The 72089-nt window shown below is 38.9% G+C and overlaps 1 protein-coding gene across 4 annotated transcripts; it reads right to left on the reverse strand.

Annotated features, from left to right (window-relative positions):
• Positions 1–5941: 5941 nt before the first annotated feature.
• MGST1 (microsomal glutathione S-transferase 1) lies at positions 5942–29092 on the reverse strand. 4 transcript variants are annotated; one of them, XM_007194807.3, is made up of 4 exons: positions 28940–29092; positions 22366–22513; positions 20077–20171; positions 5942–7034 (listed from the first exon to the last, which is right to left on the reverse strand). In XM_007194807.3, the coding sequence occupies exons 2-4, from the start codon at positions 22489–22491 to the stop codon at positions 6788–6790; spliced, it is 468 nt and encodes a 155-aa protein (XP_007194869.1). In that variant the 5' UTR covers positions 22492–22513; positions 28940–29092; the 3' UTR covers positions 5942–6787. The 4 variants fall into 4 exon arrangements, with proteins under 4 accessions (XP_007194869.1, XP_007194867.1, XP_007194868.1 ...); XM_007194805.3 differs by lacking the exon at positions 28940–29092 and adding an exon at positions 28420–28539; XM_007194806.2 differs by lacking the exon at positions 28940–29092 and adding an exon at positions 28452–28531.
• Positions 29093–72089: the final 42997 nt, after the last annotated feature.

The raw sequence follows: 72089 nt of genomic DNA on the forward strand, positions 1-72089 counted from the left end.
TTTCATATTTTATCACTGGAAAAAGAGGAGACCAACACCTGCCTCCAGAACAAATAGAATTTTTGGAGTCAGAGAATATTTCAAATATTTTTCTAATTTAATCTCTAGATTTTAAATGTGAAGACATGGAGAGAGCAAGAGTATGTGATTTGCCTGTGTCTCATGCAAGTTAGTGGAAAGCTATCCTTAGAACCAATTCTTGGTTCTCAACTCTGTCTTGTCATGAAAGATGAGTTATAAAGAAAGAGTAAATTACATTCCTTTAGCTATCGAGTTATAGATGTAGTAGCTCAGACAAGGATTTAGCACAGCCCTTATTTTCACGATTAATTCAACCCATGGGAAGATAAAATACAATTACTTCAGCAAATACTAACACAAAAATTTTACATTTGGGCCACTAATATTGTCTGTGCTACACTCAATACACCAGTAATCAGAACTTGATTAATTTTGATGAAACACTTGGTTGGGAGCAGGGTGCAGATGACAATTTCAAGAGAACAGACTGGGCACAGTTTGGGAACCAACTTGATTAAAGAAGCGATAAGGTTATCCAAATATTTGTTCCTTGTCCCATCTGTCTCTCTAAGGCAGCGCATTGCAAATGAGAACGAGAAGGTCAAGTTCACATACCACATATTTAGTTATAACTATTCTTATCATACTGAGGATATAACAGATTACCACTAATCTGATAAAATTATGACACATTAGAATGAATGCTGTTTTAATTGCATACTGTGGTAGAGTTTATAAGATGTTTTACATGTGTCTGACTTGAACCTCATAACAATATCATGAAGTGGGCAGGTGCAGTAAATTGGTTGCAAAAATAGCCTAAATTCTTCATCTCTTCAGGTATCCAGACCCCTGGGTCACATGACTTTGCAGTTCTTCTCACTAATAAGGTTGTCTGTGTCCTAGAGCTTTAATTCTGCAGTCATACATATGACTTTCTTTGGCCAGTAGCATGTTAGCAGATGTGATACGTGCAGAATCTTGAAAAGGTACTAACTAACGCATTTCCGTTTCCTCTCTTGCTCTTTGCCGTGGCCATGTTAACATATCCAGGCTAGCCTACGAAAGCAAGAGTCAGCACGCTGTTTCTGTAAAAGATCAGATAGTAAATCTTTTTGGTTTTGTGGGCCATGTGGTCTCTACTGCTACTATTCAACTACTCGACACTGTCATTGTGACATGAAAGTAGCTGTAGCAAATATGAAAATGAATGAGCAAAATTGTGTTCTGATAAAACGTTATTTATAGAAACAATACATGGGCTGGATTTGGCCAATAAGTCATAGTTTGCTGGCCCCCATACTAGAGGATGAGACACATGGAATAGAGTTGAGTTGCCCCAGTAATCCTAGTTTAGATCATTTGGAATCACCCAAGCTCCAGCCAATTCCTAAATATGTGAGACAGTTAGACACACGTCCACGAGAATCACTTAGCCAACCTGTAGCTCACAGCAGACACATGAGCAAACCCAGCCAACATCAGCCCAACCCTGCAGAATCATTTGCCAAGCCCCTGAGTCATGGATGATTTGTTACATAGAACTATTGTGGCAAAAGAATATTAATACTGTAGGTAAAGTTTTAATTTTGCCATTTTAGTATTAAAGATGGGGCTTAAGGAAGTTAAATATCTTGGTCATTGTCTCGGGCAGCCAGAAAGTGTCAGAGCCAAGATTCAAATTTAAGTGCTTTCAAATCTATTGTTCTATCCACTATGTAAAGCTGCTTCAATCCTTTACTCTTCTCTTTATTTTAGATGGTTTTATTTATATAGCAATATAGATATAGATACGTATAATTTAGGGTAAAAGATGAAGAATTTTAGGCAGCTCTGACTCTCCACTGATTCCCTTCTTAGCTTGTAGCTATGGAAAATCATGTCACCCAGCCTTAAAATCTGGATGATTTTCTTTAAGTTGCTAATGCAGATCTCTTTGTGGTGTAGCACAGTCTATATCACCCTGGTTCTTATTTTCCGAAACTCCAGTAAGAGGAAATAACTTAAATGGCCTACTCTTGCACGCAGCTCCTATCTCTCCATCTTACTGCTCCCATTTCATGCAGGGCTGTCAGGGCTTTCTGAATTAAATGTGACTTAGGGCCAGCGCTTGCTGACTGAAGAGGCTCATAGGTCCTATAGCTCATCCCCAATCTTGTACTTGAGCTGTCAAGTGTGAGATTGGTGCCAAATTCAACCCAACATAGCCCCTTCCCAGTAGTCTGCCTTTGACAACACCTCCTTGTCAAATCCAACAGTTTACGTAGGATATATAGTGAATAAAGTACTCTGAAAGATACGAATGTAGAGGTGCTGCTTCCGCTGATAGCAGGAACACCTATCAGCTTCCCACAGGGCTGACATTTCAGGCTGGCAGCGGGGAGATGACCATAGGATTCTTGTGCTGCTGTTTCTAAATGGATTGTAGAGACTTTCAAGGCAAATTGCCTCACTTCTCACCACCTGTCTCCAAAAAGAGTCAGTGTGAAGCAACTATGCAACTCAACAAAAAATTTTTTTTTGGTATTTATAAAGTAGAACCCTCAGGTGAATGGTTTCTAGAACTTATACAGGATTCCTTAGGCTTGAGTCTCTCTACATTAAAGTTTAATGCTTTGGACACCAGAATCTCTCAGCTTGTCTTCCCACTGCCTGGAGAAATGTCTGGGCTTAGAACCATTGAATGTTAAGAGTGGGAAGGTAGGAAAAATAAAAATAAATAGGAACCGGAAGTTGTACATTTGGCCTTTGATAGTTAATCTCCTAGCTGAACACAGCATAGCTATGGCAAGCTGCTCACTTCCAGGTCAAGAAGACCCAAGAAGTAGACTCTTTGTCCTTTAATATGGTGTAAAGAAGAATGCTTCACTCAGAAGAGGTATTAGATAGCCAAGGAAACAGAGAAAAGGAAGAATACAAAGATAAGAGTTGATTGTGCCTAAGCACCCACAATGGTGAGGAGCTTGTGTCATTAGATTTGGTCTTTCAGTCCCACTTACAAGACTGGTCCAAGTGTGGAGATGAATGTGGGGTACTGTAGCCAATGAACTATGAGTATTTTTAGTCCCATTCATGACATCACCTCTATCTTGAAACAGATATATCAGATTACCTTAGTCTTATGCCATTGAACGTTTGACTCATCCAACTCTCTTTGGTGTGAACCCATGCTCTTCAAGCCACACAAGGCTTTTTTTTTTGCCACACAAGCCTTCCTATAGTGTGCAGAGCACTGAGTCGTGGAGTAACTTTGGTACCTTTGGCAGTGCTCCCCCAGAGAAAATCAAGAGAGGATTTCTGATCACGATTTAACTTCCAAGGCAGCTTGACCACGGGGCCAGAATGGAGCGATCCCTGGGATTCAAGACCACTAGACCATGGGACAGTTACAGGACTGAGTTTCAATGAATTCCTTGCTATTATGGTTTACACTCAAGTCTCATTTATGAGTCTACCTCTCAGGGCCTAGTCACATCAATACCCTGAAAGAGTGTTTTGAGTTTTCAAAGCAGAGGGTCCCACCCATTTGGCACTGATTAGATAAGGTTTTCTCAGTCTTTTAAAACCACAGAGCCCTTTAATATATGTCAAATTCTGATGTCCCACCACCATCTTTCAACATGTCCAAGCCAAATAAGTACATCTCAGAGATAGATGTCCCCACCAGCTAAGAAGATTCTACTCTACGTAGTAGTACGTGAAATAACCATAGGGCTTATGTCCTAAATAATATTGATTCAGTATATTGTGTGTATGTGTAGATGCTAGCTGTAGAGATTTTGATAAAATCTGCCCCACCCTCCAGCCCCATTTGAGAGTCACTGCACCCTCTCACTAAAACTCCCATCACCGCCCTAGATGATGCTTCTATAAGAATTACAGATAAATACCTTCTGATTTCTGCAGAAGAAACTTGACTTACTTATGGTAGAGTTAGTTTAGGGTTGGTGAGGAGAGACCAAGGCTTGAGTGAAGGGAGTGGTGAAATTTGAAGAAGTAACTTGTTACCTAATTATTAAGTGCATACATAATGGTTAGTACTGGTGATGGTGGTGGTACTAACTCCTGTGTGTATGTGTGTGTGTGTGTGTGTGTGTATATATGTGTGTGTGTGTGTGTGTGTGTGTGTGTGTGGTGAGTGTGGAGTCTGAGAATGAGGTGTGTGAATGCAGATGTGTATGTTTGCGTACATGAATGAGAATGTATATACAAAGACAAAGAAAACACAATCCTTGCGTTCAAAGAGTTCTAATTAAGTGGTAGAAACGTGAACATATCCATCACATCCCTCCTAGGTAACAGTGTTAATACAAACTGTGCAATCTCTTCTCCACCTCTGTCCCATCACAAGTCAAAGCCACTTATAGCACAGACGTCCCTCCAGAGTCCAGTGTGTCATGTGGTCAGGTGGGGATTCCTTGGTACAGGAGACACTGGACCAGTAAATATTCTTTCCTTCATCCATCCTTCTCCATTACAACAGTTTCACTAATAAATTCCCCAACATCTACAGCTTCTCTTCTGAGTGAAAATACAGTTAGAAATCATTTTAAATTGTCTTTACAACTATTATTCAAACTTGGAAATTGAAGTAGGTGATCTCTAGACATTTTCATTTTTTCTTAAACATATTCTGCACATACACATAGTTTTTATACCTCTAAGAACATATAATTTAAATGTCCTTTGTTTTTCCTGATAGTTGTTAAGTAATGGATATCAAATATTAGTAGCTGAGTGGGTAACCAATAACCACAGTACATTCTGCTACTACTCTTGAGAAGCATTACCAGGGAAGTAGAAAATTTATGAGAACAATTACAGAAGTGACGATGGCTAAGCAAATATCTTACACAAAACTCAGCTAACTGAATCTTTGTGCTCGATAGATTACTCAAATAATTTCCATATGGAGGACACTTTATTGTTTAGAGTACCTTTTTTTCACATACATAGATCATTTGACCTTCAAAAAATCTCACAAAAGTTTAAAGAAACTACAGATTGGACAGAGTAAATAGGTTACCCAAATCCAGAGGGTAGGGTGTCTGTGTGTGTGTCTGTGTGTGTGTGTTTATGCAGGCAGATCTAATCCTTAAATTTTGAACTTTTCACTTCTGAGCTCATGATCTTTTCCATTAATTATACCACAAAGCTTTCCTGATATGCAAAGCCGCTTTTAACATTAGGAAAAGAAGTGAAAAGAAACTTGTCCAGAATTCTCCATAGTCAATTGTCCAATATGTTTTATGGACTTAAGAGCTGCTCAAATTATGAAACTTAAAATATAAACACAGTGACTTTTCATTTGTGTGGTAAACCTAAATGAACCATTATGAGAGCCACTAAAAGCACTATTTAAGAAATATGTATTAAAATTAAGAGTAATCAAGCGATAGAAAAACTAATAAATGGCGAGTATAAATATCAATATTTTAAAAGTTCATCCTTTATTACAAAGGTTTAAGTACACATAATTCAAGACAAAAAAATCTAAATATGTATGGATGTATATAGTGTTTATACGTTTGTAATCATATGCTTTATGAATTTTTATGTTTATATATTTATATTTTTACATAGAAACAAAGTTGAGCATTATTTGATGCTAAATCCATTGGGTGAAAGTTTGTAGGAGGACAGGATTTTCACAGTCTCAATTTATCACCCTAAATACGATTACAAAAAGATAGCTTTACAGTGAATAAATCTGGTCGATACTACCTTACTGAACTGATCACCACTAATGGGACAAACTGACATCATATGTCTATTAATGTGCTGTAATCTGAAGAACACAACATTAACAAAAATGTTTAATTAGAATCTAAGAATGTGAAAATAATATACAAAACCAAATCAGATTAAGGATCATTCTATTAAACCACCAGCCTAAACTTCTCAAAAAACGCCAGTCATAAAAGATGAAAAAAAATGAAAGAACTCATCCATTTTATTGAAAACTAAATAGAAATGATAACAAAAGGCAGTGTGACATCCTTGTTTGATTCCTGGATCAAAAATAAAGCAGTTATAAAAGACATTATTGGAAAAATTGGGGAATTTAAATATGAACTGTGTATGTTAAATAAATATTGTATTAGAGTTAAATTTCTTTGGTGTGGGAATGGTATGGTTATTTGGAGACTGCTTTGTACACAGGAGATACATGTTGAAGTATTTAGGAGTGAAGTATTTTAAATGCATGATACAGTATCTGCAGCTTACTTTCAAACTGTTCAGAAAAAACATTGAGTGATAGAGCTAAAGCAAATATGGGGAAATGTTTACAACTGGTAAATCTAGGTGAAAGACATATAGAAGTTCATTGTACTACTTTTCTGCTTTTCTGTATGTTTGAAACTTTTGAAAATACGTTGGGAAAAATTAAACCAAATGAAATCATTCCTTAAATTCTTTATTTCATATGCCAATTTCAGCAATACTGAAATACAAGTTTAAAATACATGTACTTACTCTTTCTAAAGATTTAAAATATGAAATGTTGAATAATGTTACAAATTACAATCAAAATTTAAAACAAAGTACTTTAAGAATAAGACAAAAGAGCTAAAAATTATGTTAAATTTCTAGTGCAAATATTAAAAAAGAATAAAGGATATTGGTGACATTAATATTCAGACTAGGTTTTCCCTATCTTAATTTCTCTGCTCCTTTCCCACTTAAAACCTTAAAAAGTATTTGTTATAAATTGGAAGTACAGAATTGTTAGAAAATCACTGGATGATGAGTTGTATGATTCTCTTTACAGGTACAACCTACTTCTCAGCAATCTGTAAGCCATTGACAGTGTAACTCCATATCCAAGGAAAAAAGCCAAAGCGCGATTTGGCTGGGGAAGGGGTATCAAATATGCAATTGTGTGGTAGATTCGTGCTCCAACAAAGAGTCTGAAGTGCAGGATGGCAGTAGAGAGATCTGGACCACTCAAGGAATACAGAAGGCCAATACCAAGAAATGGCACAATATTTTCGAGGTCATTCAAGTGGGCTCTGTGGAAAAAGATGACTTGTAAAACACAAATTTCAAAATCAGCAGAAATATATTCGTTTTCCCCTCTCTTCTGAAACTAAATAGAAGTGTTAATGGATCTTAAACATGCAAAGTAAGATTCATTTTATTTCTCTCAAATTCCCTTGCTTCCTTACACACTTGACTCTTATTTAGAATGCCTCGTTATCTTGTTTCTTTTATTTGTAGTGTATCTCAACATACAACAGAGAAGGCTTGTTGCACTTTCAAGACTATCAAAACTGCATCTATATAATAAAACTCACTCTATTTTTATACATATAAAATACTTTTTCTTCTAAGGTCCACACAACAGCAATTCAAGATTCTTCTTATGAAAACTCTTCTTCCCAAAAGAAAACCCTTTTGGTTATGACCTTTCTTAAGACTCCTCCCTCACTTGTGCTAGTCTGCAAAATGGTTACTGAGACCACCCTTGCCCATTCACCCAATCCACTAGGTTGCCAAGAATCAATTTACCAATTTAATATCAAGAAATTCATGCTCTCCACATCCATATAGCAGAATACATAACTAGTCTTTCAAACATGGGAAAAAATTTAGCCAACCTATCCTAAAATTGCAAAAGGAATTAGTTAGTAGTGATGGAGCAAAGTGCAAAGTATACATAAAATTGATAGACAATAAAGAGAAAGACATATTTCCTTGATTGGGATTTCATACCACAGCTATAAGAAAACAGAAAGCATGGCTTAGACACAAGTCTTCCTCCAATTCCTGGCACCTCTGGCTAGGATTGTGAATACAAAGCACATCTATTATTGACTTGACATTTTTTTAAACTGCTTAATCTTCAAAAATCTGGTACCCCTGTTCAAGTCTCCAGAGTTAAAAACTGCTTAAGAATCTAGACTAGAAATTGAGATTTTGATAGAGCTTATCAGCTATCGATACATATTTCAAAATGAAAAATATTTGTTTTATGTTACTCTCTTTTCTTTTAGCAAAAAATGTAACTATTACATATTGCCTGCTCAATGATCACCATTCTCCTCCCCTCCTTTCCTTTCTCCTGTTTCCTGTAGATTATCCTCTCTCATCACCTTTTTGACAAAGATGACAACATAAAGGTATGAAGAATGTGACAGTAACCTAGGTAAGTAACAGTTTTGAAAGATTTAAATAAACAACTGCCTGTTCCTGAATAAAAGCCAAGACAGAAAGGTATGGGAGTTTTTGTCCCTTCTCTTTCATGGAACAACCCAAGGGTTACTGAGAGTGAGGTGGGCAAGAAAGGACAGGAATACTATTTTCTACTAAAGAAGAGCCCGCTTCACCAATTACACCAAGGGTATTTGTTTGGGTCCTTTGAACTCTCCTGCTGGACCACAGATATATCTTCACCTCCCATCTTGGCCATGTTACTTTTCTCCTTCACAACATTCTAAAAGGACAGACATTTTAAAGTTGGGAAAGAACCTATAATGGTGAGACCCTGTGGAAATGTGTTTACTTCTAAGCCTGTATTAAGCAACTGGCAAATAGAAGAGAAGAAAGTCAAAGACAATAAGGGGTAAACAGCTCCAGTGGAGGGAGAGGGAAGGAAGTTCAAAGGCAGGGCTTCCTTGGACCTTACTGGCCCCTCCATTTTTTTCTGGCTTCCCTCTCTCTCTTTATCTTATTTCTCTTTTCAGTTCTCTTTCCCTGTCCTTGGCCCTCGAAATGGTCTCAGAGAGAGCACTCTTTATTGTCCTAGTAAGGCCTGTTTTCAATGGAGCCTCACACTCTATGTTAATTTACGCTATTTTATATGCTCTTCTTTTTTAGACCCTGAGCCAGGCACATGCTTACCCAACTCTCCCAGTCAGCTCCTGCTGTAGTTCAGTATCACCCTTCCACCATGACCCTTTCTCTGCTCAAACAACAGAACTCATCCTAGAGGGGCAGCTTCCTTCATTTTCATGTCATTCCTAGACAGCTACCAAAATCTAGTAACTGGTGGACATCCATCTTTATGTGTGACCACCTTCTACCGGGGTCTATTTCCCCCTCTCCATCATCCTGTGTTCCTGTTTCCTTTCTCCTTCAGGCAGATGCTCCTTGGGGCAAGCTTGCTCTGGGCTGACCTTCCCATCAGCCCTGCTCTGTGCTTATGATGCACCAGTCACACCTTCCTAGTCAGATCAGAACCACTCGGATCTCAGCATCGCCCTGACCTAGACCAGAGTTGTAGACATCTTTGAGAATTATCAGGGGATGGCCAACTACAAAAGGAGCTTCACACCAGACTTGCTGACTCCCTTCTCTTACCCAAAGTTCTTCATGCTCAGCATACAGCAGCAGTATGTCCAAATTCCCACAAAGAAATTTCCCCAAATGTACGTGATCTCTCCTCTCCTTCTCCTCAAGTCCTAACATTCTTCAGCTTCTTCCTTTATGAAATATTTCTAAATACCCTAGGAACTAATACCCTGTACCTCACGACTTAACATCTAATGGGAGACTGCTTTATGTCATTCTCTAAGTACTACATGAATGTTGGTCTTATTTTTAGGGGAAAAGTTATAAACCCCCTCAAGGGCAGGAACCCAGTCTTAAAGCTATTTTATAGCACTCCAATAAAAGAAGTGACAGTGAGACACACACAGTAATCTCTCAATAAATGCTTCCTTCATGCATTGGGGCCAAAAGGGAAGTCATCTGGCTCAAATCCTAGCCCAGGCTCCAGTTCCTTGAAGAATCCCCAGCGAGTATCACCTGGACTCCACTGAACAGTTTCAGTGAAGGGGTATTCTCTACTTTTGAACATAGCCTATTCTAAACATCTCTCCTCTTCCTAAGTACCACCCCCCTTTTCCTCTTTTGAATGCTATCCTGTATTTCTCCAGCTGCCCTGATTACTGTACAACTTTCTTTTTACCTTTTTGTAGGGAACACATTTGGTCTTGAATTCTTTCTAGAACGAGATGGGATAGGATTAAATAAATGCATAATTGAAAAGGTTTTCTAATCATCACTGATTTCTGTCTGCCCAGAATATAAATAACTAACTTTAGGCTACTTATCTTGACATTTCTACACATATTACTTTATATTTTTAATTAAGTGTTCCATATGTGTAGAATGTATTAATTTTCTCACTATTGCATACCTGAAAGCATAATTTTCACTTCCTTTGTAGCCAAATTCTGTCCCTGTCACTGAAATATGCTAATAGAAATAAAGTGATAATTGCATGTGGAAGTAATGAAAAAGAAAAATTCTAGGTTAAAAATGGAAAGTGGAGATTCTGGAAACTCTTTCTCTGAAAAGTATCTCCAAAAGAGATTTGTTAGTAGGAAATTTTTTGATGGGACTGATCCGATCTCAAAAACATACACCTGGAAACTGGATGCCTTGTCTTTCCTGGACACTCTCTTTCTTGCTGCACTGAAAAGTCAGTGTCTGATCGCCAGGAGGCGCTGGACACACAGTGGCTGCACCTCCTCAAGGACACTGATTCCTTTCACAGCTAAGGTCAATCATTCTCACTAAATTTTATTTGTTGTTCACAACCTAATGAGAAGATCAGCTTAGATAATGGCTTTCTCCTTTAGAAATACAATCCCATGGGCAAGGAGAGACAGAAGTAGGGGCTGGGAAGGGAGAGTGGGGAGGAATCTAAAAATTCCCAAATAAAATATCTGTTGCTAAGTTTTCATAGGTGAGACTTACTTTGATCTTCCTTTCAAACGTACTAATGCTACTAAAGGTCTAATTGTTGTCACTTTCAAGTTCTGGGCAATTTTATGAGCATAGGGTCATGATTAGCATCATGTATTTGATTACCTTCCCTAAAAGGGATGCACGAAAAGGATGAGACAAAGCTTTAAACTGCTTACTTTCTCTTTAGTGGTTTTGATAACTCCACAAAGCTTTATTCACCTTTTCTAATTTTTATTCTTTTTCATCATAACACATATAATTTTCCTCTGATACTGTTTGAAATTTTCACATTGATTCTTTGAGAGATTCCTGAGACTATTTTCGATCCATATTCTTGACACAATCCATTTTAAAACTGGCCCCTTTAATCAGTAGGACTGCTGAATTAACAAATATATAACTAAGCGAAGCAAAAGTTAAAATCTTATTCTAACTATCTAGCATAGACTTCCTCTTAGAAAAAGCCATTCTTGCTTGATAAGTAATTTGAGATTAAACTTTTGCATAAATAAAAAAAAATAAATTTCGGTACTGGAGGAGCAGAGAAGTACATGGGGTAAAAGAATAGCCTGCACAATGGTGTAATGCTGACCATTCTGTGAGGTGAAGAGGGCACAATGCAACTTCCCCAGGCAGAGGATGCTGAAGGACAGAGCACTGTAACATACAACTTGAAATGTTTGTGTTGCCATACTGTAAACTCTGCGCCTTGATTTAGTCAGGTCTATTTTTATCACATTTTTAACTTGATTTGTTGAGAGAGTTGAGGAAAGAACCAAGTTTACATCAGCCTAACAAAATGCAGAGTATGGAAACATGCACAAATGCAGGATTGCAGACTGAGTTAATCTTGAGACTATATACCATAAGGGAATCTGCAGAAATCTTGGGAGGGGCTTCAGACTTTCCAGGAAGTCAAAAGTGATGATGCAAATATGATCTAGATTCCAAAGGGATTTGATGCTGCAGCAGATACGTGAATTACAGAAGTAAAATTTTTTCTTTCAGTCCCCATTTCATTATCTATTTATACTCACCAAATTGAAGAAGTGTAGTCAAATATATTCATGATGTTTCATATCTTAACTATTCATCACAAAACTAAATATCTAAATGTTTAAGTATGGCTATGAAAACTCTTCACTGCTTCTTTAATTTTATATAATTTTGCTTATCCCGTGAAATGTGTCTAGAATTGTACTACAGTTTAGATGAGCATTAGAAAATACTAAATGAAGACGATACATAACTTTAATGTTTCACATGTTAGAAAAAGGTAACTAATGGATTGGGAATGGAATCTCAATATAAAAAATTTTGCGGTGGGGAGAAGGTCGGCCAAGATGGTGACATAGGGGGCTCCTGAACTCCCCCCTTTCCACAGATACACCAAATGGACAGTTACACATGGAGCAATTACCTCTGAAAGAAATCCAGAAACTAGCTGAGCAACTTCTACCCATTGAGAGAATGAGAAAATACCCACATCGAAATGGATAAGGAAAGGCTGAGAAAATCTTGCTATAAACCCCACCCCCAGAACAGCATCATACAGTCAGAAGGGAATTCTCAACTCCCAGCTTCTCCCTGAGGAGAAAAGGGTTTAGACCTCATATTTAGTGCCCCAACCTTTAAGACTTTCACCCAAGAACAGGCCCCCACCAAAACACCTAACTCTGTAAGTCAGTGAGGATTGCATTTTGGAGACCCAAAGGACTATAGCAAACAAAAGCAAAGTTGTTAACAGGTGCATGAGACTTGTTGTAGCTATTCCCCCAGGACTCAGCACAGAGGGAACAGGCAAAAATGCCCACCTCCCGGTCTTTCCCAGATAGAGATCCACCTGCATACTTTAAAAACTGCTACCTAAAGGTCAAGCTTCCAGTTAGCCTGCATCTAGGGTCTGGCTTTGATCCTTCCTAGGAAAGCCAGTAGACATCACCTCCATTTTCTCCTTCTAGCCCAAAACAAATCTCCAGTATCTCCCCAGAAGGAGCTTACACACATCTGCACCTCAGCTTTTATGGCTGCAGCCCGAGTGATGGGTCTCTGGATCACCTGGCTCTGACAGCCAATAGTGCTACCATTCACAAGTCCCACAGGAATATAGCAAACAAAGAAGCAGTTCTCAACAAGCACAAGCACTTGCTGCAGCTACCCCCACCCCCAAGGCTCAGTGAAGAGGGAGCAGGCAAAAATGTCCATCTTCCAGTCTTTCCCTAAAAGGAGTTCATCTGTATACTTTAAAGCTGCTGCTGAGGGTCAGGCTTCTAATTCAGTATGCATCTAGGGGCTGGCTATAATCCTCTTCAGAGACTGGAGAAGCCAGAAGACACATCCCTCACCTTCTCCCTCTAGCCCACTCCAAGTTGCCAGTATCTCCTTGGAAGGAGCTTGTATGCACTTCTGGCACCCCAACTTTTGCAGCTACTACTGAAGGGACAGGCTCCTGGATTGCCTGGCTCTGATAGCCAATGGGGCTTGCATTCATGACTTCCACAGGACTATAGCAAACAAGGAAGCAGTTTCTTAATAGGTACAAGAGCTCTCCCCACAGATATACACCTGAGCCCAGGAAAAATGCCCAAATCCCAGTTTCTCTCTGGAAGGGGCTTAACTACCTACTTTCCCAGCTGTTGTTTGAGAGTCCAGCTTCCAATCAGCTTGCAGCTAGCTGCTGACTGTGATCCTCCCCTTTGGAACACTTGAAAAGTCTTGGCACACACTCAAAAACTGGGAGCCAGTAGAAACAAAGAAGGCAGCTTGGACAATCACAAAGGTTTGAGAGACAACCAGGAGCTCAAGCTAATTGACAAGGTTCATCTCCCACATGAGACCACTCTGTCAAGACTGGGAGTGGTGGTTGTTTTATCTAATGCACAGAAACCAACACAGAGAATAAAGAAAAATAAAGAAACAGAGAAATATGTTCCAAACAAAAGAACAAGATAAATCTACAGAAACAGATCTTACTGAAACAGAGATAAGTGATTTACCTGAGGGAAATAATGGTCATAAGATGCTCATCAAGGTCAGGAGAGCAATGCATGAGCAAAGTGAGAATTTCAACAGAAATAGAAAATATTTTTAAAGTAACAAACAGAAATCACAGAGCTGAAGAATATGACTGAATTAAAAAATTCAATAAAGGAGGTCACAACAGATTAGATCAAGCAGAAGAAAGGTTCAGCAAACTTGAAGACAGTGCAGCGGAATTCATCCATCAGAGAAACAAAAAGAAAAAATAATGAAAAAGAGTGACAATCGCTTAAGGAACTTATGGAAAACCCTCAAAAAGACCAATATATGCATTATAGAGGTACCAGAAGTATGAGACTGAAAAGGGGGCAGAAACTTATCCAAAGAAGTAATGGCTGAAAATGTTCCTAATCTGAAGAAAGAAATAGACATTCAGCTACAAAAACCTCAGAAAGTACCAAAACAGATGAATCCAAAGAGACCCACACCGAGACACGTTATAATTAACTTATCAAAAGTTAAAGACATGGAGAGAAGCTTAAAAGCAGCAAGAGAAAAGCAACTTGTTTCATACAAGGGAACCCATGTAAGATTATCAGATTTTTTTATCAGAAATTTTGCAAGCCAGAGAGAGTGGGATGATATATTCAAAGTTCTGTAAGAAAAAACTACCGACTAAGAATACACTACCCAACAAAGCTGTCCTTCAGAATAGAAGGAGAGATAGAGTTTTCCAGACAAACAAAAGCTAAAGGAGTTTATCACCACTAGACCAACCCTATAAAAAAGTGTTCAAGTTCTTCAAGTTGAAACTGAAGGACACTAAAGAGGAAAACATGAAAGTATAAAATTCACTTGTAAAAGTAAACATATAGTTAAAGTCAAAATACTCTAATGTAATGGTGGTGGTTAAATCACCTATAACTCTAGTATAAAGATTAAAAGACAAAAGTATTAAAAATAACTGTAACTCCAATAATTTGTCAGTGGATACCCAAAATAACAAGATGAAAATTGTGACATCAAAAACATAAAATGTGGAGGGAGGAGTGTAAAAATGTAGAGCATTTGTATGCATTCAAAGCTAAGTTGTTATCAACTTAAAATAGACTATTATAAACACAAGATGTTTTATGTAAGACTCAGGGTGACCACAAAGTAAAAACTTACAGTAGATACACAAAGGATAAAGAGAAAGCAATCAAAGCTTACCATTAGAGAAAATCATCAAATCACAAAGGAAGAGAGAAACAAAGGAACAAAGGCATTCCAAAACAACCAGAAAAAAATTAACAAAATGGCAATAAGTACATAGCTATCTGTAATTACTTTAAATGAAAATGGGCTAAATTGTCCAATCAGAAGACACAGAATGATTGAATAGATAAAAATAAAACAAGACCTAACAACATGTTGCCTATAAAGAGACTAATTTCAGCTTTAAGGACACACATACACTCAAAGTGAAGGGATAGAAAAAGATACTCCATGCAAATGGAAGCCATAAGAAAGCTAAGTAGCTATACTTATATCAGGCAAAACAGACTTTAAGCCTAAGACTGTGACAAGAGACAAACAAGGTCATTATATAATGATAAAGTGAGTCAATTCATCAAGAGGATATAACACTGGTAAATATTTATGCACCCAACATAGGACACCTAAATATATAAAGCAAATATTAACAGATCTGAAGGAGAAAGAACAATGCCATAATTGTAGAGGACTTCAATATCCCAATTTCAACAGTGGATAGACCATCCAGAAAGAAAATCAATAAGGGAACATTGAACTTAAACTATACTTTAGATCAGATGGACCTAAAAAGACATTTACAGAACTTTACATCCAAAAGCCACAGAATACACATTCTTCCCAAGAACACATGGAACATTATCCAGGACAGATCATATGTTAGGCCAAAAAGCAAGCCTTAATAAGTTTAAGAAGTGTGAAATCATATCAAGCATCTATTCCAACCACAACAGTATGATACTAAAGATCAACTACAAAAAGAAGAAAAAAGAAAAAACCTGGAAAATTCACAAATGTGGAGATTAAACAACATGCTACTAAACAACCAATGGGTCAAAGAAAAAATCAAGAGAAATCAAAAAATGTCTTGAGACAAAGACAGAAACAGAATATGCCAAAATTCATGGAATGCAGCAAAAGCAGTTCTAAAAGGGAAGCTTATACAAGTGATAAATACCTACATTAAGAAAAAAGAAAGATCTCAAATAAACAACCTAACTTTACACCTCAAGAAGCTAAAAAAAGAAAAGCAAACTAAGCCCAAAATTAGTAAAAGGAAAGAAATAACAAAGATCAGAGTAGAAATAAATGAAATAGACTAAAAAGACAGTAAAAAGATCAAAGAAACTAAGAGCTGATTTTTTTGAAAAGATAAAATAAACGAACCTTTAGCAAGACTTACCAAGAAAAAAAGGGAGAGGACTCAAATAAATAAAATTAGAATTAAAAAAGAAGCCATTCAAACTGATACTACAGAAATACAGAGGGTCAAAATAGACTCATGAACAATTATACACCAACAAATTGGACAACCTAGAAGAAATGGTTACATTCTTAGTAAAATACAAACTACCAAGACTGAATCATGAGGAAATAGAAAATCTGGACAGACCAATTACTAGTAGGAAGATTGAATCAGTAATTACAGACCTCCCAACAAAGAAATCCAGGACCAGACAGCTTCACTGGTGAATTCTACCAAACACCCTAAGAAGAATTAAAACCAATCCTTCTCAAACTCTTCCAAAAAATAAAAGAGGAGGGAACATTTACAAACTCATTTTAAAAATCCAGCATTACCCTGATATCCAAGTCAGATAAGGACACTACAAGAAAAGAAAATTACAGGCCAATATCCCTGATGAACATAGAGGCAAAAATCCCCAACAAAATATTAGCAAAACAAATTAAACAGTTTAATTGAAAGGATCAAAAGGATCATACTCCATTATCAAGTGAGATTTATTCCAGGGATGTAAGGATGGCTCAACATCTGCAAATCAATCTGTGTGATACTCCACATTAACAAAATGAAAGATAAAAATCTTCTCAGGGGCTTCCCTGGTGGCGCAGTGGTTGAGAATCTGCCTGCCAATGCAGGGGACACAGGTTCGAGCCCTGGTCTGGGAAGATCCCACATGCCGTGGAGCAACTAGGCCCGTGAGCCACAACTACTGAGCCTGCGCATCTGGAGCCTGTGCTTCGCAACAAGAGAGACCGCGACAGTGAGAGGCCCACGTACCGCGATGAAGAGTGGCCCCCGCTCGCCGCAACTAGAGAAAGCCCTCGCACAGAAACGAAGACCCAACACAGCCAAAAATAAATAAATAAATAAAATTTTTAAAAAATCTTCTCAATAGAAGCAGAAAAAGCATTTGACAACCCAAAATCCTTTCATGATAAAAACTCACAACAAACTGGTTATAGATGGAATGTACTTCAATGTAATAAAGGCTATATATGACAAGTCCACAGCTAACATGGTACTCAATGGTGAAAAGCCAAAAATTTTTCCTCTAAGGTCAGGAACAAGACAAGGATGCCCACCCTCATCACTTTTATTCAACATAGTACTGGAAATCCTAGTCAGAGCAATTAATCAAGAAAAAGAAATAGTCATCCAAATCAGGAAGAAAGAAGTAAAACTGTCTCTATTTGTACATGATATGATATTATATCAAAAATACTCACCTAATTCCACCAAAAACTGTTAGAAGTAATAAATGAATTCAGTATAGTCTCAGGATACGAAATCAATATACAAAAATATTATGTTGGGGAATATCAAAGCCAAATTCTTGCTCAAATTTCAATAAAACTACAATGAAAAAATCAGTTGCATTTCTATAAACTAACAATGAACTATCAGAAAGAGAAACTTAAAACAATTCCATTTAAAATAGCAGCAAAAAGAATAAAATACTTAGGTATTAATTTAACCAAAGAGGTGAAAGATCTATACACTGAAATCTATAAGATACTGATGAAAGAAATAAAAGACATAAATTAATAAAAAGATATTCTCTGCTCATAGATTGGAAGAATTAATATTAATATTGCTAATATGTCCACACTACCCAAAGCAATCTACAGATTTAATGTACTCCCTCTCAAAATCCCAGTGGCATTTTTAGAGAACTTTTTTAAAATCCCAAAATTTGTGTGAAACCACAAATGACCCTGAATATCCAAAGCAATCTTGAGAAATAAAAACAAAGCTGGAGGCATCATACGTCCTGATTTCAAACTACATTAAAAAACTATAGTAATCCAGGCAGTATTGTATTGGCATAAAAGCAGACACATTGATCAAAGTAACAGAATAGAGAGTCCAGAAGTAAACCCATACATATATAGTCAATTAATTTTTTACAAAGGAGCCAAGAATACACAATAGGGAAGGACAGCCTCTGCAATAAATCGTGTCAGGAAAACTACATTTCCACAAGCAAAAGAATGAAACTGGACCCTATCTTACACCATACACAAAAATCAACTCAAAATTGATTAAAGACTTGAACGTAAGACCTGAAACCATAAAACTTCTAGAAGGAAAAGATAGTTGGTAAGCTCTTTGACATTGGCCTTAGCAATGATTTTTTAGATTTGACACCAAAAGCAAAGACAACAAAAGCAAAAACAAACAAATGAGACTACATCAAATCAAAAAGCTTCTGCTCAGCAAAAGAAACCATCAACAAAATTGAAAGGCAACCTATGGAATGGGAGAAAATATTTGCAAACCACATATCTGATAAGGGCTTATATTCAAAATATATAAGGAACTCATACAATTCCATAGCCCAGAACAAATAAACAAGCAAGTGAAAATAACCCAATTAAAAATAGAGACCCAATTAGCCATTTTTCCAAAGAAGACATCCAGCTGGCCAAGAGGTACATGAAAGGTGCTCAACATCACCAATCATCCTAAATCAAAATGAGTTATCACATTATACCTGTTAGGATGGCTACTGTAAAAAGGACAAGAGATAGAAAATGCTTGCCAGGATGTGGAGAAAAGGGAACTCTTCCACACTGTTGTTGGGAATGTAAACTGGTACAACCACTATGGAAAACAGTATGGAAGGTCCTCAAACAATTAAAAAGAGAACTACCATTATCCCAAAGAGATGTCTGCACTCCCACATTCATTGCAGCATTATTCACAACAGCCAAGACATGGAAACAACCTAATCATACACACACACACACACACACAATGGAATATTATTCAGCCTTAAAAAAAAAAGGAAATCCTGTCATTTGGATGAAACTGGAGGGCATTAGGCTAAATGAAATAATTAAGACAGAGAAAGACAAATATTATATGGTATTACTTATACACGGAATCTACCAAAAGGAAAAAAAAATCAAACTCATAGAAACAGAAAGTAGTGGTAGCCAGGGGGCTAGGGGTTGGGGGAAATATGGAGAGGCTGATAAAAAGGTACGAACCGTCAGTCATAAGATGAACAAGGTCTGAGGATCTAAAGTATAACATGCTGACTATAGTTGATAACACTGTATTGCGTTATTGTATAACTGAAGGTTGCTATAGGAGTAGAAATTAAATGTTCTCACCAAAAAAGAGGAGGGGAAATGAAATATGTGAGGTGATGTATGTGTTAATTAACTCAATAGAGGGAATCCTTTCACAACATATACATATATCAAATGACATTGTACACTTCAAACATCTTACAATTTTATTTGTCAACAATACCTCTGTAAAGATGAAAAAGAGTTTGCAATTTACATGACTTTATGACAAGGATTAAGAAATATACTCCAGAACTAGAATTCAATGTGCTTTTAAAATAAGTATATTCATGGTATTATTAAGAAACTGTGTAGATGGTATCTTGGCTTACTGCTTTTCATTGTTCATTGCATTCTCAGTATATTAAACATAATATCGACAAAGAAGAGAGAGATTGGAAAGGGAGAGATTTCCCAAGTTCATATTTTGAATCTTATGCGAAAATACCTAGTTCTTCAACCTTTTACACAAGCTGACAGTTTCACCTCTAGAGAAAGATGACAAAAACTGCAAGAATCTACCACCCTCATTTCACCTCCTACCTGTCATTACTTTTGATAAATCCCTACACAGAACAAAGTCATTAACCCCAACAAAGTGCACAGAAAAGCTAAACTGGAAATATGTGCAATCACAGTGATAGTTGGAGACATCTAGATTGCTAATTTTCTATAATTATATGGACTAGGTAAAATGATTGACTTTTCTTCCTTCTTTCTTCTAGACCCCAACATCCTCACTTAACTCTGGTACCAAAATTCTTTGATCAAGTAAATCATTTCAGGAGACAGTGGGTTCACCTTCGTACACGTTCCACTCTGTCATCTGTCCGAAGATACTTCTTGGCATTCTCTCCTTTGCCAAAGCCTGCGCAGTCTTCTGGGTTGGCAAAAACCTATTCCAAATAATGAGGAAAAAACCTATTTCAAATGCCACGTAACATGGGGGTAACTCTATCTGATAAGTTATTTACATTTTAATGGAAGGAAATACAGGCATCCAAGTTGGCCATTAAGAAAAAAAAATGGGAGCAATAGATCAAACCCAGGGGTAGCAGAAAGCATCTCTTCTTAAAATCTGAATTTTTATTAACAGTGTAAAAAAAAATTTTAAGAGAAGCATAAATAAGAACATAAATAAAAACCAATGTATAAAAATAGCAAAAAGGAAGCAAAAATGGAAAAAAAGAGCATAATTCTAAGTCCTCATTGACTATTACGGTGAACTGGCATTTTTTTACAGTAATGTTGATGCACTTGCCCTCAAGAGTATTAATATTTCTAACTGGTTGGCTCATATGAAAGTCATAAGTTTACTTGCCAAGGATATCAGAGAACAGGCATGCAGCATAAGAGTGAGGGGCAGAAGTATTATGTACTTTGTTAGGATATGTGTGCCTCTTTTCTTTTTCTGAATTAACTAGAAGTTTGTGTTGAACAATACAGTGAAATATAAGAAGTTGAATCGCATTCCTATAAACACCAAGTACATGTTCTAGGGCATATTTCATGTATTCCTTCCTGCCATTATTATGATGTTTGAAATGATTTCCCCATTCCCTGAAACTTGAAACATGCATTTAAAAATATTTAAGTATGTCCCAGTATTTAATAATATATAATAAAGAAAAACACGAACTCTAAAATTAGCCTTAATTTAAGCTGAGGAACCTCATAAATATTATAATATTTTTCTTAATATGACATGAGCATTTATTTCAGGTAAAGATGTTGAGGAGAATTGATGGGCAGCAGTGTGATACAGTATCAGCTCTTGAGGTCAGATCTGTCTGTCTTGTTCTTAAATAATTGCCTGGCACACAGTGGATGTTCAATAAATATATTTTGAATAAGTAAATAAAGGTATTACAATGTAAAGTGCATAAGATTTTCATTGAAACCAATGTGAATTTGAATCTCAGCCTCACCCTTTATTGGTGTGTAACCTTGGGAAAGCTACTTAATCTCTCTGACTTGTATTTCCTCATCTATAAAATGGGAACAGTAATGCTCATCTCACATGATAATGCTAACAATTAGGTAAAATGCTTCCATCATCTGACACACACAAAGAGTGTCATGGCTCCTAACATATATCACAGGCTCTCCACGAATTGGAATTCCCTTCTCCTTTTAAGACAAGCAACATTTCTGCTATCCTTGGTGCCGTGACATTTCTAGAGGACAGTGTGGATCTGGTGGTAGCAGCCACTTTATAGACTGCTGCTCTAACACCTTGCCCCATTAGAGAGTTAAACATGTGGGTATGGGCCCCCATTAAAATGCAGATATCCTTGGGAAGAAATGACGCCTCAAGACAGTAATGAGGAAATACCTTAGGGAGCACTGTGACGTCTAGATAAAAGCAAGGCTCTGGAGGACAAAAACTCAGGACAGGGACTAAAAGAGAAACGATGGTTTCCAGAAAGAAGCTGCTGAATAGGCACAGGGACCACACCAATGAAAAAGCATTTAATTTTGTCAATGTAGCTTTGCTTTACCCCCATCACTGTCGTCATAAACCCTGCCTGAATATAGGTTATGTGTTTCAAAAACTTTCTACCACCTTCCCCAAGCCTCCAGTTTTAAAAAAAATCATTCTTATCATGACGGGTAGAAATATGATCCACTTAAGAATTCATAACCACACAAAATTCAAATGCCTTATCCCAATCATAAGAGGTTCTGCTGATAATAAGAACTTTAATTCTGTCCCCAAAGGCATATCCTTGACCTGTAACAGAGCTGAAAACACCAGTTCACTGTCTAGAAAATGACTATTTTCTAAACTCTAGTAGGCAAAATTAACTTCAAAATCACAAAAAGTTTCCTTGAAAACTTTGATACTCCAGAAATCTCACATGCTAAGTGGCATGACAAAAGGTAAAAGCTACAATGAAAAAACTATTTACTAGTCTCTAGGAAAAAGCACCCATTCTGTAAATATATCAGAACCACCTGTACCAAATGATTGCATACTTCATTTGCAGTATTAGACAATATGCCACTGGGCTTTACAAAAACTAATTTAAGAAAATTGCCTTCCAGAATCTCAACTCTTAAAAGAAAATATTGCCTCCAATGTCTTACCTTTCTTGTCAATCTATAGAATGCAGTTGCAGTGCTCATAAACATCATTTTTGAAAGAACAATCGTTGTGTAGGAGGCAAAGGCCATGAATACTTCATTGTCCATTAGCTGCGTGAGCTCGACCATTTTTTCAATTTTGGTCTGGAATCTTAAAAAAATTTTAGACAAGATGGGATAAAGCAGACAGAAATACCCCAAATAACTTGACGGTCACTTGATGCGCTTATACTGCAGCATTAACCACACTGTTCTTAAAGATATCTTGGGTTATTTGAAGAAGAAATAATCAGTTAGGTTTTTTTTAATTCCAAAATGAATACTATTATGGTTTTGTCTAGTTCTATACCATTAAGCTTGAAGACATCAAACAAGTACTGAGTGAAAATGAAAATGCAGGGGGTATTACAAGCAAAAATAAACAGGCGAACTGCTCTAAAGATAGAAATAAAATCATATTTTTGCATCAAGATGAGCCACAAGTTGGACACACACAAAAACAGAATCCATGGGTCTCCTCAGAAACATCAAACTACGTCCATAGTATTTAGTATCATTAATGTTTGATTAGAAATGCTTAAGTTCTAACATATGTCCTCCTTTACAAACCCAACTTAACAGCCTTTTGTCCTTTCAATCGTATTCAAGATCTCAGACTCCAGGATTCTAATTCCAGTCACACCATTTTGCTATTAACCTTGGTTGAGAGACTTAGCCTCTGTGAAACTGAATTTCTTCATCTATAAGATAGGAATAGTAATACCTCCTAAGTTAGTGGGTTGTTGTCAGGATTTAACTGAGATAGCATGTGGAAAATACCTAGCACAGTGCCTGGCCCACGAAAACCCTCAATAAAGTTTATGATCTCCGGATCACGATCATCGCCGTCATCAAGACCATGGTCATCATTCACATCAACACAAGTGAAGAGGGTGAGGCAGGATAATGGAAACATAAAATAACAAGGCTTGCAAATGCAAGGTGAAAAATTGGCATTTATGATGCTTTTGTAGAAGGCACAAGGGGAGGCGGATTAACTTTACGTAAGTCTTCAGGTCACTTCACATTCCATATTTACTTCCACCTAAAAGCGGTCAGGAGTAAACTGAAGGTAACTCCCTGAGTCTGGTGTCGGAAGTATAAACAGGAAAGTGCTCAGGAAGGAGACAGAGGCACACACGGGTGATGCTGAAGTCCAAGCAGGTAGAAACTTAGGGTAAAGCTGAAATTCCGCACTATCTGAGAGTCATTCTTTTTAACCTCCTCTGTTCTGTTATCAGCCCCACTACCTACATCTTCTGTGTCTTCTACATAAACAAATATCTTTTCTCATACCCAAGCTTAAACGCTATTTTACAGGCTTAGCATGGAGTGTTGTCTCTTGTAGACACATCTGTTCCTGCCTTTAAAACTCAACCCCTGCACGCAACCTAGAGTGATCATTCGGATCAATCTATCCATCTACCAATAATCTGTAAACCTATATATCTTTCTATACTCTGCTACCAGTCATGTAGTTGTCTGTATGTTACTGTTGAATGGGACAAAAATCACGTATATAATACAAATATATTTAATTTTATAAGACTTGGCTACACATCCAATTATACCATGTACTTTACGTGCATTACCTTACATAATTTTCATAACCATAAAATTATCATTCTCATAAGTATATCTATTCTACAGATGAATGAAATGGAAATTTGAGATACTTAGCAGCCATGCTGGGACACAAACCGAGGTCTCTGACCTCACGTCTTACATACCAACCACACTGCACTGTCTCCTTCAAGAGACTGCAAACTGCTTAATTCTGATTCAACTAACAGTGACTGAGTGCCTACCCCGCAACTGGCAGTACTGGCACCCCTTCCATCTGTTATCTTCCTTCCTCTTCCAATTATGCTACAAGTTAAGCATTACTCCCATTTTGCAAATAAAAATCCCAAAGCTTCCTAAGCAACCCCTATTTTAAAAGGTAGGCTAAAAATATACTCCTCGGATTCAGACAAAGAGAAATGTACAGGTGACCCCTGAACAACACGGGTTTGTCCTGTGTGGGTCCACTTATATTTGGATTTTTTCAATACTAAATAGCAGCATGCTAAACAATTAGCAGCTGGTTGAATCTGCAGATGCAGAGCCATGGATACAGAGGAACCGAGTAAAAGGAGGGGGCGACTATGAGTCATAAGTGGATTTTTGACTGTGTGGAAGTCTGGCCCCCCAACCCCCGCATTGTTCAAGGGTCAACCGTATTTAGTTTAAATACACGCACACACACACACACACACACACACACACACACACACACACAGAGTAGCAAATTAACCCACCTCCAACAGTCAGTAGTCTTAAAAGCAAGTATGTTAGATAGATTCTGCCACCTAAAAATAACACTCACCATCTGATTCTACAAGCATGAAGTCACTAGCCAATGCAGTCGCTGACCTTTAACACACCCTGAAAGGAGTTCAGGGCAGATCAGGAATGAGGCACTGTGTACTCTGGGAAAAAGTGGCAGAAGAGGCCTTCAGAGAGTTAGATATTTTCAGGAGAAATTTTTATGAGCCCAATTTTTTGCAACTTCTCATAACTAGAAAAGCACTAACATCATTAATGGAGACATCCGTTCCTCGTAACCAGCAGCAAACTTCTACTAAGACGTGTGTTTGATTGCACATACCCCCTTCACCGAAATCATATATATACTGATGCCCGCACCTCTTCAAAGCAGTTCCTCAAGAGCTACCGTCCTCAGAAAGCCCCAACTAAAGCTGAACTCCCAGCTCTCACGTTATGTGTTTTTTTCAGTTGACGTTTCTCAGGGCAAAATAATACTTTTAGCAACATTTAATGTATCTGCTCTTGCTCTAGTATGGCGGGGGGCGGGGGAGTCATGAATAAAATGCACTCTCCTTCAGCATGCAGATAGAGTAATTCGCTTAATAAGGAATCCCTAAGTCCTATGCCTCTGGACAGAGATATGAAGAAACACAGCAGAGGTGTTAATTTTTAAAAAATTTAAGAAAAGTTTATCAAGTAGCAAATGCTGCTATTCAACCATAATTTTAAAAGTCCAACAGTTTCTGTACATCCCCACCAATGTTCTCAGAATGAAGTGTATTTAGCAACCAGAGGATGGTTTTCTCTCAGTGAAAATGGGTATTGAAAGAATAGAGAAAAAGTAGAAGACTTCCAGAACTGTTGGTGGGAAAAGAACACAAAGACCTGAGCAGTTGGAGGCAAAGGTCAATGGGAGGCTTTTTCTCTAAATGTGAACAACACACAAAGTATACTTTACACAGAGTTTCTCAATCACCAAAATATGCCTTAGCTCCTCAAGTCTGTGGCTTTGGGAGCAGGCCAATACTGAGCTTCTGGTATCACACACTGTGGGTCCACAAATTGCCTCTCAGGATCAACATGGTCCACTCCCAGCACAACTGAGGGTGGGGTAAGGAGAGTTAAAGCTAAGGCATTAAGAAATAGGAGTCATTTATAGCACAAAATTAGGTGGTGCTGATCTAGACTTTCTTTTTTAAAGCTAATTTGTCAGTAAGTTGCTTTGAACCTGCATCATGCCTGGGCACTGCACTCCAAAAATAGTTACTGGAAACTTTGTACATGAAAGGTCACCAGGAGGGGGGATAGCAGTATAGTAGTAATAATACTTCAGAGGGTAGTGTTCAGTGATTTGAGTAGTCTAGGAACGCAGTAGAAATAATCTAAGGAAAGTAAGCGGAGCAAAACATGAAACTTGGTGATGAGTTATAGAAAATAAATGATTCCAACGATGTATTCTACTTGGACAGTGTATTGTTCCTTTTATTGTCCAGCATTGGTTGGCACAGTGGAGAATATCTCTACCTATATCGCCAGAGAGGGGGGCTCAGTTCCCTAATGTGGAGGTGATGCCTTTACAAAGGACAAAGAGCTGCGGGTCGAGCTCACACAGACTGTGCAACTAGACTGTGGTCCAGGTGGACGCAACTCTGCCACTTACTTACCCACTGCGATTAATTTACCTTACCTGTAAAAATGAGGTTAATAATAGTTCCTACCGCACAGGACTCTTGTGAGCCTTAAGTGAATAAAGTATAAAGTGCTTAGAAAGGCAGTGGGACCCAGTAAGTGCTATACAAGTATTTAGTAAATAAATAAGTGCTGTTCTAGGCACTGAGGATACAATTTTAGAGTTTTCAAAAGCCATCACATTATCTCACTTGAGAATTTGGAGAACTCTAAGGTACTCAGAGCAAATATTTGTCTCTACCTTTAACATATAAGGAAACTGAGGCCCAGAGAGGTAGAATGAGTAATTGACCCAAATTCACAGTGGAGGGCCCAAGACTGGAACCCAGTTTTCTCAAGTGTTGAACTTGTGGGTTATCTACCATCAAGGCTAAACATTCTAGACTTCCCTGGCCTTCTGGGGGCTTCTTTCTGTCAAATCCCCTTCCTGTCTTGTCCCCCGCACCCCACAGAATCCCACCCCTGCTCCCTTAGTATCTATCACAGTTCAGTGATAGATGCTACCAACTGAGAAATATTCCTCTTCTCTTTATAGGCTCTTAGCCAAAAAGAGCAAAGTTCTCTTATCTACAGCGGCCTTTCTACATCAATATTGTGCAACACACAGTATGTGAGCATGCATTCCCATGGCCATGACTCTGCAATTTTAGACTTTTTAAAGCAACAGAACAGTACCCATGAGACAAAGAAAAAAGATAATTCAGTGGTCTCATTGCTGCTTATGAGTTCTAGAATTTACTGAATAGACTGAGGTGACTGCAGACAAGGCCTCCAAGTTTCAGGGCCCAGGTGTTGGGAGGAAAATGCTTCTGGCTCTGGGGGGGAGGTGGGGGGAGGCCATTACCAGGGGCCTATGCGGACCTTTTCTGGACTCAGCGTTTAAGACACTCCACTTTCAAACAAACCCTCAGAAAAACTGTCCTTGTCTGCCACAGAGAGTAATATTCAAATTTGGACCGATTTGCCATTTTTCAAGATGAACAAAGATGGTCAACACGCATAGGCCTCTTATTTTGGAAAAAGCAGAAGACAGTAAAACTCAATACCAGCCTAACTCCCAGGCGATGCAAAAGGTGTGTCTAGTTTTCATAGCAGGCTAGGTATCTGAGAACACTGGGCTAGGCTGGGTTAAAGCCTGTTAGCTGGAGACCTGGAGAAGTTTCCAAGGCCATTCAACAATGTTTGATTACAGCCCAACTGGCACGTTCTTGGAGAGTAAACAGGCAGAGGAAAAAGGAGAAAATAAATGTGGTGCCCGGACTACTAAGAGGCCTTGGGACTATTTCAAAGGAAGCAGGGAGATGAAATCTGCATGCACCCTGGTCCCCACCACCCCAATCCAGCAATAGCAGTAATAGCTGAGGCCTGAACTCCCAAAGAAGGCTTCCTTTCTCCTTTACTCCTTCCACATGGCTTTCGCCTCCAGACTGGGGGGCTGAGAATCCTCCCAGGGTTCCAGTGAGCAGACTCTAACAATCTCCAATTCATCTAACAGGGTCTAATTCATGTCCTCCTCCACTTTGTTAATTATTATTATTTTTTAACTTGCTAATGTTTCTGTGGCTTATCAAAGCAAACCAAGAGAAGCAAGTCCTGTCTTTCAGGAGGTACAAAGGCCAGTTTGTCCTTGAACTCAGAGCCGCTGCAGGATTTTACACCCTTAGGATGAACAGAAGTTGCTTAAACTGCAGCCACTTTCTAGATTACTATTACTTGCACGTACTTTTTATTCCCCAAAAGTTCAAGGGGGCCCTTTCAAAGTGGATGCTACCTTGGTCTGAGAATACAAAGTGGGTCAATCATCACTTAAACACAAAAAGACTTATTCTCTCAAGTTTTAGTCCTGGAGCTTGACAATTTACCTGCAAGGGGGACAGGAATGGAACTCCCTTTTAAAAGTGATGGATTGAAAAGCAAACATATAGCAGCTACATGGAACAAAAAAGCCTCAGTTCGGCAGAGACCCTCAAGCCTACACCTGCCACCCCGGTCCCCTTCCCGCCGCCTCCCTCTCCTTACCCGCTGCTTACACACCCCTCCCGGGCACGTACTGTGAATCCGAGCAGGAGGAAGACCGCGACCTGGTCCCAGAGGCGGGTCGCGCAGGCGCTCGGTGACTTTCATTGCGAGGGCGGGCGGGTGGGAGGCAGGCGCCACGCCCCCTCTGGTTAATTTCCTCGGAACTTGCTCTCGGGCGCCGAAAGCACGACTTCCACCCTCGCCAAGGCCCTCCCCTAAGTCGCCTGACTATTCTCCCACCGGAGTAACCCCCGCCCACCGGTTCTCCTCTCTGAACCCTTCTTTTTGGCGCCGGCGGAAAGTCTCCTCCCGAAAGGCCATTTCCCCTCTACAGTGAGTGCCTCGGGACGTTAGCGATTGTATTGGAACTCTTCAAGTTTGGGCGTGGGAAAGGAGGGAAAGGAGGCCGACTTTTATGTAGCCGCAAACATGTTTAAAAGATCCCAATTTTGAAAGCTTTAGAGAATATTCAGATCTCGGGGGCTGGGGGACGCTGATTAGAAGTCATTGATAAAATTACCTTCTGTTGAACTTCTCTTTCCCTGCTCTGGCGGCAAGGCTTCCTCGGAAGGCTGGCACTGACACAATGTAACATTTGGTGAAGGTCACCTATAGTCTTGCAGTCTTCCAAATCCGTGATCCTAGACAATTTGCTTCCTCATTCTGTCCCCTCCTGTTCAGAGTCCAAAATGGAACTGGAAGAGCTTAAACTGGATCATTACAGTTCATTACACAATTCATTACACAATCAGTTTAGCATGGTTTTTTGCAGGGACTTTCAGGAGAGTTAGGGTTAGAAGGCGTAGTTATTCTAACACCGATATCTAGGTTAAGGATATTTCCAAGCTTCCTAGTACCCACAACAGGATTTATGGATCTAACTTCCACGGCTTTATCTAAACATGTTTAAGGATTTATGCTTTCCATCTACGTTACTTCTCACTTGGTCATACTTCTCACCCATTTACCACCTGCTATGTGTGGTGTACTTCCTTTTTTTTTTTTTTTTTTTTTGGTCCTAATTTTACCTCCTTTAGACTTTAAAGGGTGCCTCCAGGACTAGCTAAGATTTGATGGACAAATCCATATTCTACCAAAAAAGGAAGTAAGATTTACCACTTTGCTCTAGGAAACAGCAATTAATCACAGGCCTGAGAACAGTTTCTATAGAAGCATATCAGTAGCAGTATTGGAAAATCTAGCATCAGCAGACGTTAGTGCTTCGTTTTCATGGTCCGTGTCTTTTGAAAACTACATATATTTATTCTCCTATCTTGGTAATGTACACTGGAACCTGGCTGTGACACTGACTGGAATAGGGCAGAATGTGAGATAATTCTGAATTCCTGCCAAGAGTTTTTAGTACTACAAGTATTTAAAAGACTCTCTTCATTTATTATGAGGTAATACAGCTCTAATCTTGTGGATAAATTTACAGAAAAAGGTACAGAGAGCTATTATTTAAATAATTGATATACAGAATTCCAGTGGAGCGGTTCTACAGGTTTTTGAAAAGAAAGGAGCACCAGATTCATCTGATGCTCTAATTATAAAATGACTTCAAACTATTAATCAATCAATGAACAAATACTGGATTCCTGCTCTCAATAAACCATGTACAATTATTGCCTGTCTGATATATATATGAAACTGTCTTTGGCACAATAATCAGCACTTGCCTATAATGAATGAATTTAGTAGACAGTTATGATGTGAATGCAAGGCACTTGGTTTGATGCTAAAATCCGAAACTAAGATAAATAACATCAAATAATTGTGCTCAAGGAGTTTACAATCAAGTAGACACAAAAGCCGAAAAAAAGAAGTTGCCACTAAACTTAAGGATGAAAAGATTTCAATTTAGCAATGAGAATGATAATTGGGGTATGATCTAGAGCAGTAACAGGAAAAAGGTTGTGAAAAAATTTAGATTTCTGCTCATCTTTGTTATATGCTCTTAGATGAGTAAGGAAGAGAAAGAGTTATTTTTCAGCTTGTTTTAGTTTGGGTAAAGGTAAGGGTACAAACTTTGAACTCTTCTGCTCACCACCATTTTAAGCCTATAATGAAATCTTTCAGGGAAACTCGAGCCAAAGTTCAAGACAAGTAATTCCACAGCAAATATTAAAACAGTTTAAAAGGTCACTGATTTGGGGTGGGGAGAGCAAAGGTCATTCAGCAAAATGTAGCTGCTACAACAAAGAAAAGGGAGATCAAATCAGAAAGATCTGGAAGAACAAAGCATTAGAAATCTAGTCGTTCTTGCCTTGTAAAAAACAGACAAACGAGAAATGTCAGAAAGGATTGCTATCACCACTAGACTAGGTTTCCGGTAAAGTGGGAAGGAATCAGGTGCCCCTCACTCCTTTTAATTATCTTAGATCTTTGTTTTTTTCTCTAAATCCATAGAATAGATGCCCCCACAAATCTGAAACTAAGGGTTCAGACCCTTCTTGGAGATTTCAGTAAACATATGTGAGAATGTGTCTTAAGATTAAGGGAAGCAAAAAGTGAAATAAAAATAAGCAACATTCTAAACATACAAATATTATTTTAGAATTATAGTATACTTTTTAAAGGTATTCTAGATTGTTTATCCCTCCCAAAAAACCCTATAAGGGAGTTCTTATTTTTCCTATTTTATAGATACTGAGATCCAGAGGAGTTTGGAAATTGTACTAACTTCTGAAATAAAATATGAACCTCATACTTGCTGGAGTTAAAAGAAGCCACAGTGAGAGGAACAGGACTAAAAAAAAAATGATATAACTCATGAAGCTAATCAAGAGAATGTGGTAAAAGTTTAGGATAAACAAGTGGGTCAAAAGAACAGAATAGAATCCAGAAATAGAATCACACTCAGTTGATCAATTGATTTTCAGCAATGGTTCCAAAGCAATGCAAAAGAGAAAGGAAAGTTTTCAATGAATGGAGCTGGAACAAATGGAGAGCCATCTGGAAAAAAAGGAACTTCAACCCCCAGCTCACACCATACACAAAAAATAATTCAAGATGGATCATAGACCTAAAGGCTAACACTATAAAACTTCTACAACAAAACATAGGAAAATATCTTCATGACCTTGGAGTAGGTAAAGATTTCTTACACCAGACACAAAAAGCATTATCCGTAAGAGAAAAAAAATGATAAATTGGACTTTATCAAAATTAAGAGTTCTGCTCATCAAAAGACATCATTAAGAAGATGAATAGGCAAACTACAGTCTGGGAGAAAATATTCTCAATACATTTATCTAACAAAGAACTTGTATGCAAAATATATAAAGAATACCTATACCAATAATTAGGAGACAAATATATAATTAAAAATAGAAAAAATATGCAAAAGATTTGAACAGACACTCCACAAAAGAACATATCTGAATGGTTAAGAAGCATATTCAAAGGTGTCCAGTGGCATTAGTCCTCAGAGATATGCCGTCAGATAACAATGAGATACTCACATGGGTCTCTTTCTGGGCTCATTGTTTTATTCCTTAGCTCTATTTTTCTATCACTGAACCAATGCACTGTCTAAATTATTAATTACATAATTAGTAAGACAAGTCTTTTCAGCTAGTTTTTGAGGAGAGTCTTGGCTATCCTTAGCCCTTTTGTTGAAGTTTCATGAACAATTCCTGGTCATGATTTTGATTACATTTTGAGATAAACCTAAGTTAGCCATGAAGTTTTAGTTTTTTAATATATTGCTGGGTTCACTTTGCTGTTAATTTTGGTTTGGAGTTTGCATCTTGGTTCATGGATGAGATTAGCCTGTAGTTTTCTGGTTTTTTATACTGTCCTTGTCTAGTTTTGGTATCAAGTTATATCAGCCTCACAGAGTGTGTTGGGCAGTGTTCACCCTTTTTCTATTATTTTAAGAGTTTGTATAAAGGTTTGGATAATCTGTTTCTTGACTATCCTATAGAGTTTACCTGTAAAGCCCTCTAGACCTCATGTTTCCCTTTTGGTAGGATTTTTTTTTTAAACTAACAGTCCAGATTTTTAAATGGTTATTGAAGAGAATTCAGTCTTTTTCTTTGTGGGTCAGTTTAGGAAAGTCATATTTTCTAAGCAGTTTATCACTATGAGGTTATTATAATGTTTTTCTCATCTTTTCAATGTTTGCTGCATCAGTAGTTAGGGTCCTATTTTATTTATAATAGAATTTATTTGTGCTTTCTCTTCTTTCTTGATCAATTTTTGGCTTTGTGATCCTTTCTATTAAATGTTTATTTCATGTTTCATTAGTTTATGCTTCCCTCTTTTACTTCCTTCCTTCAAATATCTTTGTATTATTCCATAGTTCTCTTTTTGACTTGTTACTTTGTTCATTGATATTTTTACTTTTTGCTCCTTCCTCATAATATAACTGAATTAAAGTTATAAATATCCATCAAAAAAATCACAATGAGATATTTCTTCCCAAACATTAGGATGGCAAGAATTGAAAACACAGACAAGATCAAATACTGACAAGGGTGTGGAGCAAATGGGATTCTCACATGTTGCCTGTGAGAGTAAAAAAATGGGATACCCACACTAGGAAAACTGTCTTGTAGTTTCTTATAAAGATAAACTTAGGGCTTCCCTGGTGGCGCAGTGGTTGAGAATCTGCCTGCTAATGCAGGGGACACGGGTTCAAGCCCTGGTCTGGGAGGATCCCACATGCCGCAGAGCAACTAGGCCCGTGAGCCACAACTACTGAGCCTGCGCGTCTGGAGCCTGTGCTCCGCGACGGGAGGGGCCGCGACAGTGAGAGGCCCGCGCACCTCGATGAAGAGTGGCCCCCGCTTGCCACAACTAGAGAAAGCCCTCGCACAGAAACGAAGACCCAACACAGCCAAATAAATAAATAAATAATTAATTAAAGGTGCTAATAATTAAAAAAAAAAAAAAGATGAAACTTACAACCTTTAAAAAAAAAAAAAAGATAAACTTAGACCTAGGCTATAATCCAACATTTCCACTCTGAAGAATAACTCAAGAGAAATGAGGACATTTAGACACAAAAAGGATTGTTTAAGAATTTCTTTGCTGCTTTATATGCAATTGCCAAAAACTGGGAAAACCTAAATGTCCATCAGCAGAAGAATGGGAAAACAAATTGTGGTATATACATATAAAAACATTACCTACAGCACAATTTAAAAATAATAATAAACTACAGATACGCACAATAACATGACTAAGTCTCAACACTATGTTAAGTAAAAAAAAACGAGACACAAAGGACTACATACTCTATGATTCATTTATATGAAGTTCAAAAACAGGCAAACTAATCTATGATAACAGCAATGAGAAACGTGGTTGTTTCTAGTGGGATAAGGGTGATAATTAGCTGAAAAGGAGCATAAGAAAACTTTCTGGAGTGATGAAAATGTTCAGGATATTAGTTACATGCAAGTATACATTTGTCAAAACCATTGAACTGTATACTTAAAATCTGTGCACTTCACTGTATAGTAATTAAACCTCAATAACAGATTTTTTTTAAAATATTTATTTATTTATTTATTTTTGGCTGTGCCGGGTCCCCGTTTCTGTGCGAGGGCTTTTCCCTAGTTGTGGCAAGCGGGGGCCACTCCTCATCGCGGTGCGCGGGCCTCTCACTAACGCGGCCTCTCCTGTTGCGGAGCACAGGCTCCAGACGCGCAGGCTCAGCAGTTGTGGCTCACGGGCCCAGTTGCTCCGCGGCATGTGGGATCTTCCCAGACCAGGGCTCGAACCCATGTCCCCTGCATTGGCAGGCAGACTCTCAACCACTGCGCCACCAGGGAAGCCCCTAACCTCAATAACAGATTATTTTTTAAAAACTCATGAACTCTATGGAAAGTGGCCATGAGCTGAGTCTAAAATAATTACATATCCACCTCTATCAATTCTATCTTAATACTGGATTGAAAGTGTTGAAGGTAAATATATTATGGCAGAGTCTGTGAAATTCCTGGTTTATTTCTGTTTCTCCCTCTTCTAAGGAAACGATAGATATTGCTGTTTGTTATTCCCAGAAGAGGGATATTCTTAAGTGCAATTGTCTGCCGGGGGTTAAGAAGGACATCACCCCTTTCATTCAAGCAGCAATACCTAATCTTGCCAAGATTCTCTGGCAAATGTTTCAGGCAACATGGAGAGATAACTCTTCATTTGTAGGACTGATGTTGACTTTTCCTGCATGCACCACTATACTGATTCATAGGCCCTACTATGGGTCCAGGGTAGGCATCCCAAGACTTCAGTCACAAAAATTCAGTCCTATACACACTTAGGTTAATCTAATCAAGCCCTTCAGTGTAGATGATATATTGGATGTAGATATTAAAACATTGAATTGACAGAAGCAAACCTGAAAATATTATTTCAAGTTTAGAAAACAGGCAGTAGGCACCATTTGCTATCTCCATAATTGCTTTCGTGTTTTTGACATCATGTAAGTTAACTGACAACAATTACCAGGACATACTAATAAAAGCTACCATGGTTTCTATCATGGGGGTTCTTTTAAAAATATTAGAGCCTTCCCTATGCTGAGAGAAATCACTTGGCATATCTCGTAGAACCTATTTTTTTCTGCCAAGCCTGCTTAAAATTCTTCTTTTTCTCAGTTTTGATTTAGTAACTTTAGATCTCTGCATTATGTTGTGTTTTGCACGGAGCTATTGACTTCAGCTAAGGAACCGTGAACAATAATTATTTTGCATGACTAAGCTCTGGTACACCATTGTCAGACAGGCAGTTTACAGTACCACTAGTTTCAAAATTTAGAACAGAACTGTCAAACAAGCAAATGCCTACACCAAAGACTTCTATTTTCAAGCTACAGGCATGAGTTCTATGATGTGCAATAATAGAGTGAATCTTTGTGTTCTCGTGAAAGCTCCTGATTTGACAGTCCTGGAAACGAAAGCCTGTTTCTTTCTGGAACAGATATATCAGTGGTAGCAACAGTACAAATTTTCAAGCAGGGCTGAGGTATGGCACGAGTGGTAGGAAAGGGAGACTCCAGGCACTGAGATTATTAAATGTTTTTCGGAAGGACTGGTTTTAGGGTGAGCAGAGAACAATTTACCCCGAACTGAGAACATCTGATTTGGTTCATCTTGGGTGCACATCTTTCCAATTATTCCAGAAAACTTTTATGGAGTTACCAATTTATACCTACTAAAATTTTTTATCCTAGAAATAATATAAATCTAATTCAAATATTTCTCGACATTGTACAAAGCCCAAGAATGGAGCATGTGACAGTAAACATTCATAGACAGGGGCATACATTTTATATAAATTAAATGTCTTATACCTTTTCAGTACAGCCAGGTATGGTCTATCAGGAACATAGGGCCAAACAATTTCTGTTTATAAAGTTAACTTTTAATCCCTTTAAATTTTTATAACACCTCGGTTTTTTTCTCTCTGTCTTTTCTTCTACTGATAATTTGCTTTTTAAAAGAACACTTTAGAACAAGTATTAGCTTCCTTGCATAGATTAGGAAACCGAAGAACAGAGATTAATGACCTTGAAATGGCATATGGCAATTAAAAAATAAAAGGGAGGGACTTCCTTGGTGGCGCAGTGGTTAAGAATCTGCCTGCCAATGCAGGGGGTACGGGTTCAAGCCCTCGTCTGGGAAGATCCCACATGCCACGGAGCAACTAAGCCCGTGCGCCACAACTACTGAGCCTGCGCTCTAGAGCCGGTGAGCCACAACTACTGAAGCCCACGTGCCACAACTACTGAAGCCCGCGTGCCTAGAGCCCATGCTCCACAATGAGAGAAGTCACCGCAGTGAGAAGCCAGTGCACCGCAACGAAGAGTAGCCCCCACTCGCCACAACTAGAGAAAGCCCGCGCACAGCAACAAAGACCCTATGCAGCCATAAATAAATAAATAAATAAATTTATTAAATAAATAAATAAATAAAGGGGAGGGTGGGAACATGGCTAAGATGCCACACAGATGCCTCTGTCTTTATTTTACATTTAAGTATTTAACTTAATATTAAAATATTTGAAATATTTCCTTTTTATTGGCTCAGACAAGTGTTCAGTCTCTCCAAAATTAATTCATACTAGTAGATTTATTATTGCTGATTTATAAATCAGAATTCAATTTATTAGGTAAAAAAGGAGAGTTGTTCCTTTCCACTGATCAGATAGTCATATCTTCTTTATGAAATGCTCCCTTCCTAGGTGGAAAACCAAATGGGAAATAATAAATGGTCCAGAACAAAAGAAATACCTCATTCAGGCTATAGTAGAATTGGAGAATTATCTTAGGTTCCCTTCAGAGGATACCTTTCCAGTAACCACAGAAATAACACCAGAATTTTTAAACTGGATTCTCCAATTTTAGCCTTTCCCTACTAGTATAGCCTACCCAGCACTGCCTGTTGACGCACAGCTGTGATCAATCCACTCTTCTCCTAGAAACTTGTAGTAGAACTTAAGAAACAATGATTTCCACCAACAGGGCCCTTCCTTATCTCTTGTAACAGTCTTTATTTTAATATCTTTTTTATCTGATACTAGTATTGCTACTCCAGCTTTCTTTTGATTTCCATTTGCATGGAATATCTTTTTCCGTCCCTTCACTTTCAATCTGTATGTGTCCCTAGGTCTGAAGTGGGTCTCTTGTAGACAGCATATATATGGGTCTTGTTTTTGTATCCATTCAGCCAGTCTGTGTCTTTTGGTTGGGGCATTTAAGAAAACCATAATTCAGAAAAGAGACATGAACCACAATGTTCATTGCAACACTATTTACAATAGCCAGGACATGGAAGCAACTTAAATGTCCATCGACAGATGAATGGATAAAGAAGGTGTGGCACATATATACAACGAAATGTTACTCAGCCATAAAAAGAAACGAAATTGAGTTATTTGTAGTGAGGTGGATGGACCTAGAGTCTGTCATACAGAGTGAAGTAAGTCAGAAAGAGAAAAACAAATGCCATATGCTAACGCATATATATGGAATCTAAAAAATATGGTACTGATGAACCTAGTGGCAGGGCAGGAATAAAGATGCAGACATAGAGAGTGGACTTGAGGACGTAGGGGGTGGGGAAGGGGAAGCTGGGATGAAGTGAGCGAGTAGCATTGACATATATACACTACCAAATGTAAAATAGATAGCTAGTGGGAAGCAGCCTCATAGCACAGGGAGATCAGCTCGGTGCTTTGCGACGACCTAGAGGGGTGGGATAGGGAGGGTGGGAGGGATGTTCAAGAAGGAGGGGATATGGGGATATATGTATCAACTATATGTATATATAGTTGATTCACTTTGTTGTACAGCAGAAACTAACACAACATTGTAAAGCAATTATACTCCAATAAAGATGTAAAAAATAAAAATCAATCAATCAATCAATAAACAAGGAAAAAAAAAGAAACAATGATTTCAACTGATCTGTCTTTCCAATCTCATCTGTAAGATGCATCAGATTGGAGGACAGTTAAAGTACTCGGAAAATGGGATGAGTCTTCTTACCTGGTTTGGTCAACTTCTATGGCATCAAAATCTTGACAGTGACGGTGAGGTCAACTGTACGTGCACCCACTTATAACAGTACCCAGAAGAGTAAGTACGTGTAACTCAAGTTTCTCTCTGTGAAAAGAGTATGAAAATCACTAAACAGACATTTTGAAAATAAACAATACATCTTAGTACACAAATAAAAATTGTGAAATTCGTATTAGGGAAAGTTTGCAATTTTACGATTTCCAGACACCCTCAGAAGAAGTTGGCAAATAAAAAAGAGAGAGGGTTTAAATAGTTCTATGTGAGATAGAAGAGACATAAAAAGCAGACAGGCTTACGAGAGCAGAAACCTTACAAACCAGGGCCAGAAGGTCAGTGGGAACAGTTAGGAGAAGGATGGAGAAAGAGAGGAAGTGGCTAGTGAAAAAGAGGAAATTCAGAGGGAGAAGAGACATAGCTAATGAAGATTTTCGAATGAGGATTCTAAGCATAGTATGTAACGTAACCCTCCTCTTCTTTTCCCATCAGTCTTCAGTAAAGTATACTGAATAAGGAATTGGTTTTTCTTCAGGAACTCATGAGAGGTGCTAAGCTGGGCTCCAACAAACAAGTTGAGAATGTAGAAGCCCCCTGAGCACAGCCATGTCTTGGTCAAACAACTAATATGCAATGAACACACATTAGGCTCTGATCACAGGGCCAGTTCCCCCTTGGGAAGAAACTGGCAATCATTGGATTCAATGGCTCAATAACTGGCAATAACTTGATTCAGAATGGACTTTTCCCCTACATTTCTACTCTGTTTTTGTCCAGTAAAACCTATGCTGCATCTTGTTTTGGAAACCTTATTGTGAAGTCTCAGTCTTTACTTGGACACTTGCTCATAGCACAGTCTATATATATGGAAGTCTGTATATGACGTCTATAGAAAGTGCTGACTAGCTGCAGACAATGACGGTCTCCATGTCTGCCATCTCTTTGTAAGATCAATGACCTTCTATTCTGCTACTCACACGGCATAGGAAAGATAGGGGCGGGGTTTAAACCCCTATTAAGATGAAAGTGTTGCTTCCTGCTTCACATGAGATCTGAAAATAGATTGCTCTACATTGGCAGTGACAGGACACTTTATGTCAACTCTATGAAGTTTCCATCTCTGTCAGCAGTGGTTTAGGAACGCCAAACTATTTTAATAGCTTAATATTTTAATAGCTTATGGGGCCAGTATACAAACTCTCTGAGGTATAGTTGATGTACAATATTATGTATATTTCAGATGTACAACGTAATGATTCACAATTTTAATATAGTTATTATAAAATAATTAACTGTTCCCGCTGACCTACTGGCCCTGGTTTGTAAGGTTTCTGCTCTAGTAAACCTCTCTTCTTTTTACGTGTCTTCTATCTCACATAGAACTATTTAAACCCTTTCTCTTTTTTATTTGCCAACTTTTTTTGAGAGTGTCTGGAAATCATAAAATAGCAAACTTTCCCTAATAAGAATTTCACAATTTTTTTTCTTGTACTAAGATGTATTGTTTATTTGCAAAATATCTGTTTAGTGATTTTCATACTCTTTTCACAGAGAGAAACTTGAGTTATACATAAGTACTCTTTGGGGTACTGTTATAGTTATTGTAAAATATTAGCTATATTCCCTGTATTGTACTATATAACCCTGTAGCTTATTTATTTTATACATAGTAGTTTGTACCTCTTAATCCCCTACCCCTATGTTGCCCCACCCCTCTTCCCTCTCCACTGGTAACAACTGGTTAGTTCTCTATATCTGTGAGTCTGTTTCTTTTTTGTTATATTTACCAGTTTGTTTTGTTTTTTTAATTCTACATATAAGTGATATCATACAGTATTTGTCTTTCGACTTATTTCATTTAGCATAATACCCTCTGAGTTCTCCATCCATGTAGCTGCAAATGGCAAAATTTCATTCTTTTTTATGGCAGAGTAGTATTCCATTGTGCGTGTGTGTGTGTGTGTGTGTGTGTGTGTGTGTGTGTGTATATATATATATATATATATATATATATATATATATATATATACTTTTTCTTTATCCATTCATCTGTTGATGGACACTTAGGTTGCTTCCATATGTTGGCAATTGTAAATAATGCTGCTATCTTAACTGTACAGGCATACTTTGCAGATATTCCAGGTTCAGTTCCAGACCACCACAATAAAGTGAATATCGCAGTAAAGCAAGTCACAGAAATTTTTTGGTTTCCCATGGCAAGTAAAAGTTACATTTGCACTATACGTAGTCTCTTCAATGTGCAAAGCATTATGTCTAAAAAAATAATGTACATATCTTTAAAAAATACTTTATTGCTAAAAAATGCTAACCATCATAAAAGTCCTTAGTGAGTTGTAATCTTTTTGCTGGTGAAGGCTTTAAAATATTGTGAGAATTATCAAAATGTGACACAGAGACATGAAGTGAGCAAATGCTGGTGGAAAAATGGCGCTGATAGCCTTTCTCGATGCAGGGTTGCCACAAACCTTCAACTTGTAAAAAGCACAGCGTCTGTGAAGTGCAATAAAATGAGATCTGCCTGTGTATGAAATCCCAAGCCAGGCAGAGAAAGCAGAGACTAGGGGGAGAGTCTAGATGGATTGTCTACCCTGGGGTTTGTCAATTGACACTGGTTCCCCCCATTTCCATTGCAATACCCTCTCCTCTGTTGTCTTAGCTGAGAATATCTTCTCTCTCACATCAGTCTTTCTGAAATCCATAGAGCTTCTTTTTTTGAAGGTTTTACCTAGTTAAAAGTGATTTCATTTCTGCTGAACTCTTGCAGATTATATGTACCTCCTTTATAGTATGATTACATTATCTTGTAATTTAATTACTTTTGTATTTTAACACTCCTACTAGTCTACCCTTACTCACCTTTAAATGTACGGTATATAAATGTACAGAGCCCTAAGTTTGTTGAAAAACATTGTGCCTGTGTGCACGCACACACACACAAACACAAAAAGACCAGAAGACAATAAACTAAATGGTGATAGTTATTTTCCCTGGCTTAAAGTCATCCATATGATTTCCATTTTCTTCCTTATACTTCGCTTTATTGTTGAAAGTGTCCATCATAACATGTATTACTTTTTAGTGCAAAATACAATAATAAATATATTTGATCAGAAATCCAAATATTTGATTAGTTCCTTTGGCCAAAGATACTTTAGGCCCTTTATTTCACAAGACACTCTAAAGTGTTATCAATAAAACCCAAATCACTTATCACTTAGGGTTATTTGCCAGAAGGATGAAGAATCCTAGTTCATATCATAAAAACAGACTCTAGTAGCATCTGCTCAAGTGGTTTTCAAACTATTTTTTTCAGTAGAATTCTATTTTCAAAAGAAATCTGACATAGAACCTTAATATCTAAAATAATTGACAGCAAGGTGCAGGTTTCTCAAATGGTCTGAAGTCTTTAGTAATTGGAGCAAATATGCACTTACTTGGTTAGAAAATCCCTGAATCACCCCTTGGAACCTTTGGGTTCATCTAGTCCAACCCTCTCATTTTACCAGAGAGGAAATTGAGGCACAGAGAGGTTATAATGCCTGTCCAAGATCAATCAGCTAGTAACTAGAACCTACATTGTCTAAGTCTAATGTTCTGGGTCTTATATCATACGGTCCTGATTCTTGTTTGGGATTATTTTAGAGCATTACATTTATCTGACCTAACTCCAGATTGTGACGTACATCCAAGTGAGTCCTTACCCTCTGCTTACACCCTAGTCTCAATGTCTAAAGTCCTGTTTTCATTTCAGACCCCAGGGAAACCTTCCCTGTCAAGAACTTCTCTCACCAAATAGCTATTTGCTGACTTCCCAGGGCTTGTTCTCAATGCCTGGTCTGTTATCGGACCATGTGCTCATCACTACATTGCTCCTCCTTTGACAGACTGATGATGTGTTTGAACCTAAAAGTATTGACATTTTTTCTGTCTATTCCACATTTGGCCTGATTTTACAGTTGAAAGCACTCCAGTCTCCACGTGCCTATCTCTAAATTCACCATTCCAGGCTGAGCAATATATCTAGATCTTCCTCCATTCTGTTTTCTCTTTCTTGCCCAACCCATACGTCAAATCCTTGAGTACATTCTATCTTGGTCTTACAAATTGGAGTAGTACATCTCTCTCTCTTTTTCTTTCAGGGACACGAGTCTACAGGGTAATGACATAAGACAACAAATGACTAAGTGCTCAGATGAGTAGAACAGGCAATACCAGCTTTGCTGGTTTAGAAAAGGAAAGTTCAATCTGGGTTAAAACAGGAAAATGCTTTTGAAGAAGACAGCACTTTTTGGTTCCATTGGATAGACAGTTAGGAGGGGGACAATGTGAGCAAATGAACAGTCTGAAATACAGCAAGATTGACCAGGATTGAGAAAAAAAGAAAAATGTTGTAGAGGGGATTTGTGAAAGGTTATTTTTGCTGGAGATTAAGATGAATTCTTTTATAGAGTACATTAAAATAATTTTAGTCACCAATCCTTCAAAAAATTCTGGTTTAGATATATGGCCACATCCTTCTCTTTATTTGTTATCATTAAGTGGTCTTAAGTGAAACCATGAAGTAGGCAATAGTTCATCTGGCAGAAAAGGTCAGCCAGGCTTTTCTTTGAACCTAGAAATACATGAAAATGTCTGCATTGCTTTCCTGGATCTAATAGTCAGGGGCCACAGTCCTTTTGTGATAAATCATGGTAGCTGCCTACAGCCTGAGGTTGATCTCAAAAAGTTTGGGCTCCTTCCCTGCCTAACTTCTCTGCATATATTTGTTAGAACTTTTTATGTTACAAGTATCAGAATGCCCAACTCAAATTCAATTAAAAGGGATGTATTAACTCACATAATTGGGTAGTCCACAGGTATATCTAGTTTCCATAAGGAAACTTGGATCAAGTTTCATAAAATAAAATTGGGATGTCTCTCTTTCACTCTGCTCTGCTTCCTTGCTGTTGGCTGAATTCCAGGCAACATTTCCCCTCATGCTTTCAAGATAGTCCTGTCTCTGGAAACACATTAAGTCACAAGGTAAACGTTCTTGTCCCTAATTGGTTTTAATCGAGTCAAATATCCATCTCAGAAATTGTGTAGATGAAATACACTGAATGGCTTACACTGGTTATGTCAACTTGGAAGATGTTTTCAAATGCAATTAACATTTAAATTGGTGAACCTTGAATAAGCAGATTGTCCTCCATAATGTAGGTTGGCCTCATCCAATCAGTTGAAGACCTGAATAGAACAAAAAAATTGGCCTCCCAGAGCAAGAAAGACTCCTTCAGTTGACTGCCTTTGGTCTTCATCTGTACCTTCGGTCTCCTGGGTCTCCAAGCTGCCAGCCCACACTGAAGATTTTGGACTTCCCAGCCTCCATCATCACATGAGCCAGGTACTTATAATAACTCTATCTATCTATCATCTATCTATCTATCTATCCATCTATCTATCATCTATCTATCATCTACATCATCTTTCTATCATCTATCTATCTACATCACCTATCTATCATCTATCTATGTACATCACCTATCTATCTACATCATCTATCATCTATCAACTATCTATCTATCTATCTATCTATCTACCTATTTGTCATCTCTCTATCTATCCTACTGTGTCTCTAGAGAACTCTGACTAGTACAACCACTGAGTGGCTCCTTATAAGACAATGAACAAATATCCACTGAGACTTAGCAATTTTCTATGACCTTTGGTCTCATTTCTGAGACCAAGTGACTGGCTTTGAATCTCAGTTCAGCTTTTTGTTAGCTATACAACCAGTAAGCTACCTGACCCCTCTGGAGATCACCTAGTCCCATAGTTTACAAAGTAGGGTGCACAACAACCTTAATATCTTGATTCAATCCTGAGGTGAAAGTATTCGGATTTATATTTTTAGTGTAAAATTTAAGAAAAAAATAAGCTCATTATTTAATGAGTGGATTGACAATAGTATATATATGACTTACCATAAATATGTATTAGGCTGTAAATGCTCCAAGATTTTTTTTTAACTAATAGAATAGTATAATCAAAAAAGTTGAGAGATCAGTGATCTGACCTATTCCTCTTACTTCACAGAGCAAGCAAGTGACCCCAGAGAATGGAACAACTTACCCAAGATCTCAACTGTGAGTAGAAAAACCTGGTTGTTCATGGGAGACAGTGTGGGATGCCCAGAGCTAAATTACTTAACCCCACTGGATCTCAGTTTCCTCATCTTTAAAGGGGAAATCATGAACCCTACCAAAGAAAATTGTTATGAGAGCATATTTAAAGAGGGTAGTACAGTGCTTGGTCCAATTTAAAGGCTTGATAAATGTTAGTTCTCCTCCTTTCGTGTCTGAGTAGAGGTATTTCTATGGAAAACAATAGTGCTTTTCAAAAACTGGAATAAATAGCACGGCATTATTTGTTGCTAATAAAGATAAATGTCACTAAGTAAAAATTTTCCAATTCAAAATATTTTTTAAAGGATGCAAAGACTATAATAATAATAATAATAAACCTACCTACCGTAGTAGACTCGTAGCTCAGGGATGTAGGCGTAAGGGGCTCCTTTGCTACCCTCCCTCCAAATCAACCCACATGGGTCAACACTGTTGTTGGTACCAGGATTCTCTATTGAAGAGTCTAAGAACAGTAATCTGTTTGGAAAGGGAAGCCAGGAACTTGACCTAAAGCTGGTTATATAGAAAGCACACTGTTTACTTAATGTGTCTTTATTTGGGGTCGTATTTTAAGGGGGGTTTTCTATTGCTCCACCCCCACCCCAGCCATCACTGGTTGTTGCCACTCATTGTCACACACGCCTGTATTCTTAGCCTGCCAGCCCTCCCATTCCTTCTCAAAATCTTATGCAAAAAACAGTAAATCTCCTTCATATCCCTGTGTGCTCTAAATAGCCGCTATACTATGCGAACTCTCCACTTTCAACTTAACAAATCTTCCCATCCCTAAATCAAAACTAATTAGCTTTGTTTTTCAAATTGCTGACACTGGCGGTCTTCGCTATAACAAACCTGTGTGTGATTAGTGATATAACGGCTGGTGCTGAGCTTGGGCAAATATTTATAGAGTAATCATATTGGATAGGGTTGAATAACCTCTTGGATTAACTGAGAGCTTCTGCCAGGCGGTGCTGCAAAATTGTGCTAATTTAATGGTACAGTCCATTGTTCCGTCTGCTGATACAACCTCTATGACACTGATACAAATATAATCAGGGATATTAGGGCACAGTATGATTCTTTTATTGGCACTCTTGGCAATAATGTGCCAGAAGAATCCAAATATCACTTTGCATGTATAAATTATGTGGTAGGTAAATGGAAGTTCATACAGGGAGCAGATTAAATATCTACACACCTAACACCACGATGAGCCTAAGGTAAGTAGTCACTGGATAAATAATAGTACTAATATACATTATTAATATATTAGATACCAGAGGAACAATTTTGCTTTTATTTACTTTCAGGAACAGTAAACATATCCTAATAAGGCAAGCCAGTTTTAATGCTAAAGGTGGATTTCTTCTATATCAAGCTGAATTGATGTGAACTCCAACTTCTCACAGACATGGGGAGTAAATCTGAAAATATACAGTTAATTCGTAACATGTAGTCCTTAACCTGCAGTCTGAAAGGAGACTCGGACCTTGGGAAGCAAGAGATGAAGGCAGTAGTTTTTAAAGGTCATGCGGTTAAGCAGTGGCCAAACAGAGACTAGAAATCCCATTTTACACACCCTACCCAGTGCTTTCCCAACCTGGGCATAGAGACCTAGTATAGCAAAATACTGTAATATTGACATCCAAATGACTTTAGGAAACTGGGTCTTTTTCTTACACATATTCCTTACTCATATTGTTATATAATTTTTAGTTTAACAAAGATTATATATTTGCTATGTATAGGTGCTAAGACACAGAGCTTTTTATTTGCATAGATTAATTGCAATTGCACCATTTTTAAAATACAGCTTAGCTATCTGCCTTAGATACTCCAACCGGTTGGCTACATTTAGATGTGAGGAAGAGGCAGAGTAATTCTTAAAGAGTTCTATGTTTCTTGCAACTGATTTGACTGACAGTCCTTAAGTGCTATTTCTTTCAAAGCAAATATGACTCACAGCCCTTAGGTAGAGTGTGTGCACAGGCTGGAAATATTGATCTGTCCACATCCCAGAAACATTAAGACACAATAGAAAGAATTTTTAACTTAATTCTGAATAATGCAATAGGAAAAACATAGGAACAGTACACAACCGACAATGGTAATGTATCTGTAATGTTTTATAATGTCAAGGATTTAATTTAAACTCGAGAAAAAGAAACTGTCTTTCCAGCCCGAACCCACCCCCTTCAGCTTAACTGTGACAGTTCTAAGAACAGCAGGTGCCTAAAGAAACTTATTTAAAGATATAAATAATATGAATTATTTAGTCATTGAGGACAAGGTACCCACCTTGTAAGTCACTCTAGTCACCAGCTCAAAATTTAGAAATGAGAGGCAGTTTGATAAGTCTTCCCTTTGGAGTTTGCTAATAGTGGAATAAAAAAATGTTCCCAATTACTCCACAGCAACACTGGCCAGAGGTAAATAGAGGAAGAGGCAGTTGCGAAAGGCAGCAGGGGACCCAGAGGTCCCATTTGGTAGATGCTCCCTCCCTGGTGCTTCCTGAACTACTTGGAAACCCCTTTTGCTATTTGCCCCTGGTCAGCCTTCTTGCTGCAATCATTTCTGGTTCCCACCCACAGAAGGCAGCAGAGAAGAATCAATACTGCTGTGGGTTACAAAACATGAAGTTTTCTCAATTTTGGCTTCAATGGTTCTCCCAGCTCCACAGAAGTGCCCACAGCTGGATTCTTCCTTCCAGCAGTGGTTCAATGACACGGTTGCAGGCTACAATGCTGTCACTACCTGAAGAGTAGTATTTTCAATTTTTTTTTTAAAGTTAAGCTTTCTACAAATAGCTCTGTTTCCATTTAATAAATGTATATAATACTTTCCTAGGGCAATAGCGATTGGCTTCCACAATTACATTATTTGGGGAGCAAATGTCAATGGATGAGAGAGAAATGGGCTAAAGGCAGAGAGAGCTGGTGAGCATGGGAGGAAAAAGACTGACAGGCCTCTGAAGGACATCTCCTTGCCTGCTGAGTTCTCCTCTTCTCGCCCCCCACCTCCCGCCGCAAATCATCGCCACTGTCTCTCACCCACTCCTTTCTCAGAATCTCTCTGGAGTCTGCAGTACTGTGCTTATCTCTTGTCACATAGATCAGAGTTATTGCTTGGAAAATTGTCCACTTAGCCTTCATCTGTAGGCTAAGACTTGCCTCCTACAGTGAAATCAGCCCAGTCCTTAGGCAGAGGGATTTTAAGCATTCATATTTAAGTTTTATCTTGGTGTTAAATCAATTTGTTTGCTATCATGACCCTGTGACTAGTGCAGCCAAGTCTCCCCAAGGCTGGGTTCCAGTCCCTGAGCCATCTTTATCACTAGTCCTTCACCTAATTTGTGGCCCATCCCTGCAACTAGGTTCTTGACATTCACTACTGAATATCTGAATACCTGTCTCTTTAGATTGTTGCCAGCTCTCTCTACAGGGATGGGGTCTCTGTAGACTCTATAACTACCTGCTCTGTCTCTGCTTAAGGTGACACATGAGGTTCCCTCTAACCTTGGTTCATATCGAAGCTGTTTTTCCCACCTGGAGTCATCTCCCAGTTTCAGATTCCCTTTCTATATTCACATCGTTGCCCTCCCAAAGCTAGATCAATAATTTGGTTACAAGCCTATAGAAGATCTGGGAGTGTCTGTGGACTCTTGGACCTGACCTTCTCTGGTCTGGTTCAGTTCCACAGGTATAATACATGTAATAAGTAATAAAAAGCATGAATGCTAATAGTAACTTCTATTTGTTGAATTACTTACAAGGTACTTAACACTGTGATGTTAAGTATTATTTTAATATTCACAACCATCTTTTAATTTATACAGAGCTGCTAGCCTGCTGATAGGCATAAGGACATCTCTTTCCCAATTACGGAAACACTGTAATACTTTCTCATGGGTTAGTAAATAGCCATGGCTTCAGTCTTCCAAGTGCCCCCCCCATCGGACTCCCCAGCTCCCAGGTTCTCTTGCCATCAACTGCCCTCTGCATGAATGGGAATTAAAAAGTCAATGCCTGGCACAGTGCTCTGGCCAGTGTTGACTCTCATTGGTGGCTGCCATGCCATCCTGGCTGCCAAATAGTTTTAATATCAGTCCCTGTAGGTATTGTCCTTAATCTACAAATTAGAACAATGAGGCTCAGAGACGTTTACTTGCCAAGGCCACACAATAAGGAAATGAGAAAGCAGAGACTCAAGTCCATGTCTCTCTGTCTTCATAGACCATTTTCTTCCCCCAATACCAGTAGCTCGTAGACACAGAGAGATGGTTCTCAAACTTGTCTGATAGTAAAAGTAAGCTTTTGTCAAAGTTATAGATTCCTGGGCTCTTCCCTTTGGAGATTCTGATCCAAATCAACCTAGTGCTGGGCTTGAATCTACATTTTCAAGGTGATTCTTATGGCTATTCAAGCTTTGGTAACACTGCACTAGAGCATTTTTTCCAGAATACAACTTGAGACTGACTAGAATTATGGTGATATCTGTATGTCTTAAGTGAACACATAAAGCCTTTAACACCATTCCTGAATCATAGAAAATGTTTTTGAACAGAACAGGATATGTGTTTCAGGTAGCAGGCTAGTCGCTGCTTGTTTTAGGTGAGGTGGTGCAATCCAAAGGTACAGTCATTCTTTGTCATCTCTGGAAACATCATTAGAGATAACCAAGAATCAGAATGAAGCAAGATTACAGTTTAGCTTCTCCCAAGCAGTTAGTGCTGAGAACGCGGAGCGTGTGCTCTGGTCTCAGAACACACATTTCTTATTTAAAAAATATATATATATATTACAGTTTACAAATAGGTCAAGTGAAAAGGACATAGAAGGAGAGCTAAAACAAAAACGATTCCGTGAAAACTGGAGAGGGCACACTGAGTTTACTAAGAAAAACATCCTGGTTCTAAAAACTATCAATTTACCCCAGTAGCATTCCAGAATCTGCTCCGCATTCACCCGTGAATAAAGAACTTCAAGGAACTTAAGTGCATGTGTTTATCTGTGGTGGCCATTGGTGTTTCCCCCCGTGTTTGTCGCCGTTCTGTAGCCATGTTTTTTCCGATAATGTCTGACAATGTGGTTTGTCACATAAACCCTTTCCAGTAGCTTCTCCCTCCTGACATCCTGTCTCCCATTTCTGCTGTTAGCAAAAGCTCGTTGTGAAACATATAAAGATGTCCAGAGAAAAGGCAAGAATCACATATTAATTGCACACGGCAGGATTAGGATGCAATTCTCTTTCTCAGGGAAAGGCTTAGGAAGAAACAGGAAGAAAAAGAGCAAAATAGATGAGCACTTGTCTCCAGTCTTCTCTTATAATGGGAACTGATTCATTAAATATTTCTGAGGACGGCAGAGTCATCTAACTCAATAGAACCTCCTAGGTGCTCTTCCTGACATGTAAATCATCGATGAGCAGGAGAAACCTACAGTGGAGCTGAAATTTACTACCACAGGACATGGCCCAAGCTGGGTTGGTTCCCTTCCAAGTGACAAACCCTGCCAAACGCTTAACACCTGCCACAGTTAATAGTCCACAAACTCCCTGAGACAACTGAGAGACAGCTCATTGGATACACCAATAAGTAAAATAAAGTGCAAAATGTACCCATAGCAGAGGCTGATAAAATAAAACATGTAAATAAATTTCACTGACTACTTCCAAACAGCACATCCGGCAATGAGGAGAATGCACGGTGGTGAAAGCCATGGAGAGAAAAACAATATTGAGCCATTTTTCTATAATTCTAGAAAGCTGAACCCATATCTAACTGCACCCTCATCATCTACAAATAATGTAACTTTCCACCCTAGAGTGAAGAAAAATGAAATAAAATAAAACAATAACAACAACAACAATAATAAAGCTTAAAATTACATGGTACAAGGGACTTGGAATAAGGAACCCTGTCTTCCCTTATTTATTTGGGTGAAGAATAAAGCTTTTCTTCGTTTACTTGTTATGGTTTTTTTTTTCCTCCAGTACTTGACACCTGTTTAGAAGTTCCTGACTTAAGAGGTAGGGCTTAGCTAATGAGGTGTGTCAACAGAACTGGAAGCCCATTTCTAAATGAAAATTGCACTGCGCTGTGAGCTCAATCCCTTCGGGTTGAAGAGAGCATTTATAAAGCAGCAGGGGTGGTAGCCGGGGCTTTCTCTGTAAGAAGGGGCTGGTAGGGTTACCACAGCTAGCGGAGAGAGACGCTGAACTAGAGCTATGGGCTAAAGTGATAATTCGCCTCCAAATTAGTCATATTTCTCCAGGTTACCTTCATAGATAGTGAGCAAAGGCAGATATAATCCCTCTCCTAATTGTAAACCAGCACCAGACTAATTATATTTCCATTTACCCCAGATACTCTAAAATCATAGGCTTTCTGTTTGCTAATTCCTCTTATTCATGGTTTTATGGCTCCAGAGGAGGCTTTGGGGAGTACGAATTGAAAAACAGTGCAGCCAGTTAGTTCCACATAGACATTAACTATGAAAAAGTAATGGAATGAAGGAGAAAAGGGGGAGGGAAGAAAAAGCCTCGTATTTAGTTTAGACTGATTTCAATCAAGACTGGAGAAGGATTTGAGGCCTTGCCACATATGCATGGGAGTCAAGGTCACAGTTGCAAGAGGACAAAGTAATGCTACAGACGCCCAGCCTGTGTTTCTTATCCAGTAAACAGAGCCATTCTGTGATGAGCTCCGCTCCCTTTGTCTTAGAATGTGTTTTATCTGTATCCTAGTTTTTATTTAACATCTATGTAATTATGAGTATATTTATGTCAACGTATTAACATTAGCTTGGGAGGGACCCATGCACCAAAGCTCTTGGGATAATGCTGAAAATCATACAATGTTGGAAGCTGACAAGTAGGATAAAGGGTGAAGGTCACAGTGGTAAACAAATTCATTCAAGTCTGTCAATACTGTTACCCCCACGCTCCTTTCCCCAGTACTCACCCTGTGTGATGCATGTGGTTCGAGTCTGTGTCAGGGGAATGATAACATTAGAATATTATATAATTGTATGCTGGGAGAAGGCAGTGTGTGCGCGCGCACACATGCATGTTTGTGTGTGTCTGTACGAGAGCGGGAGAGAGAGAGAGAGATCAGGCTACATAATTTTTGATTGAATACAAACTCTTAAAAGCGGCTTGAATGCTTTATTCATCTATAGCTTTCTGATGCAAGTAAATAATAAAAATCTTTCAAGCTATTGCCAAGATCACACAACTTTTGTCTCCCAAGTATCCCCCCGCCCCGGCCACATCTAAAGCGGGGATCATGGCACCAATATTGTGATGTCACTCTCACGGAAGGCCAGGCATTATCTTGGTCTTTAGCTGAGGAATGTTCATTGCTGGTTCACTAGGTCAGTACAGGTTCCCAGGGTAGAGGAGGAGGAGAAATTAAGGTTGAACAGGGCCAAGTGAGCAAACTGATAGCAAAAGTTGATGCCCTCCCTTGAAATAGGGGCATTTAAGGTGGACACATATAACCCCGAGGCAGCGTGGAGCCAGAATTTGATCCTCCACGACTACACATCAAGGAATTTAATGGTCAGCTCCTCTACTTGATAAGACTCACATTTATGCCACAAACAAACACCCTCACCAGTTTGTAAGCTAGCTGAGAACAGGGAGGATATTCTAGCCATGTTTAGAACACACCCACAGCCTGGAAGAGTTCCTTGCATAAATGAAGTGCTTAAGCAGCATTGCTTGAAATGATAATCAAGGGAAAATTTAATAATTTTCTGTGAAAAATTTTGCTTTAAAGCAGACAAGTTGTCTGTGTTTTTAGTTTCTTAGACCTTTTTTAAAAAGTTTATTTTATTGAAGTGTAGTTGATTTACAATGCTGTATTAGTTTCTGCTGTACAGCAAAGTGATTCAGTTATACATATATATAAATTTTCATGTTCTTTTCCATTATGATTTTTTACAGGATATTGAATAGAGTTCCCTGTGCTGTACAGTAAGACCTCATTGTTTATCTATTCTATACATAATAGTTTGAATCTGCTAATCCCAAACTCCCAGTCCGTCCCTCCCCCACCCCCTCCCCCAACCCCCTCCCCCTTGGCAACCACAAGTCTGTTCTCTATGTCTGTGATCTTAGACCTTTCTTATCCAGGTCAGGAAACATTGAGGAATTGAATTTAAATTCAAAGGTTGCTTGGTAAATACAGTTGGCCCTCTGTACCCACAGGCTCCACATCCACAGATTCAACTAACTGCAGGTTGAAAATAATTGGAAAAAACTCCAGAAAGTTTTAAAAAGCAAAATTTGAATTTGCTGCATGCTGGCAACTATTCACATGGCATTTACATTGTATTGACTACTATTTACGTAGCATTTACATTGTATTAGGTTTTATAAGTAATCTAGAGATGATTTAATGTATACAGGAGGATGTGCGTATTATGTGTTAATATTTCACCATTTTATATAAGGGCCTTGAACATGTGGGAATTTTTGGTATTGCTGGGCGTGGAGGCTGTCCCGGAACCAGTCTCCCATGGATACCAAGGAATGACTGCTTGGCATCAGAGAAATGGAAATTGTGTATTCCCAAGAGATGATATTTTCATCAAGCTATGAAGACTCATGAGTCATTCCTCTCCACTGAAGGGTTCTTTTTGCCAATTTTCTCATATATTTGTGTTCTCTAGTCAAGTTACCCTCTTTCTTTTGAATGTCGTTCTTTCCCTGGAAACACATTCATTTATCCTACTTTTTTTTCTGGATGCTATAAAAATCTTATCGTTTGTATTTATTATCACCATGTTGCCCATTTTTGTTTAACCGTCATTTTTCCCTGCCTATCTCTAGAATATTCTCCCAGCTAACTTGTTGATTTTTAAGGTCTAGCTTAAGACCTTTCTTTCTTCACCTACCCTGCTGATATTCTGATTCAGTCTGATACACGACCATCACATGTAAGGCAGTGAATTAACTGCTAAGTGGATATGAACATTTGTGAGATATATGATTTCATCATTCAGTATCAGTGTCAGATTGACGGGCCTGTTACACTACTTTAGAGAATCAGAGAGTAGGGTAGCCACGGGCACCAGGTTGCTGGATTCACATCCTGCCCTAACATTTGCTAACTGTGTGATCTTGAGCATCAATTTACTGAAATCCTTTGTGACTGTTTCCTCATCTATAAAATAGGACTTTTAATAACAGCTTCTACTTGGTGAGGTTACAGTGAGAGTTAAATGAATTAACGTGCTTACATTTCTTAGAACAATCCTTGGCAAACAAAACACACAAACAAAAACAATGTGTTTGCAATTATTATGCACTACTTTCTCAACGGTTAAAACCTTCATATTTACTTCTTTTCAACTACCCGTAGGCACAGAGACATCTAGTATATTATCACATGTGGGTGGTCTTCACTGTCACCTCATTTTCTGACTCTGTTAGTCATGGAGACATGGATGGTCAATAATACTTCCTCGCGTTCATTCATTCAGTCATTTGCTCACTAAAAAATATTTATTGAGTACTTGCTCTATGCCAGGCTCATTTAACTTTGGAGATACAACAATAAACAAGATGGGACTAAGCCATCTGACCTCATGAAGCTCTTATAGACGAGAGAGGCTTATACAAATGAAATAAAAAAGAAACAAGAAAATTGTGAAATAAAGGCTATAAAGAAAATGAAAGGGGTGATTATTTGTGAACACAAATTTGTGACTCATCATGAGCAGGGAGAGAGCATTTCAGGCTAATGAGACCAGTGAAAAGGCCCAAGAAAGAAAACAACCAAGAAAGAAGCAAAAAAGCCTTGATATTTTGAGAAGTAGAATAAGATCCTGTGGCTGTTAATGATGTGGGAGACGTGACAGAAATCTACTAATGGGAGACGTTGGAAGCCACGGTTAGGAGTTTGGATTTTACTCTAATCAAAACAAAAATCAATTGAAAGGTTCTTTTTTTAAAATTTGAGTATAGTTGATTTACGATCTCTGTGTTGAGGGTAGAACAGATTGTAGGGGGAAAAAATGCAAACTGGAGTCCCATCGGGAGGTCACTGCCATTGTCAAGGCCATGTAGATGGTGAGAGATGGACAATTTAAGGTGTATTTTGGAGGTAAAGCAGACCATCCACCTGCCAAGTAAATGGGTGAGACCTTAACACTGAGAAACCACTTTCTTAGGAAGACAAGAAGCGAGGCAGGTAGATGGCACTTCCACGGGGGGCGGGGGCGGGGGCAGGGGTCATTTGGAATCATTCTGTTTATTTAAATTATAAAGAATACAAATTAAGACCAAAAATGTATCCCAAATCTAAATTTACTAACAAATGACTGCACATGATCCAAAAGCCTTTTTCTGGACAGAATTATAAAGTAGGTAATGTTTGTCTTTGGCTTTACAATTCATACTTTTAAAAATATTGTTAATAGTTTTTGAGAGCTTAGTATAAATGGAATGCCTTTTATTCATTTTTCCATTTAATTCACATAACAGCCCTTTAGGCATTTACTATTATTATGTCCAATTTTATAGATGTAGTAAAATTGAATCTCAGTGAAGTAACTTTTCCAAGATGATTGAGCCAGACACAAGACAGTTAGGATTAAACCCAAGTGACTGACACAAGAATCTTAATTGAACCACTATTTTACAACCTTGATGACATCACCTAACTCTCTTTCTCACTCTCTTTTTCTGTCACACACACACACACATACACACACTCTCTCTCTCTCTCTCTCTCTCTCTCTCTTCCCTCAGAGAGAATCTATTACTTTCAGTCTCTCCAAATCCACTAATGACCTACCGAGTTTTGATAAATTACATCTTTCATTTCAATAGTAGAACCACTAATTGTGAAAATCAAGCTTGAGCAAGGCAGTAGAAGAGATACTTCCTGAAACAGAGCAGCCTTACTGGGACCTCTGATAGCACATCATAGCCAGCCCCGTGGATAAATGTGGCCTTAGCAAGGAAAGGATAAATGATAGATGATTTGGAAGAAATAAAGGACAGGAGTGTTAAAATGTTTTAGGGCAGGGGACATTCAAATAAATGCTATTGGATGATTTATTTTCCAAAAGGTGTTATATTCACTGCTGAAACACACCTCCATGTCTGCCAGAAATGTGGCCATAAAAAATCTATGTGTATAAAAAATTTACACTGTAGCGAGCTGACCTCCACCTTTCATTTACTAAAGCCACCACCTTAGCTGCGAGAACGCATTTCCAACTTTCTCTTAGACTTCAACACCTGGATGTCCCCCAGCACCTCAAGCAGGATTTATTCAAAATTCAGCTCGTTACCTTCTCTCCAAACATTTAATATTTGAAATCTTAGTTAACACATCATTTCAGCAGTTGCCAATACCATCAACTTCAAAGGTTTCATAATTGACTCCCTTACTCTCCCTCCAATTCCAATCCAAAGCTCTCCAATTCCAATCCAAAGCAATAGCATATACAGACATTTCTTCTCTCAAATTATCTCACACATGTACACCTCTTTACCATCTGCACTGTGACTCATGTAGTTCAAGTCTTCAACGTGCCTCAAGTGCAATATCTCAGACCAGTTTTCTGAAAATCAGAATTGAAGACAAAGCCAAAGTGCTAACACTTATTATTGAGGGGAAGAGTGAGGGGAAAGAAAAAGCGAGGTGGAGAAGAAGGAAAAGGGAGAACAAGGTGATGTGTTTCCGAACTGGCACAGTTCCTCAAGGAAATCCAGGTGCCTCCTCAGTTCCACAAGACAGAATGAAAACACTGCTAGGAAGAATCTATGGGAGAGGAAGCAAAAGCCGATTTTCTTCAGATCCTGTCTTCCATCTCTTATTGGTCAAAGTCTCTTCCTTTGGGCTTTAACTTTCTTACACTTCCATCTTGGTTTCTGGGTCCCTCTGGACAACTACTGAAGAAGTTGGAGTCTCCAAGTACCCACTCAAGTAGGAACTAAGCACTAGAGCTACTCTGGCTCCCCAATTGCAGCAGGTAGCATGGAGGTTGTGCCGAAGTCCAGCCCCCACCTCCTGGGGAAGGTGTAAACAATTGGAGGTTTGGGACCATAAGTTTACCCAGAATGCAGCACGAAATGGCGTGAGCAGTTGCTAGCACCAATCTGGACAGAAAAGAAGGCAAATCACTGAGACTGGGGTGGAGAGGCAAGTCTGGGATGACACAAACTGAATCTGTTAAAGTTTACTCGTTGACACTCAGTTCTGCTCACAGCCTCTAATAAAGTACAGGTCTTAGATGTATAGAAGATGTCCCCACTTCTTCCCCAGAGGGAGGTACAAATCCAGTCATCTAAGATTGTGCTGTTGCCATCTCCTAAAAGAGCTTAAAGAAGGTTAGCAGCCCAAGCTACATTCCCAGCTGCTATAATGACATTTATCATATATTTCTCTCTTCTATCCATTTTAGATTTTCCTCACCCTTGGCCAGAACTCCAGCTGGTCTGTATTTCTTACCTAGTGAGTGACCTAGCCCTCCTTTCTGGAAGTGTCTGAGCTATAGCTTCCTCGTCCTTGTCAGGTTGTGATCGCTACCATAGCCTGTTCAAGATTATCAGAGGGCACAGAGCACCAAGGGAAGACCCAGTGAATAGCCTCCATTCCGGACATGTTCCTTCCTGCCTTACTTCTGTAGTAGAAGCTCTGGCTCCTGAGAGTAAACAGTACCATTTACCTTGACCTTTAGAGTAACTCCTTTTTGCCTGCTGATTTATTGGCACAGAAACCCCAGAGGGACCAAACAGTATTTACAGCTTTCAGTTCTAACCTCATAGAGCCTAAATTTTTCGAGGATAAGAGGTAAATGAGAGAAAGAAATGCAGTGAAAATAGACAAATCCTTCTTCTGTCCTTTTATTCTTCATCCTAAACATTCTTGCTGTAAGGGACATGGCTCTACATACTGGCTGTTATCACCTCAAATATATTGCGCTAACCCCTCAAAGATTCCTCTAAGCTGATGCCTTAACTGAGACTTCAGTGGCTCGTCCACATTTTGTCAAGCTGCCTACTTATGAGTCATGGGGGACACACATGTATTTCATGGGAATGAGCCCAATGCTGTACCTCCTTTGCCCAACAATGGCTCTCTTAGCCCAGGGCAATATTGTGTGGGATACTATGTCAATGGTTAATGGTTTCCATAGAGGATTAAAATGCATGCCGCCATGGGCATTGCAGGCAGGAAAAACAAACCTCTACAGTTGACCGTTGAACAACGCAGGTTTGAACTGCATGGGGCCACTTACACGTGGATTTTTTTTTCAATGAATTCATACGACAGTATTACATGATCTGAGGTTGGGTAAATCCGCAAATATGGAACCACAGATACCAGTGGTTGACTGTAAAGTTATATGTGGATTTTTGACTGCATGGGGGTCAGCACCGTACTGTTCAAGGGTCAACTGTATTAGTTTTCTATTGCAGCTCTAACAAATCATCAGTCACTTAAAACAACACAAATTGTCTTACAGTTCTGTAGATCGGAAGTCTGCCGTGGATCTCAGTGGGCGAAGATCAAGGTGTTGGCAGGGTGCATTCCTTTCTGGAGGTTCTAGCCGGGGTTGGGGGGCTGTTTCCTTGCCTTTTCCAGTTTCTAGAGGCTGCCCACAGTCCTTGGTTCATGGTTGCCTTCCTCCATCTTCCAAGCCATCAATGTCGAGCCAAGTCCTTACACCATCATCTCTCTGGTTCTCTCTTCTAATCTTCTCTTCTACTTCTACAGACTATTAGAATGAACATTGGGCCCACCTAGAAAACCCAGGAAAATCTCTCTATCTTAAGGTCAGCTCATTAGCAACTTTAATTCCACCTGCAACTTTAATTCCCATTTGCCATGTAACCTAACATATTCATAGGTTTCAGGGATTAGGGTATAGACATGTTTGGGGGAAGGCATAGCATTGTTCTGCCTCCATACCTACACCCAGAATAATGTACTTGGTTGAACCACGTGAAATTGTCATTTATGTAAGACAAAAATGGTCATATATTGACAAATCCATCTGCTTCAATCTATCGTCCGTTCTGGTAAGGATAAATTACTGCCTCCTCCAAGATGAAGGAGGTTCAATGTCATTGACCTGCCACCATGTGGCTGACTCTTCTCTCCAAAAAAACAGTGGCCTACAAGGGCTGTTAGTCATTGCTGCTAGTGGATTGTACGTTCCACAGTGCCGGTGCTCAGGTCTGGTCCTGACTGTATCACTTCCATCCTACGATGATTCGCTGCTGTGTCCATCTAACACTTTGATGCATGAGATCCAGAAACACTCAATTCATGAGAGGTAGCTCTGGTCCCATTCTCATTTGCTGTCCCGTGATCAGCGACTCAGTCTCTATGAGGGCTCTGAAACATCCAGGGAGCTATTTTTAAAAAGAGAGAGTAGCCTCATTCCAGAACCCTAAAGGTCTGCACTGCTACTCTTCTCCTGTGGAATCCTTATTCACCATGATGTTTACCTCTAGCACTGTTGAAAATAGTGGGTCAGATGGTCTAAATGGCAGGGTAGCTTGTCTGCAGCCTGCACCTCTGACATGCCATCCTTGTACTGTGCCCGGACATGAACTGGCAGATTTCCAAATCACCTTGATAAATAAGTAATATATGCTGCATTCCAAATCCAAAAAGACCCATCAAGTATTGGGCCTCTTTCTTAGTGATAAGAGGTACAAGGTACAAGGTACATTCTTCTTAGTGATAAGAGGTACAAGTCCTTTATTAATAGTTTTCCCAACATGTCCCAAACCAGTAGGTCCCTAAATGCTTCAGTGATGTGTCAAGCCCCTGAGTCTTCCTGGGGTTTATCTTTTTCCCTTTGTCACATACGTGCTTTATGAAAGCATCCAGGCCACTTGCCCCGTCTTGTTCACCAGGTGCAGTTAACATGACATCATCAACATAGATGAGCTGCATGACAGCCTGAAAGAATGTTACGATAATCCAGTTGCCTGTGTTATAACAGAAAAGGGGAGAGTTGTGAAGCCCTGTAGAAAACAATGAAGGGTATCTATCAGTGGGGATCTAAAAGCATTCATCAAATCAATAGCTGCATGCCGCATACCAGAGGCTATGCTGACCTATTGCAGTAAAGAACTTTCATGTGGAACCACTGCTATTGGGGCTCCCAGTTCATGGCAATTCTGTCATGATCTATCAGGTTATTGCAGAAGCCAGACGAGGGAATTGAGCAGGCAGGGGTTAGGACATAATTCCACTATCCCTGTATCCTTCAACTCTTGAATGAAAGCTCTAAACTCTGCAGTCCCTCCTGGGATGCAATGTTGCTTCTGATTATAGGGACTTCCATTTGCTCCTCCCTATCATAATGGACCTTACTCCACAGATCAGAGAACCAATGAGAGGGTTCTGCCAACAGCTAAGCATATCTATCCCAATTATACCTTAGCAGGATGGGGAAACAACCACAGGTTTTATTCACGGACCCACAAAACCTACTAGGAAACCAGCAATTCAATTTTCACCTGCCTTCCATAAACCCCCATTCAAACTAAGGGATTATAATCAAACTTCACATCACATCACAAATCTAAGATCCTTGAAAACGTTTTGTATTCCCCTTGCACTGTTCTCTGATAAATGGGCACACGGTCTTTTCAGAAGGTTCAGAGGAGTATTTACTGGATATACTCTTGGTGGTGTTGTGAGGTCTTTCCTCAAGGTGATGCAGTCTCCACTTCAATCAATGGGATCTATGTCTATAAAATGACTTAGATTTGGAAACTGAATGAGGGCTTCAATCTTCCATTATAGCAACTAACTTCTACTTGCCGGCTCTATCTTATTTTTATTTTTTACTACATAAATTGAGCAATACCTCTGTTAGCTGTTCCTATATCTCATTTTCAGGATTACCATGACCTATTTGCCTTTACCACAGATCCCTGCAGGTAAATGAACCCTGATTGTCACGACTGATTTGCTACATTTACTTCCTATTCTGTAATTAAATTCATTTTATCTCTGATTGTTAAGTGCTGTCACTTGGCTCCTGACATTCTGGAATCTCAGCATCCTTACAGATAGTAGGGAATCTAGTTCCAATGCTTATTTTACCGTCAACCCCCAGCTTGCAGAGAACAGCCACTAGTAAGTTTCTGCAAGATTTTGGTGTCCTCTCCAATGAAGTCCTTATTACCTTAGTGACGGGAATATCCTCACGTTTACTCCCCTGCCCAGTCCTTCCCAGGGACCGAAGTCAAATGTTGGATCTTACCTAACAAAACTACTCTAACAATCCACCTCCCTCAGCCTTCCCTCACTCTCCTCAAAATGCCAAGGAAGTTCTGGCCTCTCCACTTCATTCACTATAGTCCATTATCATGTCCAAGCTTCTAGGAGTCATCCTGGCAAAATCCCAGAACCAACCTCAGGTGGTCTTGGTCCAACATTGAATCCTGAGTCACTGCTGACTGCCCACCAAGTCAATGGATTTTTTTCCATATTCAGATATCTATTCCATATCTCCAAGTCATTTATATTAGCCTAATCCCTGCTAGATAATAGTAACAAGTTCTTGTAGTCTTTGTCTTTCTGAAATAGGACTCTTACTTCCCCACCAAGGCTGTGTTGAGACTCTATCTGGGTATTGGGCTACCAGCATTAGAGGGGTGGTGATCGCACATCTTGAGAAGAGCAAGCATTCTTTCACATGGCAACGTTTTAACTGAGGTCACTGAATGGTCTTTGGACAAACGGAGGCTGTTCTCCTCTAAAAAAGAAAGAAGGAGCTTCTTCTGCCACCCAGAAGCGTTTAGAGGAACTGTTGGGCTTACTGTTCTCAAGCTTGTCTACTCAAATATCTCACGGGCCCACTCTTTCCCTATCGGACATCTAACTTTGACTGGGACCCCTGACAAGGCTGTTGATTTAGTTTTCTTCTTTGCAGCGCTGCCTTATAATAAGATCCTAGCCCTGATTTACAGCACAGTCTGTCACGTGGCTACATGAGGTAAGAATCTCCTTTAAAGCTGCCTGTGGCTTTAACAGTGGGTTTTAGCTTGGCAAGTAGGTGCCCTAAGCCTCTCAACGGTAGCTATCTTACACAACAGTCCTTATAACTATCAATGCTCCAGTGTAACAGCCACTTCTTTTCCCAATGCCTTGCTTTGCAGATGCATCCTTTTTCCAATTAACTATATTAAAACTTCTTTTCCCTAATCTATCGATTTTCCCCAATCTTTTTTGTAATCTACTTTTTTGAGTGCAAGGTGTTGTTCCTTCCACCTGGAATTCCTCCCCCTCACCAACCTGCCTGTATCTGATGGATTCCAACTCTTTGATCAAGGCCCCTAACAAATGATAGCTTCCCAATAAAACCTTCTGGGACACCCAGGCAGAAGACATCATTTCCTATTCTGTGTTTCCTAGTAACTTAGCCTAGACCTTAAGACCCAAGTCAAGTGACACTTATTCAGAAAAAGGTAGCTGTGACTTACTAGAAAGGGCACAGGACCTGGGAGGTCTGGGTTGGAATCTGTATTGGTTTGCCATCAACTGGGTGGCTTAAACAACAGAAATTTGTTGTCTCATAGTTCTGGAAGCTAGAAGTCCAAACTCAAGGTGTCCATAGGGCTGGTTCCTGTGAGAAAGGCTCTGTGTCATGCCCTCGCCTCGATTCTGGTGGTTTGCTGGCAATCTTGGGAATTCCTTGGTGTGTAGAAGCATCACCTCGATCTCTGCCTTCTCCACATGGCATTTTCCCTATGTGTGTGCCTGTCTCCAAATTTCCCTTTTGTAAGGAAACCTATCATGCTAGATTAAGGGCCCATCCTACTCCAGTATGACCTCATCTTAACTAATTACATCTGACATAATCCTCTTTCCAGAGGGTCATATTCTGAGTTCCTGGGAGTGGGGACTGCAGCATACGACTTTGGGGGGACACAGTTCAACCTGTAACAGAATCCCAGGGACTTTAGGGAAGTCTCACACATTTTCTGGGCCCACTCTTTTTATTAAAAAAATAGGAATAACAATACAGATATGAGACCTAGATTAAATGAAGACCAATGGCAATATTTAAAAGCTGCTAGGGGCTTCCCTGGTGGCACAGTGGTTAAGAATCCACCTGCCAATGCAGGGGACACGGGTTCGAGCCCTGGTCCAGGAAGATTCCACATGCTGCCGAGCAACTAAGCCCGTAAGCCACAACTACTGAAGCCCTTGTGCCTAGAGCCCGTGCTCCATAACAAGAGAATCCACTGCAATGAGAAGCCCGCGTACTGCAACGAATACCCAACACAGCCAAAAATAAATAAATTTAATTAATTAAAATAAATAAATAAAAGCTGCTAGATGGAATAGTAGAGAAAGAAAAGGGAGCAAAACAAAAGGAATTTTGCTTAATTATTAGAAAAGAGTGTCTGCATCTGGACAACTCACCATTTTAGAGTAGGATCTGGGGTTAAAAGATCAGTCAGCAAAAAATAGAGCAAGAGTATGAGATACATGAAGAGTTCAGAGTTATGAGTTCCTCATTCATAAGGAGTGTTTCTTTAAATAGTGAGGGGAGAGAATGCAAAATCTAGAGCAACAAAGTAAGAAAATTAGAGCACATCACATGATCTTTCTGCGTCTCAGTTTCCACATCTGAAAAAATGCTTATCCCCCCACAGATATGAGAAGAGCACCTTGAGAGGGAAACTATTGCTGGAAATATGTCAGCAAATGTAGATTAGCACCATTTATTCAAATGCATGTGCTGTTTCTTTCATACTCATCTTTCTATTTTTTTCATACTTATTTTTCACTATACAAGTACTGAATTCAAACTTTCTACCTGTATCCACAGATATTCTTCTCTGCTCCTAAATAATTTTCCTTTTTAAAAAACAAATAGTATTTCTTTGTAAAATTTTTATTATGGAAGTAGGAGACAAAAATCTTGAGAGTCAAATTCGTTCTCAGAAATCGCTGGCATTGAAAATACTTTGTATTCATTCATTGAAACTGTTGGAAAAATTGTACATTGGAATCCCCAACAAAGGCATTTTGCATTATTCACAATGTTTAAATGAGGCTGTCAATCTCATCACACAATAAATAAGGAGGTTATAATGGTTTTGCATAGTCGCAGCTACTAAAGCTTTTGGCAGAGATTTCCTAATCTTGATTTAAATATTTAGAAGACCTTCAAACGTGCGCATGCGTGTGCACACACACACACATACACACACACACACACACACACACACACACGACAGAGAGAATAGGAGAGAGAGATTCTTCCAACAGTCCTCCAGGGGATCACAACTCAACATCTCTCTACACTTCATTTTGCCCTTGGATTTTCAAGTCTCTCACAATCAACTCCACGAAGCGCTCAGTTTTGTTCTTTGTAATCATTATTTATGGTCTTAGATTATGCTAGTTGCTGTAAGAGGAGGGAGAGGAAAGACCAAAAGTTGAATACAATAAGATTTCTTGAATCTCTTATAATCAAAGAGATTGAAAACATATATGTACATAAATAATTATAAGACAGAAGACACCATAGAGAGAAATAAATTATGGTGTGTATTCAGATGAGGAAAAAATCCTACTGTGGAAGAGTGAAGGAGGACAAGGAACACCTTCATAGAGGAGCAGCATTCGAAAAGGGCTTTTAGCAATGAGCAGTATTTTTAGAAAAGATACAGAAACAATAAAGAAGTCAAGCTTGATTAAGTTGAGTATATTTGTGGAGTAGGGAGAGGTGAAGTTATGTGGTTGAAACATACAAAATGCTATTTTTATAAGTCAAAATTTTATGTTGGGGCCAAGCTATAGAAGATCTCAAATGGCAAAACAAGGAGTCTGAGTTTATTTTCTCAAAAAATTGGGAGACCTTTGAGAGGAGAGCATAAATGTGCACTATTTTAAAGAAGATTTGCTTGATAATTTCAGCTTAAGCTGAAAATAGGAAGAGCAGTCGTGAAGCTCTTGCAATACTGGGTACCAACTAAGCCAAAGCTCCACCAGAATTCATGCCATTCAATAAATATCTCCTCTTTCCTGCATCTACTTTCTATCCCCTGTACATTCCTATTTAGTCAACATCCTTCACCAGTTCCTTTGGCCTCACCTTCTATCCCTGTCGAGTCATAAGTATTCTTGCCTCTTTACCTGGTTAGGCAAAGCTCAGCTCAGCAGGAAGATAGGGTCCATCTGTCTGAACTTGCAGTAACAGCTATCATGATGCTTATTCCATTCTACCGTCATATCTGTTTGCATGTCTCTCACTTTCCCATTTCATCATGCTCATCTGAAGGGCAATCGTAATGCATTATGTATGTACCTAGGGCCTAGCAGGGCATCTGGCACATACCAGATGCTCCATAAATATAGTTCAGTGAGTAAATTTCCCACCATATCAACTTAGGGAAAAAAAATTGGTAGCTATATTAAAACCTTCCATGACCTACTCAACATTCTGAATAGCATGCCAATAGTTTGTGAGCCTTATGGCCTGGGTTTTCTGGGCTATCTTCAAACCAAAATAGTTTATAATTGTCTGAAAAAATTTAATCCCTATGATATCATTTCATAGAACCATATTTAATGCATTTTTTCAATTTTCCTTAGGGCTTATCAAATGCAATTCTGGTCACATATAGGTGCCCAATAATATGTTTATTGATTGATTAGGTAAACATTTCAGGAACTTTAATTACCAATCAACCAAATAAGTACGTTATATTTTTCAAACCATGTGTCCTACTTTCGTGTCAAAAACAACTACTGTATTTATAATTTATTCTAGATAAATAAGCACTTAGATACCGAGTGTTATGTTTCTTTCAACATTCCTGAAATGTGAATGCAACTAGTTCTAGCTCTTAAGACCAGTCTAAGCCCCGTTTGCAAATCTCCCAACAAATTTGGCTCTAAAAGTTTTGAAGAGAGATATTTTTACTGAAGGTCTATTGGAAAAACAAGGAGATTTGTTACCTTACACATTACAGAGCAGGAGTTTTGAAAAATTTATTAAGTGTTTCTTTTCCACCTCAAAGATCCACCCCTTAGAGCAACTTCTCTCTTTTCTACCCCACCCACAACCCTCTCATACGAGACTCAGTCATTCTGGGTTTTCTCACTCCATTCTCTGACCATTTTTCCCAGCCTCCTACCCCTTGTTTAGAAAGTTTTCCTACAGGGGTTTTCCCTCTTCTTAAGTAAAGTAATTCAGCCCCTCTCGGCTTATCCAATGTTCCTCTCCAAAACCAACTAAGCAGCAAAGATGCTTCCTCCTGGTGTGGATGGGGGTAAAAACAAGAATTTCAGAGACGTATTTAATATTTCCCTTATAATACTGTCTCCTAGAAGCACATTTAATGCCTCTTTTAAATTTTCCTTAGGGCTGGTCAGACACAGTCCTGGGCACATTTAGGTAATCAATAAATATGTGTTTATTGATTTGTTAAATACGCATTTCAGAAATTTGAATTATCGGTCCCTCAGAAACATTTTACAATATTAATCTAACAGATAGCCCTTGGACACCTACTATGTGTGACACCATACTGGATGCCAAGGGAGCCTTGGATGGCATGAAGAGCGTGCCAGAATCCCAGAAGAAGTTCCCACCACGTCAGCCTATTTATCCCACTAACAAAATAAACTTGGAAGTTGACCTGAAGAGGTGATCTAAAAGTCTCTTTAGGCTCATAATTTTCCAAGGCTCATTATACAATTTCACACTAGAGTTTTCAGCTCTTTAGATCAAAAAGTAATAGACCCACCCAAAACAAGCTAAGGACATAAGCAATATTTCAACCACTGTAGGAAGACTCATGCCCCTCTCAGCTCACTGACTGAACCATAAAGCCTAATGCCTGCTCGCATCCTTTCTTACTGGAAAGCATCCACTGGACATTAGGACAACCTAATGTTAACCAACATTGTGCATGAAACCTAGTTCATGTTCACTAGCAAGGAAATCATTTTTAATGGAAAGAATTCTATTTTAATGTTCCATAATGGGCCATTTATTAGTATACAAGAGGGTCAGAAGAACTAATTAGAGACTATTTGAGCAAGTGTAAGTAACATGGTTTTCCCAGGTTGCCAATTGAGGCTCCAAATCCCAGAGCAGAATACTTGGTTGCAGATATAGTATCCGATTTTACATACCTGTGGGATTATTTGAGTGCCCCCCAGCTCAATTTAAATGTCAGGTTGTGGAAATTTGCTTCAGTAAAGCAAGTTTAAGTCATATCCTTCCTTTTGATTTTTATAGGATCTGAGCAGCTAAAAGCCTGCTTCGTTTTGTTTTTTTAAATTAGCTCCATGGCATTCTTTTTTTCATTTTATGTACTTCAGTATAAACACTGAAAAGCAGAAACTTTTCTTTTTTATACAGTCCTGCATTCAGGACAGTAATTATCTGAATTGTTTAATTCCCGCTCCCTTCCTGTTTGCATGTAACACACTTTACCAAAATTTCCTCAATATGAGATCTTCCTAACAGTTTCTGTTTTCAGCAGTTGTGAGGGAAGCTGTCTGAGGAGAGGGAGTAATTTTGGAATTTGATAGCAAGGTCCCTGAGGATATGAAAACTCGCTCAAAATGCATTGTACAACTGCCTCAGGCAAGGAAGGTATACCGAAGCTCTGAACATCTGGCTTGCAACTATTATTTACATAATGAACTCATTCTTCCCCACCCTCAATATTTACCTCTGGATCCTCTGCTCTCTCCCTCAGGGAACACTCCAGAAAGCAGCTGAGCCATCCTAAGCCAACGTGGGCCAGCTGGTAGCCAGCCTGGCCTCCACTTACCCACTTCACTCTTCAAGTTCAGGTACAAGCTTTGCTTCCTACCTTTATCTTTTATGACTTCCACTTTCATTGTTTCCATCTAAGGTATTCTTTTTTCTGAATATATTAATTTTTCCTTCAAGCCACAACAAAAACTCTCTTCTTTTCTTCTTTTTTTAAACAATTCTTTAACTAGGATCTTTACTGTCTCTGTTTAATTTTGAACCAGAACTTCAACTCATAGAAAACAAGTTTAAAAGTCATGCTTATGAGAAACTTACATAAAAGAAAGGTGTAAGTCAACTTAAAAACAAATAAAGAAATAAAGCCAAAATTTTCTCCCAGATTAATCTATAGAAACAATGGAATACACAAACACAGTGGAACAACATGACAACCTGATTCTGAAGTTAAGACATGTTAGCAAAGAAACAGGACTCTCCAAGATAACCTTGGTTAAAAAGAGCAAGAAGGAGTGGGAGATTTGTGTCCTACCTGCCGCCATCATTTTTATTAAAGCTCTAATAAGACAATGTGGCATGTGAATTGGGTTAGGTAGGCAGAATAATGAAAAGAATAGAGAGGTCTAAAATAATCCCACACAAATAATATGAAGCAGAAATTTGAGATCAGTGTGGGGAGTAATGATTATTCAATTAATGGGTCTGAGACAATTGGTTTCTACCAGAAAATTGAATGTTTGCTTTTTAACCCAGGTCATATCCAAAAATCAGTTATCAGTTATAAATTTAAAATAAATGTGAAAGGTAAAAACTATAGATATTATAGAGTAAAATATAGAATATCTTTACAAAGTCAGACTACAGAGGATTTCTTAAGCAGTAATAAAACTGGCAAACCATAAAGTAAAAGGTAGGTATATCATTACATTGAAACTAAAAATTTGCATTCATCAAAAAGTATAAGAAGTTAAAAAGACAAATCACAAATCACAAATCATTGATGTAGAATCAATAAGAAAAAGATAACCCAATAGAAAAATGAGCAAAAATGTAAATGGGCATTTCACAGCAAAGGCAACACAAATAGCCCTAAGCATATGAAAAGATGCCTATCCTTATTGGCAATCAGAAAAATACAAATTAAAGCCACAGTGAGAAATGATTACAGTAAGTTCCCTACATATGAACGAGTTCTGTTCCGAGAGGTAGTTCGTAAGTCCAATTTGTTCATAAGTCCAACAAAGTTAGCCTAGGTACCCAACTAACACAACTGGCTATATAGTACTGTACTGTAATAGGTTTATAATACTTTTCACACAAATAATACATAAAAAACAAACAAAAAATAAAGAAAACATTTTTAATCTTACAGTACAGTATCTTGAAAAGTACACTAGTACAGTACAACAGCTGGCATACAGGGGCACATTTGCATCTTTGAAAGTTTGCAACTTGAAGGTTTGTATGTAGGCGATTTACTGTAATTAATTTTGTTAAAAATTAAAACGATGATACATTTAAAAATTAAAATTCAATCAAAACAAGGTGAAACTCTAACATACAGCTGGTGATGATTTCAAGTGTAACAGCCACCTGGAAAAAAGTTTATCCAGACAGTAGTAAGGAAAATTGAACATAGACATATCCTATGACTCAGCAATTCCATTCCTATGTTACAGGCTGAATGTTTGTGTCCACCCCCAAATTCATATGTTGAAACCTAACCCCCAAGGTGATGATATGAAAAGGTGGTGGGGGGGTCTTTGGGAGATGATTAGGTCATGAGGGTGGAGCCCTCAGGGATTAGTGCCTTTATAAAAGCAGCCTGAAAAAGCTCCCTTTATCCCTTCTGCCATGTGAGGACATGGAGAAAAAGTGGCCATCTGGGAGGTGAATCCTCATTAGATACCTCATCAGGTATAAACTGGTGCTTGATCTCGGGCTTCAGGACAGTGAGAAATAAATGTTTGTTCATAAGCCAGTCAGTTTGTTGTATTTTTTCTTATAGTGGCCCAAACAGACTAAGACAGAAAATACCATAGGGAAACACTAATCTATGAGGCAAGGAGAATTGCAAAGAATATTCTTAATAGTCCCAAACAGGAAGTGACCTAAATGTCCATCAGTAAGACCATGGATAAACCATCCTGTATTCACACAATAAGACATAGGAGTGAAAGTTATGAATTACTATTACATGCATCACATGAGGCTATTGGCTCAAAGAGCATGACACGTGCCCCAGAGTACTGTGCATGTCTTCCAGGTTAAGACTGGATTAACAGTATTACAACCATATTCTAGCACATGGGAAAGAGGAAGGAGAAGATGAAAAGACAAGCAATTTCCTCTAAGGAAGTGACAAAGAAGTCGTACCCATCACTTCTAATTATACTACCTTGGCAAGAATTTAGTCACATGACTATACAACAGCTGCAAGGGAGACTGGAAAACATAATCTCTAGCTAGGCCTCCATGTGCCCTTTTGAACTCAGGTGAAAGTTCTATTCTTACAGAAAAGAAAAGGAGTAATATGATATTGTAGGTAGAGGTGTAGCCCCCTGTATCAATATCTACCCAATTTCATTCCCTTCACTCTCTCCCTGGAGATAACCTCTATCCTGAATTTGCTGTTTATCACCCCCATTCATATGTGTGTACCCACAACAATTATTGATTTTTTAGTTATTAACCCTTAGAGGCATGGTATCATCCTGGATGTATCATTTTGTATGTTTTTCTCATACGTCCTTATATTTCTGAGATTTTTCCTTGTTAATACGTGTAGCTCTAGTTCACCCAGTTTGCCCACTGTAAAGTGATCATATGTGAATGTAATCCAAGCTACTTATTAATTCTCCTGTTGGTGAAAATTAGGTTGCTTTCAATTTTTCTCCAAAGTCCAAAGCTCAGAGAAAGGTGTTAGTGATAGTCCAGGTTGGAGATACCCAAGTCCTGAGCTATGTGTTGTGTCTGTACTATGAAAATTAAGAAGACAGGGGAGTCAAGATGGCCGTGTGGGAAGACGCAGAGTTAACATCTCCCCACAACTAGGGCCACTTGTGGGGGACTCTGATGCCCAAGGAGAAGGGAGGAACCCCAAAGTGAACTGGTAGGACATAGGGGGACTAAGGGGGGAGGAGAAGTGGAAACCAGACAGGATCGGCGCCCCTGAGGCCAGGGAGATCAGGAGAGGCAGGTGGGAGGGGCTCTCCAGGAAGAGCAGGAGAGGAGTGGAGGGCAATCGCCTGGCCCACTCGGGCAGGGGAGGCTGCTGAGCTCCCAAGCCAGTACCCCTGCCACAAAGGCCCATCCAGGCCACGTGGGTCCTGGGGGCATAGGAGGGAGGCCAGGGAGATCAGGAGAGGGAGAGAAGCAGAGAGGGCGATTGCCCACCCACTCGGGCATGGGGAGTCTGCTGAGCTCTCAGGCTGGTCCCCTGCCCTCCAAAGCCCCCTGCAGGCTACATAGGTCCTTGGGGGCATAGCAGGGAGGCTGGGGAGATCAGGAGAGGCAGGCGGAAGGGGACCTCCCAGATGGGAGGAGCATTTGCCCCACCCACTTGAGTCCAGGAAAGCTAATGGGCTCCCAGGTGAGGTCCCCTGCCCTCTGAGACCAGGGGTGGGGGGCATGCCTGGGCCCCTTCTGTTCCTTGAGCCTAAGGGCCACCCCCCACAGCCCCCAGGGCCTTTTCCAGCCCTGTGGGTTCTGAGCATTGGCCCCACTCACCACCCAAACCTCGACCTTGCTTAGGCCCCGCCCTCCACAGCCAAGGCCTTCCCCCCCCCCTTTTTTTTTCTTTTCCCACCTCCTCTTTTCTACTATTGTGGTACTGATGTACCTTCCATTTGTTGATTCATCTACATTTTTATTTTTATATTCTTCCTAACATATCTGTTAGTTTCCTAGTCCAATTTTATTTTTTACTTTGTTATTGATGTGTTTTTGTTTTGGGGTTTTTTTTTTTGCCACCCCCAGGTGGCTTGCAGGATCTTGGTTCATGAGCCCCAGGTCAGGCCAAAGCTCCTGCGGTGGGAGCTGCCAGTCTGGACCACTAGACTAACAGAGAACCTCAGATCCCAGGGAATATTCATCAGAGTGAGGTCTCACAGAGTTCCTCATCTCAGCACCAAGACCCAGCTCTACCCAATAGCCTACAAACCCCAGTGTTAGAAGCCTCAGGCCAAACAACCAGTAAGACAGGAACACAATCCCACTCATTAAAAAAAAAAAAAAATGAGACAGCAAAAAAATATGTCACAGATGAAGGAGCAAGGTAAACCTACAAGGCCAAATAAATGAAGAGGAAATAGGTAATCTACCTGAAAAAGAATTCAGAGTAATGATAGTAAAGATGATCCAGAATCTCAGAAATAGAATGGAGGCACAGATTGAGAAAATACAAGAAATGTTTAACAAAGATATAGAAGAACTAAAGACCAAACACACATATGAACAACACAATAACTGAAATGAAAATTACACTAGAATGAATCAATAACAGAATAACTGAGGCAGAAGAACGAAAAAGCGAGCTGGAAGACAAAATGGTGGAAATAATTGCCGAGGAGCAGAATAAAGAAAAAAGAATGAAAATAATTGAAGACAATCTCAGAGATTTCTGGGACACTAAATGCACCAACATTCAAATTACAGGGGTCCCAGAAGAAGAAGAGAAAAAGAAAGGGTCTGAGAAAATATTTGAAGAGATTATAGTGGAAAACTTACCTAACATGAGAAAGTAAATAGTCACCCAAGTCCAGGAAGCACAGAGAGTCCCATACAGGATAAACCCTAGGGAAAACACACAAAGATACATATTAATCAACCTAACAAAAATTAAATTCAAAGAAAAAATATTAAAAGCAGCAAGGGAAAAACAAAAAATAACATATAAAGGAATCCCCATAAGGTTATCAGCTGATTTTTCAGCAGAAACTATGCAGGCCAGAAGGGAGTGGCAGGATATACTTAAAGTGATAAAAGAGAAAAACCTACAACCAAGATTACTCTATGCAGCAAGGATCTCATTCAGATTCGATGGAGAAGTCAAAAGCTTTTCAGACAAGCAAAAGCTAAGAGAATTCAGTACCACCAAACCAGCTTTACAACAAATGTTAAAGAAACTTCTCTAAGTGGGAAACACAAAAGAAGAAAAAGACCCACAAAAATAAACCCAAAACAATTAACAAAATGGTAATAGGAACATACATATCGATAATA

This window comes from Balaenoptera acutorostrata, chromosome 11 (genome assembly GCF_949987535.1).
Source record: "Balaenoptera acutorostrata chromosome 11, mBalAcu1.1, whole genome shotgun sequence".
Taxonomy (NCBI): domain Eukaryota; kingdom Metazoa; phylum Chordata; class Mammalia; order Artiodactyla; family Balaenopteridae; genus Balaenoptera; species Balaenoptera acutorostrata.

What these genes read in the sequence shown, in the direction of transcription:
- MGST1 (XM_007194807.3), bottom strand. Translation starts at nt 22,491, where the DNA reads ATGGTCGAGCTCACGCAGCTAATGGACAATGAAGTATTCATGGCCTTT. An exon ending in TCTATAGATTGACAAGAAAG is followed by an intron (nt 20,172 to 22,365) that starts GTAAGACATTGG and finishes TATTTGGAATAG; the next exon opens with GTTTTTGCCAACCCAGAAGA. An exon ending in AGAGTGGAACGTGTACGAAG is followed by an intron (nt 7,035 to 20,076) that starts GTGAACCCACTG and finishes CTTTTTCCACAG; the next exon opens with AGCCCACTTGAATGACCTCG.